This window comes from Lissotriton vulgaris, chromosome 12 (genome assembly GCF_964263255.1).
Source record: "Lissotriton vulgaris chromosome 12, aLisVul1.2, whole genome shotgun sequence".
Taxonomy (NCBI): domain Eukaryota; kingdom Metazoa; phylum Chordata; class Amphibia; order Caudata; family Salamandridae; genus Lissotriton; species Lissotriton vulgaris.
This window is the reverse complement of record NC_141700.1, coordinates 69,423,949-69,496,037: the sequence shown is the minus strand read 5'-3', so window position 1 is coordinate 69,496,037 and position 72,089 is coordinate 69,423,949.

The following is a 72,089-nucleotide window of genomic DNA, read 5'->3' as shown; positions in this document are numbered from 1 at the left end:
GTGGCACCGGCATCCATACCCTGCTGTGCACAACTGAAGGACATGTGGTGTGGACTTGGTTCTCGTTTGAATTAGGAGTAAGGTGTGATCACAAACAATGATCGCTCATTGGAGCCTGGGCCGTACAACTAAAGGCCTTGGGATGCAGCCTCTGGACTTTCAGACACAGTGCAATTAGCCATAATGAAAATGCCTTCTTTATGCCTACTGGACATTTACAGAAAGAATCCTGGCAGGTGGAAATAAGTTAACCTAGTGCAGAGATATGTGCAACTTCCAGGAAAGGTGAGGAAAGTAGGTGGAAACATGAATGGCTATCTTTTAACTTTTTTGATGGCTGACACATTCATATGGTTGTGGGGCTTTACAAACTGAAATTGAACCCTTTTCAACCATGGTCAGCAATTTTTGCAAGGACTGTAAAATCATTACTTCAGTATGGGAAAGGAAATGGACCTCATGCAAGGGCTTGCAGCACAGGAAAACGGCTTTCCCTGTGGAAAAAAACGAAAATTGTGTTCTCCTTTCCCCTTTGCATATTTGCATGTGATGTACAATTGTGCACTGTTGAAATGAGAGCCCCAGAAGTATGTCACATGACACTCACACAGGCTTGTCTGAACTTCTGCACCTGGTGCAGTTTTCCTGTTGTACTACCTGTTTTTTCCCCGGAGTTTTATATAGGGCGAACTTGACTAAAAGGTTTCAGAGGCTTTACATGAGCACCAGTTTTGTTACAGATGAACACATACGTTTTTGGTTCGAGCCTGGGCAGCTCATGCGCTGCTCTGCGAAGCATGCTGTATTGAGGTAGGGACTTAAAGCTCTGTCCACTCTCCGCCCACATTTATAATTGTCTTTCGTCATTGTCAACTGTAAACTGTGGCTGTTCATTGGTCAATAGGCTTAGTAGTCCCTCCTTAGTACTGCTTTGTCATCTCACATGGGGACACCCCCTGTTACGTCTATTCTTACTTGGTAGGCTTTAATTACAGCCTCTTTCATTAGTTTTTGCCAGGGAAAGGCAGCTGTCAACCATGTGTTGGTCCTACCAGGGCTTTTAGTGTTTTTTGAAAGTACTTATTTCTTAGTTTTTTTTCTCACATCACCACAATATTTAAGTACACTTTATCCTATGGTATTCCCCTATTCTCATTCCAGAGCTGTTTGGGCATAAACTACAATACCCCTACCAGGATAAAAATCTGGTGCTGGCCATGCCCGTCTGTGCTCTCTCTCCGCTTCATATGTTACGCGCTGGCTTTGCTCGCTTAGTCGCTGAGACTCCGACTCATGTGTTTGCTTCTTCCTCTGCTCTCACAGTTGTACCGTTAATGCATGGCCCCTCTCTTGTCTCCCTTCCGCCGTCTTGAACCAGCGGACGTGGCCGCTCCGGGATGCCGGTTTGAAACTTTCGAGTTTGTATATTCCTCCTGTAAGGTACCTTTTGCTACCTCATGTTTTGTTTGCTCACAATTGTCACTTTTGCCTCATGTAACGGAACGTCTGCTTTTGTAATTTGTTCACTCGTAATCTTCTCATGTATCATTTCTGTTTCTATTGTGAAGCTCTGGATGTAGCAGTTTCACTGTTGTGTCATAGAACTCGTCTGCAAGTAATTGCTGTCTGCTGAGCTCGTCCAGTAGGGTAAGGCCAAAGGAGGGCCCGTCTGTGCCCGTCCGTGCCTCGGACGGGCCCAGGGCCAGCTACTCTGCCCGGCCTCCTGTGGTGTTAACTAGCTCAGAGACGCGGCAATACTCGCGCGCTGATCTTCTGAGACTTGCCCCTCACAGTAAGGGCCTGTCTTGCACACGCGCAAATCTAGCCAATGCTTTGGGCAAGTGTGCTACGTGTGCATTCCAGCCCCAACCCTCCCCCCCCCCACGTTCAGTCAGCAACGCCACTACTACTAACATCAGGGCGGGACTGATTAATGCTAGATCGGCGGTTAAGCATGCGGCCGACATTTTCGATCTACTTTCGGACGGCCAACTGGAGCTGCTGTTCCTCACGGAGACTTGGATGACTTGTACCTCCGCTCCCAGTGTGGAACTTGCGGTTCCCAGGGGGTTTAAGATAGCTAGAGTGGATCGCCCCCTGGGTAGAGGGGGCGGACTAGCAGTGGTTTTCAAGGAGGGATGGAGTTTTGAATCCGAGCCTCTGACTGAGAGTCTAGGGGGTGAGGCTCTTCACTTCTCCATTAAAACCTCTCCCCACTTTACCTTAGGTGGATCTTTGATTTATAGGCCCCCGGGCCTGGCTACCCAATTCCTGAATTCCTTAGAGGAATATTTAGTGCTGCGGGCCTTAGGTTTTCCTAAGTTTCTTTTGGTCGGTGACCTAAATATTCACATGGATGCCCCTGATTCCTCCGAAGCCCGCAGGCTTGGGGAAATTCTTGAGCTTGCCCAGTTAGAACAATGGGTTTCTGGTCCTACGCACGTGGGTGGCCATCTACTTGATTTGGTGTGCGCGAATTTTCCCATCCAGTCAGTGTTTGTGGAAAAAACAACCTGGTCTGACCATGACTTGGTCAGGTTCAGCTGGGAGATGGCAGAGCCCAGCCCCCCGCCTCCTACATGCCATCTTCAAAAAATTAACCTACCCGCGTTTAGACTTGCCTTGTCTAACACTCGTCCACAACCCAAGGGATGTTTGGACGAAGCAGTTGGGGAGTTTAATGAATGGATACGGCAGGCGGCGACTGCCTCTACTAAGCAAACTATGCTGACTAGAGCCAGACGCTCACCCTCCCAACCCTGGTTTTCCCCTGAACTAAGAGAGATGAAACAGGGCTGCAAGAAATTAGAACGTTTATGGAGGAGAGAGTACAGCCCCGAGGCTAAGTCCGCCCTACGGCTCGCTCAAAAAGACTACTATGCAGCCATTAGGGATGCAAAAGGTAATTATTATGCTGGGCGCATTAACAAGGCCGACAACAACAGCAGAGAGATCTTTGCGATTGTTAAAAGCTTTGTGTCCCCCGTTGCGGAAGCTATGCCCCTCCCGTCCTCTGCGCAATGGTGCGAGGAGCTGTCCACTTTTTTTATAACTAAAATAGCGAAGATTCAGCAGGGCCTTTTAGAGGCACTTCCTGCCGACTGCTCTGTAGCTGGCCCCTGTTCACCCTCTCCCGCATCCTCTGGACACCAACTTACCACCTTCGCACAAGTGGCGGAGGATGATGTTCTCCATCTTCTCCAGTCCCTAAAATCGGGCTCTCCTGCCGACCCGTGCCCTGCCCGAGTGCTCTCGGAGGTGGCGGTTACAGTCTGTAGTGAGATCACGCAGATGGTGAACCTCTCTCTGGCCGCAGGCGTGGTTCCCCAGGTTTGGAAACACGCCAAACTCCTTCCACTCTTGAAGAAACCAGGACTGGACGTGTCGGTTCCGGGCAACTACCGACCCATATCCCTTCTACCTGCTCTCACGAAAATCTGTGAGAAGGTAGTTCTTCAACAAGTGGAGAGTTTTGTTGAAACATCTAATGCCCTCCACCCTGCCCAATCGGGCTTTAGGGCTGCTTATAGCACCGAGACGGCCCTGGTGGAGATGACCGAGGCAATTCGGGAGTGTCTAGACGGAGGTGGCAGAGCGGTCCTAATTTTATTGGACCTCTCTGCCGCTTTCGATACTGTCCCCTATGACCTCCTTCTCGGTCGGCTGTCCGCCATAGGTATTGGGGGAGTGGTGCTGGAATGGCTGTCCTCTTTTTTATCTGATAGGACCCAGCAGGTCTGGATGCCCCCGCATGCCTCCGAGCAAAAGCCTTTGCTCACTGGGGTCCCGCAGGGGTCCACACTTAGCCCCTTACTGTTCAATGTGTACATTACACCTTTGGTATACCTAGCTGAACAGTTTGGGGCTAAAATCCTAGGGTATGCTGATGACACCCAATTGTTGTTTACCTGGCCAGATGATAATCTGGACACGTCTACAGTCCATCTGTGTCTGTCCTCGGTATTTCGCTGGCTAACACAGGCCCAGCTGAAGTGCAATGAGGACAAGTCCGAAGTGCTTTTTTATGGCTCCTTCCCCCCCTCATTTAAGAGCACACTCTGGCCTTCTAACATTCCCTGCCCAAAAGAGATGGGGAGACCAGCGAAAAATCTGGGCATTTGGTTCACGGAGGATCTCAGATTTGAGCATCACATTAAAAAACTTACAGGCACCTGTTTTGCCACTCTGAAAATGCTCCGCAAGTTTTTCCCCTTGCTCCCTAGGGAGGCCAGAGGGTCGGTTGCCAGAGCACTCATACTGGCTCGCCTCGATTACGCGAATGCACTGTTCAGTGGCATTCCGGCATACCTGGTCAAACGCCTCCAAATTATTCAGAATGCGGCTGTACGCCTGCTATTTAACATCCCCAGGTGGAAGAGCGTTCGCACTGAGCTGCGCTCGCTTCACTGGCTTCCCGTAGCGCAACGCATTCTGTTCAAATCTTTGGTGTTGGCGTTTCGTGCAACTCATGACCAGGGCCCCTCGTACTTGAGAAGGAGATTCACAAGGTACATCCCGGCACGCACCCTGAGATCCGCCTCTCTGTTTAAACTGTCCCTTCCCCGTTTTAAACGTGCCAGACTGGGCGGCCAGTCGCTGTCTGTTGTGGTGGCCCGGGCCTGGAATGCCCTCCCTCTCCATCTACGCTCCACGCCGACAGTGGCTGCTTTCAAAAAACACCTGAAAACTCACTTATTCAAGAGTGCAGTCTAGGAGGATCCCCCGATGTCTTGTTCTCTGCCTTCTGTCTTTTTCCTCGCGCCAGGATACTCACCAGTAACAGAGCGCGTTACAAAACGGTTTATACTTATACTTATACTTATACAATAGGTCTCACCTTTGCGAGAGATTAAACTATTGCCAATGTAAATGACAATGCCATTTATTTATCTGTTTTCAAAACCAACACACAAATAAAAATGTTGCCATTTACAATGCCAATAGCTTTGTCAAAAGCAATACCAAAGGCTCAAACTTTAACAAAGGCGAAACCATTGCATTGTAAATGCTTGTTTTTGTCTTGTAGCTCGTGCACAAAAATAAGAGGCAGACAGAAAAAAATTGGAGGTATGGAAGTAAAGCTACCTCGTATTTCAGGGATTGGTTATTTGGGCTTTTGAGAATGTTCAAATATAATGTGAAAAAGAAATGTTAATTATATTTAATGTTGGCAGTTCAAAGCTAAAAAGAAGGAAGATGGCTGGGGATTTTGGCCTTTTGTTGGCATTGGAATCATGTTAAAGTTCTATATTCTTTAAAAGAGCTGTTGTGAGTGGTGGCATCTCCTTTACAGCTGACGCTCACAGCAGCTCCTTTAAAGACCAGTATGTCATTCCAGCTAAAAGGTGATGCTCCTGCCTCACCAGTGATGCTGAGGATGTACTGAGATGGGCGAGTACTGCCCATTACTAGCATTAAGATGTACTGAGATGCGCCGGTACTGCTCATTACTGGCATTAAGATGTACTGAGATGCGCCGGTACTGCCTATTACTAGCATTAAGATGTACTGAGATGGGCCGGTACTGCCCATTACTGGCATTGAGATGTACTGAGATGGGCTGGTACTGCTCATTACTAGCATTAAGATGTACTGAGATGGGCCGGTACTGCCCATTACTAGCATTAAGATGTAATGAGATGGGCCGGTACTGCCCATTACTAGCATTAAGATGTACTGAGATGGGCCTGTACTGCCCATTACCGGCATTAGGATGTACTGAGTTGGGCCGGTACTGCCCATTACTAGCATTAAGATGTACTGAGATGCGCCGGTACTGCCCATTACTAGCATTAAGATGTACTGGGATGGGCCGGTACTGCCCATTACTAGCATTAAGATGTACTGAGATGGGGCGGCACTGCCCATTACTAGCATTAAGATGTACTGAGATGGGCCGGTACTGCTCATTACTGGCATTAAGATGTACTGAGATGGGCCGGTACTGACCATTACTGGCATTAAGATGTACTGAGATGGGCCGGTACTGCTCGTTACTGGCATTAAGATGTACTGAGATGGGCCGGTATGGCCCAATACTAGCATTAAGATGTACTGGGATGGGCCGGAACTGCCCATTACTAGCATTAAGATGTACTGAGATGGGCCGGTACTGCTCATTACTGGCATTAAGATGTACTGAGATGGGCCGGTACTGACCATTACTGGCATTAAGATGTACTGAGATGGGCCGGTACTGACCATTACTGGCATTAAGATGTACTGAGATGCGCCAGTACTGCTCATTACTGGCATTAAGATGTACTGAGATGGGCCGGTACTGCTCATTACTGGCATTAAGATGTACTGAGATGGGCCGGTACTGACCATTACTGGCATTAAGATGTACTGAGATGCGCCAGTACTGCTCATTACTGGCATTAAGATGTACTGAGATGGGCCGGTACTGCTCATTACTGGCATTAAGGTGTACTGAGATGCGCCGGTACTGCTCATTACTGGCATTAAGATGTACTGAGATGCGCCGGTACTGCTCATTACTGGCATTAAGATGTACTGAGATGGGCCGGTACGGCCCATTACTAGCATTAAGATCTACTGGGATGGGCCGGTATTGCCCATTACTGGCATTAGGATGTACTGAGATGGGCCTGTATTGCTCATTACTGGCATTAAGATGTACTGAGATGGGCCGGTACTGCCCATTACTGGCATTAAGATGTACTGAGATGCGCCAGTACTGCTCATTACTGGCATTAAGATGTACTGAGATGGGCCGGTACTGCTCATTACTGGCATTAAGATGTACTGAGATGCGCCGGTACGGCCCATTACTAGCATTAAGATCTACTGGGATGGGCCGGTATTGCCCATTACTGGCATTAGGATGTACTGAGATGGGCCTGTATTGCTCATTACTGGCATTAAGATGTACTGAGATGGGCCGGTACTGCCCATTACTAGCATTAAGATGTACTGAGATGGGCCGGTACTGACCATTGCTGGCATTAAGATATACTGAGATGCGCCGGTACTGCTCATTACTGGCATTAAGATGTACTGAGATGGGCCGGTACTGCCCATTGCTGGCATTAAGATGTACTGAGATGGGCCGGTACTGACCATTACTGGCATTAAGATGTACTGAGATGCGCCGGTACTGCTCATTACTGGCATTAAGATGTACTGAGATGGGCCGGTACTGCTCATTGCTGGCATTAAGATGTACTGAGATGCGCCGGTACTGCTCATTACTGGCATTAAGATGTCCTGAGATGGGCCGGTACTGCCCATTGCTGGCATTAAGATGTACTGAGATGGGCCGGTACTGACCATTACTGGCATTAAGATGTACTGAGATGCGCCGGTACTGCTCATTACTGGCATTAAGATGTACTGAGATGGGCCGGTACTGCTCATTGCTGGCATTAAGATGTACTGAGATGGGCCGGTACTGCTCAATACTGGCATTAAGATGTACTGAGATGGGCCGGTACTGCTCATTACTGGCATTAAGATGTACTGAGATGGGCCGGTACTTAACATTACTGGCATTAAGATGTAATGAGATGGGCCGGTACTGCTCAATACTGGCATTAAGATGTACTGAGATGGGCCGGTACTGCCCATTACTAGCAGTAAGATGTACTGAGATGGGCCGGTACTGACCATTACTGGCATTAAGTTGTAGTGAGATGGGCCGGTACTGCTCATTACTGGCATTAAGATGTACTGAGATGGGCCGGTACTGACCATTACTGGCATTAAGATGTACTGAGATGGGCCGGTACTGCTCAATACTGGCATTAAGATGTACTGAGATGGGCCGGTACTGCTCATTACTGGCATTAAGATGTACTGAGATGGGCCGGTACTGCTCATTACTAGCATTAAGATGTACTGAGATGGGCCGGTACTGCTCATTACTGGCATTAAGATGTACTGAGATGGGCCGGTACTGCTCATTACTAGCAATAAGATGTACTGAGATGGGCCAGTATGGCCCATTACTAGCAATAAGATGTACTGGGATGGGCCGGTACTGCTCATTACTAGCATTAAGATGTACTGAGATGCGCCGGTACTGCCCATTACTAGCCTTAAGATGTACTGAGATGCGCCGGTACTGCTCATTACGAGCAATAAGATGTACTGAGATGGGCCGGTACTGCTCATTACTAGCAATAAGATGTACTGAGATGCACCGGTACTGCTCATTACTGGCATTAAGATGTACTGAGATGCGCCGGTACTGCCCATTACTAGCATTAAGATGTACTGAGATGCGCCGGTACTGCTCATTACTGGCATTAAGATGTACTGAGATGCGCCGGTACTGCTCATTACTGGCATTAAGATGTACTGAGATGGGCCGGTACTGCTCATTACTGGCATTAAGATGTACTGGGATGGGCCGGTACTGCTCATTACTGGCATTAAAATTTACTGAGATGCGCCGGTACTGCCCATTACTAGCATTAAGATGTACTGAGATGCGCCGGTACTGCTCATCACTGGCATTAAGATGTACTGAGATGCGCCGGTACTGTTCATTACTGGCATTAAGATGTACTGAGGTGGGCCGGTACTGCTCAATACTGGCATTAAGATGTCTGAGATGGGCCGGTGCTGCAGTGCTCAGTGGGGGCTCTGCAGTGTATCATCCCTAGTTTGGACCCGTGGAGCACTTCCGGGTTCAGTGTGGTATTTTGGGGGCAGCCCCACCTTAAACTATTCCCGTCTCGGATGAGTGGACAACAATGGGCCAAGGTTCCCGGTGCGTGCTGTCAGGTCACGGTGCCCTCAAGAGACGAGTAAACATGCTTTCTTAGTAAAGAGTGGGCACGGGGCGCACTGTCCCGCGTCTGCGGCGAGGAGGGTCACATCTGTACTTCATTTACCACGCGCCGCCAACTCATTCTCTTTCTGCTTTTATTCGTATTACGCGTCTGAATTGGACAGAAAAGTGAGGCAGTAGATGCGACGTTTAACGGATCAGTGACCTCTCTGAGAGGTAGCAAAATCAGGAAAACATTGATATAAATTTAAGATGGAAATAAAAGGGCATTTCTGAGACGCAGTGAAGATTAAACGCAGATCCTCTCCACAAGAAAATAGCATTTCCTTAAATCCATAGCATTACATGCATGCATGACAATGTAAACCTAGCGACAAAAAGAAGTTTCTACTCCCGTAATTTGTCTCCAAAAGTCTTTTAGTCTCGGGCCCACCAGCACCCAGCGCTCCCATGGGAGCAGGAGACGCATTCGCCCCACATCATCAGCTGGGTTGTCCCTCTGTCCTTGTTCCCATAGTGGCAACCCGTTTTTGATACATAATTGTTTAATTAATCGGAGATTTAAAGCGCAGCATATGGCATAGTGTAGAAATAGTGACAAAAAAATGATGGAGCACAAAGCTTGGCATATTTCGGATTAATACCCCATTTTCAAGAGCGTTAAAAGGGTCAGGGATTGTTTTATACCCATGTCTGGTGAGTATAAAGTCTACCCCGGGGAAGAAGGGTGTTTGTAGAAGGAAAATGTTCAGAGGTCAAATTTCCACAGTATTTAAAACAGGGTCTGCATCTGGTATTGTCACTACCCACCTCGAAATTGTTTTCTGATACTTAGGTTTTCGTTCTTAAATATTAAAACCATTAGACGTGAGGAGGAAAAATAGTTACTTACCTGCAACTGCAGTTCTCCAGTATTGGTATCTTTCATAGATTCACATCCTTGAATCAGTTTCCGTTGTCGAAGTGGGAGTCGCACGGTACCATAATAAAGCAGTGTGTATCATTATCATAGGCCATAATGGCAATTAACAATTACTAAGATAGCCTATCTATGTCCTTTTCAAAAAAGGACCAGACCTCAAACTTTAACCAATCAGGCGATAGCACCCTTTAGCACACTCCCAAGAGAGGGTGAGTCCCTCAGATTTTCAAGCACAAGTGGGAATAAATAATCTTGAGCTATAAGAGGAGCCACTACGGGAGGGGCGGGGAGTGGGGGGGATCACATGTAAATCTATTAAAGATACTAATACTGGAGAACTGCAGTTACAGGTAAGTAACTTATTTTCTTCTCCAATATTGGATCTTTCATAGATTCACATGCTTGAATCAGAATAGCAAGCAGTTAAAGGTAAACCTTTTGTAAGATATCTAAACGTTGAGGATGGTGGATAACACTATATGATGTACCACTAAAAAATTAATAAATAATTACTTAAAGTAACAGAGTCAACCCCTTATTGGAACACATGTCGCAACACTGCCTGTCCAACAGCTGCGCCCCTGCGCTGAGCCAATTTTAGGCAGTGGTGCTGAGCGAAAGTATGGTAGCTCTTCCACGTTGCAGCACAACATATTTTCTCCAACAGAACACATGCAAACAGGGCAGGCAAAGTGGATATTGCCCTCATTGAGTGAGCCCTTGCCTTTGCTGTGTTTGCCAGTTTTGGAGTGGCAAAACTGGATTGCGGGAGAAATCCACCTTGCAATGGTTACTTACTGTCACCCTGTCGAGTATGTCCATAAGATACAAAGAGTTGATCCGTTTTTCAAAGCTGTTTAGTTAAATGTACGTCGAATTTTAGACATCTGTTAATGTCAAATGTAAGGAGGGATCTTTTTGCTTGTGTTGCCGGATTTATGGAAAAAGTTTGTAGATTGATCAGTTTACTGAGCTAGAACTGCAATAGATCCTTGGAAATTAATTTTGAATTTTTTCTGAGTGCCACATAATCATCAGTGAAACGTAAGAAGGGCTCTTGCATTGTGAAAGCCTGCATCTCACTTACACTTCTAGCTGAAGTGATCACCAACAGCAAAGCTACCTTCAATGTGAGAAACTTGAGGTCCACTCTGTTCAAATGGGGTTTTCATAGGTTGAGAAAGGACTACACTTAGGTGTCACTCTGGGGAGGAGCTCGTACCAGAGGGAAAGCTATGAACAACCGTTGCATGAATTGCTTGAAGATCCTTGTAGAACAGAGAGAGAGCGTGAAGTGTGTCTATATCTTGATATTGCAGAGAGATGTACCTTGAAAGAGGCATGCACTAAGCCGGATATATCCAGCTTAAGGAGATAAGGTAGAATCTGCTCAGGTGTGAGAGGGAATGGGGGAAAAGCATATGCATAGATCCTGGACCATCGGATCAATAAGGCATTTCCCCACGACTCTGAGAGTGAGTACTGACCGGTGTAGAACTGGCATTTGGTGTTCTCATTTGTCGCAAAGATATTCAATGCTGTTTTTTCCTATAGTGAGAATATTCTGTTCAGCTCCGACTGATCCAGTTCCCACTCGTGATATCTTTCCTTGGCTCTGCTGAGTGTGTCTGCCAAGGCATTCTAGATACGTGCTTAGCCATCAGAGAGATCTAGTGAGTTGTGAGTCAGCTCCACAGTTCTAGGGCTTTCTGGGAGTGTTTGTGTTCTTGTACACCCTTGCTTGTTCAAATAATGCAAGCTGGTCATATTGTCTGTACACACCAGCACCGACGATCCAGCAATCCTAGAAAGGAAAGCTTGTAGGTTGAGAAAGTTGGTTTTAAGTTCTAGTGGGTTGACATGCATGGTCTTCTGAAGCATAGACCACTTCCCTTGAATTTGCAGGTCCTGCAAGTGGGGACCCCAGCCACCCACAAAAGGCATCTGTAGTTATGCCAAGTCAGATATTAGAGGAAAAAACGTGAGGCTCTTCGAGAGATGAGAAATCTGAGACCACCACGCTAGTGTCTCCACCATCTTTGTGGTGATGCTTATCAGGTACTCGAATAACCCTTGTGACTGAATCCACTGATTTTGTTGCTCCTCTTGTATTGGTCTAATTTTCAGGCGTGCAAGAGGGACTAGATAGATTGTACAAGACATCATGCCCAGCAGTGACTTGTACAGACTTAATGAAACTGACTTTTTTTCTGGAAAGTTTGTTAGCCAGATATTTTAGTCTTTCTCTGTCTTGTGATAGAAAAGTATTGTTTTGGATTGTATTGAAGTTGTTGCTTAGAAACATTATCCTTTGTTTTGGGATGGTTGGTGACTTCTGATGATACACAGTGAGACCCAGTTTGTGAAACAATTTGAGCCAAGCTTTTGTAGCATTGGACCCTTGCAATGGTGTTGGAACTTTTAGCAGCCAGTCCTCCAGGTGAGGAAATACCTGATGACCTTGTTTTCTGAGAGTGGCTACTACAGGGGTAAGGCGCTTGGTGAAGATGCAGGCAGCTAACTTGAAGCTGAAAGGGAGGACTCTGAACTGGTAATGGGTGCAACCTACAGTGAAGCAATGATATTTGCGGTGTTTGGGATATATGGGGATGTGGAAATATGCATCCTGTAAGTCTAGAGTTGTCATAAAATCGCCTTGGTATAGGAGGTGTAGGATGTTGGAGAGAGTGACCATTCAAAAGGATTGCTAAAGCAAGAAATTGTTTAACTTCTTGAGTTCTAGGATGGGTCTCCTATCCCCTGATTGCTTTTTGATGAAGAAAAATGGGAGTAGAAACCTATGCCTTTCTGGGTGAACAGGACTTTTTCGATTGCTCCCTTGGCCAGCATGATGGGGGCTTCTTTTTTGGGTAAGTGAAGATGAGGGGTGTGCGCTGCCCTTGGTGGATTGTTTGGTGGTCTCTCGATAAATTTCAGGGTATGGCCATAGGTGACATTAGCTATCTGTCTGAAGTGATCTGATGCAAATGGTGGAGGTAGTTGGTAATGATCGCACCCATGGGATGAGAAGAAATGGGGGTAGATGGCATCTGCCTGAGGTCACTGTTTACAACCTGTGTCTCAACTCTGGGTGTGTTGCTTCTGTCGAGAGCCTTGCTTTGTATCTGCTGTCGTGGTCGGTTGACGGTACGGCTGATGTTGGTAAGAAGCTTTGTAGTGTGAGTGGAAGTGTTGATACTGTTGGGAGCACTAGTATCCTCTTCTAAAGGTCAAAAAACCTCTTCCATGAGCCCCTCGAAAGGGCAGCTTTCTGAACTGTAAAGTGACAAGGGGATCTGGACGTGTCTGTGTCTGTCTTGATGGCCAACATAGCATCATATATGTGCTTCCCAAATAGGGTTTCTCCATCTGATGTCTTATCTAGGATTTTGGAGTGCACTTCCAGCCTGGGGGTTGTTGCCCTGAGCCAACCTTCATTCAGTCCAGGAGGGACCGGACCGAAGAGGACGAGCTGCACCTAAAAGAGGGTGGCCATACCACTCCACCTGGAACCTATGGGGCCCTATTTAACAAGGACAAGCTGAGGACAGTGTTTTCTCTGTATAAGGAATGAGTAAAACCGGAATATAAAATAATCCAGGGGACAGTGTTCCGCCTGTCGTGGGAAACAAAAGGGATCTCCTAAAATATTAGTCCTGATGTAAGCCATCGACTCAGTGAGGGCACAGGTGGGCTGAAACATGTACACCACTTTTTACTATGTAATGTGAGGCACACATTATACATCACGTTTTCACATCCACTTTTGTTTTAACCTTACCCTTATCTAGTGCTTTATTAAATCTTTCCTCACTAAATAAGAGGTAATTTCAGATCACCTTTTCATATGTGAACCCCAACTAATCTCTTGAATCAGTGAAATTATCTCCTGGTGGAGGAAACAAGACCTAATGATGATGCTACCAACTATTAGTTCATCAATGGCAAAGCATATACCATCAGCCGAAAATAATTGAGCGTCCTACAGACTTTTTCTATTGGGATCCCTCAAGAAAACATGACTCCCCTTCCTTTTGATTTTTTGTCGTGATCAACCTAGAAGCGGAGTGGGGTCCGAATCACTTGATGCTTCTCTCTCCTTTGATAATTATTGCCTTCTTAAGACTGCTGCCCCTGCAAGTTGGCAAAAGCCAGTGGAGACTATGTCCATTGCACAGTCTATGATCTCGGATGACGTGCACTCACCTTCTTGTATGATCTTTCTTGCCTCCGATTTCCTGTCTTCAGGTCCCAGGTCAAAGAGGCCATCAATGTTAGACCACATCTGCCTATCGCAGCAGCCTAAAATTGCTAGGGAATTGGTCGCACGAACCATGATGGCAGACATGGTGGAGAACCTCTTGCCTATGTTGTCTAAGCACCTGTCCCCTTTGTCTGGTGGTGTAGATATGTGAGTGGAAGGATTTTTAGAGCAAGGTAGTGCCCCTTATGAAATAACCGAATCCGGTTTAGGATATCATGTTGATAGAGCGCGCAGGTCGCCCGACCCTTAGATTTACCAGATTTCACGCACTTGGGCCCGTGACGTGTTTATGACAATAATTTTGTGAATCGGGCGAGTTTACACGCTACTATCAGTACTTTGTGTGTGTTTACTCTAACACGACTACTTATGTACCTGACTTACCACAGGCACATATTTCAATATGTCCTATAGGGAAGGGGAAAAATGGAACACACTAATAAACAGTTTGCATATACGACATTGGAGAGAACAGAGAGAATATCATGGGCATAGAGGCTTTATTTGAAGAGTAGGAGGAAGGTGGATAGAAAGACGAACACCCACAAAGTATATTTACCTAGGACAGGAATGAGGACTAACCCTGGCCACGGGTCAGCTCGGAAAAGGCGAGGACAAGGACCCTCAAGGATTTAGGATACCAGTAGGTGAGCAGGTACAGCTCACGGACAATCAGGACAGGATACCCCTCAGGATTGGGTCAGGACTGGGCTCACCAAAGGGCACGACCAACACCTGCAGCTTCGGATGCAACGCCTGCGCTACCCCCTCTCTGCACGGAATCCGCCAGTAACCTCGATTGGGTTCTCGAATCTCCCAGTAAAAGTGCTCCGCCAGCACTTAAGACTATTTCCACCCCTTAGAGTTTGTGGAAATTTCGGACAGAAAGCTCCGCAGCTCTCTGTGTCAAATCACCTATAGAGTCGTAGGGTCGGTGACAGGTTTGCTACTCGGACAAGTCGGACAATTTCTCTAACTAAAACTAGGCTAGTTATACCCTTTTCGGGTCCCTAGACCACCCACAAATGTTGCAAGTGACAGGGTCCCCAGCTTATGATTGGTCAGGAGAGGTGGTTAGGTCATTGTCACCACCTAAAATTCTGGGTTCCCATAATTAATATTTATATTTCAGTACCCACCCCTTACATTCCAGTTCCCAGGGCATGAGAAAGGTGTAAAACAATAGGGCACACATGAGAAAATACATTTGTTGCAGTTTTAGGTACAGCCGAAATCTTCTCTCGGTGCACGAAAGTCGTTCCCAGGCACATTTCAACTTCAGAAGCCATCTGGCTTGGTGTTGCTTCTGCACAGTTTGAACTTTCCCTCATCACATGACGGGGTTGTACTGGGTTTCAAAGATGGAGCAGCTCCCCACTCCCACACCCACAGATACGTGGTACATGAAAAGTAAGCGAAAACCAATTAGAAACACAGAAAGAATGAACACACTGTACACCATGATAATCTACACTCACACCTTACTTTATACTAACTATAGCGGTTAGACGTTATGCAGAAACAGATAGAAATGTAAAGCGGCATGGGCAAGCAGAGAGCGTGTTTAGAGACAAGCGGCCATTTTAGCTACAATGGGCATGAGCGACATATCCCTCCAAAACTGCGAGTGCGTCACATCACATGGGTATGACCGACGCATGCGCAGACTGGATTTCTGCGAAGCAGCCATTCCGTAGTATGCAAGCGTTGTTAGGATTAATAGACACATAAGCAAGCGTCTCTGGGACACCCGCGTGTACTGTAAAAGTGAAATATTAATGACAAACAGGATTGATTAATACTATTACAAGTTAACGAGGTTCGTGAATGAGAGCAAGTCGCTTTACGTGCGAATCCTTGCTCCATCAATGTAAGACAAGAAGGAAAATCTTCTGGGGCGCTATGTTTCTTGTCAATACGAGGCAGTACAGCTGCCACCATTGCCGGGTTCCTCATGATCTTAATCCCCTCCTCCCATACATAAGCAATAATGGGGATGGCTTGGACTGGTTTTCTTGCTTGCTCCTGATAATCATATAGGAAGCTATCGGACTGCTTGACCAAAATTGGGTGGTGAAACCTATTCGCAACCCGGTCCACTAAGTTATGAAAGCCACAATGTCCCCCGGAGGACAGTGTGGCTGTGGTGCTGGAGGTGATTGAGTGGGGATGAGATAATCATCCCATTCCTCATGAGGAGACTGAGGAGCTGGAATTTCACCTTCTTCTTGATCATCATCTGCTGATGATGGATCCTCTATTGGTGAAGGCGCTATGTTAGAAGCAGGTGTCTTCCTGGGTGTCATAGGTTGAGGAATAATTCTTGGAGTTGTAGGAGAGGTAGGCTGAGGTGAGCTACTGGTTGCTCCTGTGGAGATTCAGGAAACCTTTTCTGAAAGTTTTGCAACATGGCCTGTAAATCCTGAAAAAGTGTCTAAGGCACTTGAATGTCACCCTGTCTGGTCTGCAGTTCAGTAAAGTACTGATAATGCTGCACGTAATGCCTCTGCTTTGCATGAGGTGTATAGTAATGACTATAATGTTGCTCTTCCTCTACGTCATCATCTTCGTCCTGATATTTAATTTGGAGCACTGATGGGCTGTGAGCTGCTCCAAAAGGGCCATCATTGTCTGACTCCTCCAGGCCCAGTAGTTGACTTGGGGGAAGAGGAGAGACTTTGCTGAGGGAAGTTATTTCAGAGCGTAAGGACATTTTTGTAACATTTGTGATTTTTATCGTCGTTGAGGAAATGGTCATTGAAATTAAGCTGTCTGATTGTCATGATGTTTTTGGCTTCATCGTTCACCGCCATCGACTGTTGTTGTCAACGGTGTAATTGATAAGGTCTTCGACATAGTCTTCATCAACGATGAAATTCTTGTCAACAAATAGGTACGTCAATGGATGGCATCATCGCCGTTTTCATGGTTGACGATCTTGTGACTGAGACAGTTGTAAACGTCGTAGTTGTTGACGATATTGCTGTAGATGGTGATGGCGCTGTCGACAGAGCTCTAAAATGAGTCTTGTGTCTCGCCGTTGACAGTTCTCAAGAAGTTCTAAGCAGGCGGTCCCCAGCCCTGGGGGATAGTGTACTGGGTTAAGATGAGGCAGACTCTAAGGAGATTTGTTTCTTTTTCTCCTATTAAGATATTCTTTGGCGTGGTGGGATGTTTTAGGGACCTTTCTACTTTCTGCAGAAGTCCCTTGGTCATGGGATCTTGATCTCGTGTGAGACCTTGCAGAGGTATCACTGTCCTCCTCAGAAGATATTGATTTCTGAGTTTGGTATTTTTGAAGCAACAGTAGAAGCCTAACCTCCCTGTCCTTCAAGGTTTTAGAGGAAAAAGTGCAGCATATTGTACACTCCTTTACACCTTATGTTGTGGGTAGAGGCAGTAGAGGCAACACTAATGTTGGTCATCCACATGTAACCTTTCTTTTCGACGTGTTTTGCAGGGACTGAAAATGTCTTTTTTTCGATATACCAGACATTGTAGTAGCAGTAGATTTCAGAATCTTGATTGAAGAAAAAACTGATCAGAGCTCAGGGAGACTTCCTTCTCACAAGACGTGCATTGAAAATCTGAGAGACTCAGCCTCTCTTTGGATTGTTCTAGAGGGTGCTATCACCTGATTGGTCAAGGTTTTAAGTTTGGTCTTTTTAAAAAAAGGACAAGGATAGGCTATCTGAGTGATTGTTCATTGCCATTATAGTCTATGCCACACTGCCTTATGGTACAGTGGGCCTCCCACTTCGACGACTCGGAATGTGAATCTATGAAAGATCCAATACTGGAGAAATAAAGTTATTATACATGCAGCATTATATAAAGAACACCACAAAATATCCATACTTGTAGTGGATTTAGTAGAAGGTGGTGGTTGTCTCTTGAAAGGCAACTGAATCATGTTTGAAGAGGCCGCCTTCCTGCAGTGTGTGTGTTTGGACACACATATTAGTGGTCATGTCACCATCGCTGGTGCAAGTAGGCTGTCAGATTCTAATTGTAGAGTCTAAAGCATCACCCTGATCACTGGATTCCAGGGCAAGAACCTGAGGGTTTGAGATAGACAGAAAGGAGAGATGTGACCAGACAGGTGAGAGGAAAGTGAAATGCGGAACCCCATGCCCACAGGTATAGTTCTTCATTCTTACTTCTCACCAAAGGTACCTAGGTCAGTCAGGCAGGAATGAATGAATGACTTGTTATTTTGTAATGAGCCTGTTACCCAAGGGAACCTTTGTGCAGGACATTCATTCATCTAAAACACAAACGTTTTGAAGAGCATCATATTGAGCAGATGCCAAAGATCACTAGGATCCAGAAGATTGAGGTATTAAAAAGGCCCACGTCTACTTTTGGCCTTAAAACTAAGCAAAGCAAGAAGTGCTGGTCGTCGCTCCACAGGTTTGTGACTTGCTGAAAGATTGCTCCCTCCTTAGACTACATTCCTACCTGATATACTAGGTCTCCAGTGACAAGGCCCAAGTAGTCTATTCACATTGGTTGTACAGCTCGGAAAGTAAGACTTGAGGCAGCCTCCACTCCACTACACCCAGACTCTATTTATTACCATTAATCCACAATGAAAGTGGTTTCAGTAGTCCAGTTTCACAGGAGATGAGGCTCAGCTGACCTTGCTTCCAATGACAACAACCACCCCAACATTTCCAAATTATAAGTTCTTCCTTGTCCACATGGCCCCCATAAACCATAACTGAACAGCCAAAAACCCCAAGAAGTGCTGTGGCTCAGCAGACAGGCTATGGGACTGCAGTGACATACTCATTCCAGCCTCCCCTACACATGTTGTCCTCCGCACAGTTTGCTCCCAGAGCCTATGCCAGGATAGCATGGCCAGAAGTCCCACATTGTTGCTAGACGCCACAGATCCCCACAGACAATGGATATACTGGCCATCGCTTGGCAGATATAATGAACAGTGATTTCTAGTCACCTCCTCACTGCAATCTTAGTCAAATAGACAGAGAGAAGTCATTGATACTTCACTTCTATGTTGGCCATGTCTCCAAAGACTAGAAAGTTAACAGGATGTCCTCCAAATAAACACACAAACACTCCCTTTCTAGCCCCTTCGATTCGAGGACTCATCCTTACCGAGTCTGCACCAGGGAAGGACGGAGCATGTCCAAAGTTGGCGAAATCTATCTGGCGTGTCTGTGAAGGAAAAGTTAAATGCATCTGGGCTACAGAGGCTGCATCTTGGTTCTACATCTAATGGTGGAGGATAAAGAGCTATTGGGCTTCAAAGCAGAAACAGAGATGGCTACAGCAAGGTGAGGATGGGCAGTTGGCTAGTGGAAGGCAACAAAGGGGTGCACATCCCAGTGACTTAGAAAATGATGTGAAGGGGGGGGGGGGTTGACAAAAAAGGTGTAAGCATGCAAGGTGTATAGCCCAGGTAAAAAATAATGACGCTTTCGTACAGGTAAATGAATTAATTATAAAAATGATTTGTTGGGGGAACACGTAGACATATGTTGCCGGGATGGGGGGCGGGGTTGGGGCAGGCTGGGTGGGCGAGGGAGAGGCGTTAGTTTCAGGGGGGGGGGGTATGTTGATTGTTGTTATTGCACAAGCTGGTGTCTGCCTTGAGGTGCACTAATGATACAAGATGTTGGGTGTTTTTTTGCACAAACACATCAAAATTCACTGAAGAAATTATAAACCTAAAAAGATATGTTGTTCAAGGCAAAGAAAATCTGAAGGGAAGTGAGGTGGTCTAGAACAGAGAATGGCAGAAAGTTAGGGGATAAGAAGAAGGAAGAAGAGACAGCTGAAGGATATTTATGTAGGGGGGAAACATTTGAAGGGAAGAAAGAGAAGAAAATAAATGGTAAAAGATAAGAAACTGTCAGACGCCCCCGCCCAAGTCTTGAAATGTGCCCTTTAATCCTCTCTGAAAGGATGGTATTCACTAATGAAACATAGAAACCTTTTTGGGCTAGTGTGGAAAATTAAACTTTCTGGAATTTTCATTTGTTTGACAGCATTTAAATGTTAAACGTGCATGCTTACAAATGAAAAATAGTAAACACACCCTTACTATCATTCTGTGAATTTCCAAAATGTTTCCGACTGGTGCAACGTATATTAAAGGCTCTAGATTGGCATTACATGAAACAAGATGTAGTTTAGCTGCAAAGTCCTTGATTTGAGACAGTGCTAATACAATTCTGTAGTATCCTGCATTTATTGTATCCTCCTCACTACAAATTCCCTTCATGTGCGTGGGTGAATGAGAGAGTCGTCCCCTTGTTGCTGCTGTCACTGGGTTCATATCAGGCCCTAAGAGTCGTGACGAATATGTAACAGCCAAAATGTCCATCTCTCTAAACTCTGTTTCAGCTTATACAATTGTACGCCATGAACCCAAATCCAGTTCAGTGTCAATAACAGTTGGGTACAAATCGATTTAACTCACTCCGTAGCCATTCCATCTAAGTGTGACTTATTCCAAAAATGAATGAATTCATTAATGATTGACACACGGATACCTCAAAAATAAATGTCCTGGCTTTGACAGACCAACCTAGCCAGAGCGTTCCAAATCAGAAACAGTAACTAAGTTGTGATGTTAAACGGTTAGGTCTTCAATTGAGCCCTAAAACCATGGTGCTTCTATTGAGCACAGAGATGCGTAGGCATAGCATTCCAGGATTCAGCCGTCATAACTCACCGAGTAGCCTACCATCCTATTTCTCTTGTATTTGGGGACTGCAGCAAAACATGCACTCTGTACACCTCGCAACAACGGCCCAAACCTTGCATGACCCGTTTCTGACCCCTGCTTTAAAAGCTCTGCAGGTGATAGATGCTCATCCCCAGTCCTAGTATCCCAAAAATGCACTAGTCATGTAAACAAAGTCTCTCCCGGTTTTTGTCTAAACATTTTAGCAACCCCTACGAATTTCACTCTAAAGTGTAATCCATCACTAAGGGGCCGATTCTGATTCGGTAAAATCCCTTACAAATAGCCGTATGGAGCATATTTCCCATACGAATCATACCCTTAAACATCCCCGTACGTATGATGAAGTACGATTCGGACCCAAAGCAGATCTCTGTACGAATCGTACAAAAGACCATACGACTTAAAAATCCATACGAATCGCATTCTGAACACGCAGTATGCAAAGTTCGTACTGACCTCCTGCTGCTGGGAGTCCTTCCAGCGAGGGAGGCTTGGACAAAGGGTTTCCTGCCTTGGGAGGTGCTAGCACCACCCCAGACAGGATTTAGTGTATTAGGTAGGACAGGGCTGAAAGGAATGAGACATGCCTGGGGCACACAAGGTGCCCTGTGCATACACCGGTTCAAACCAGTTGCTGAGGCACTCCAGCCCCAGCTCTGGCGCGAGACTGGACAAAGGATAGGGGGTGTAACCACCCCCCTTCCTGGTCCCACCCATAGGAGGGACCTAGTGATAGTACAGCCCCCTTTAGCAGGATAAAGGCAGGAGCTGGTCCCATTCCAAATCAGATTAATCCTGAACTGAAATTCTACAAGAAGAAACACTGGACTTCGACTTTCTACACAGAAGACTGAAGAAATCTCCCTTGTGGGCAAGGAGTGTCCACCCTGCACAAGCAGGCACCATCAAGCGTCCAGCGGCTTCACTTTGTCGTCTTCCCTCGAGGATCCAGACTTCAGAGCCCGACAAGACCCGAATTCCCAGACCTCTCCAACCTCTACCTGCATCTGCAGCACAGCTGAGATCCGTGGGTGCGACGAGACACGTGGGACCGGCCATCTTGGAGAAACTGCACTTCGCTTCCAGCGCGACTTCTGAGGTATCCTCAACCAAGTGCTTTGGGGACTGAAAAGCCCTAGCCCTGAGCAGCTCCTGCACCGAAGACCAGCCCTCCAGCATCCACGAGATCTGCGTGGGGCCCATCTGCCTATCTGCTGCTCAACCCGTTGTCTGGTCACTTGCCGGCTAGCCAGTGACCTCCTAGACGCCGATCCACGACATCAACACTGCTGGTCTGGTTGCTCCAGACTGGCCCTTGCTTCCTTCCAAAAGAAAGGCATCCCGGACCCTCCTGGTCCACACCAGACATCTTTTCCACTCACCGCGTGGGTTGCCTTTGCCAAGGCCTGTTGACTCCAAATCCGGATCCGACACCGCCGACAGCGAGAGCCTGCGTGGGACAGCTTGTGCCTCCATCCTGGTCGTCGAAGACACCACCTGGTCCACGTGGCTGCAGAGTCAAGCGTCCACTCTTCACCTGATCGCGACGACAGCCTCTGGTTCCTTCCTGGTTCCACTCCAGTCACTGGCTAGTGACTGTGAACATTGTCCCCTCTGCTTTCAGGTCTTCAGCTTCACTGATCCACCCTTGGATCACACCGGACATCTTCCTCCTGGTCGCCTGCAGCATCTTTTCTTTCAGGCTCCATAGACTTCAACGCTGACACCCGACACGACTTCGCACCTATGCACCCGCAGCCCGTGGGTGAGGTAACAAGAACATTTCGGTGCTCAAGGGTAGATTGACTCTCCTAGTGTTCAGTTTCACAGTCGTTTTAGTCTTAACTAGTCAGGAGTGTCCGTACTCACCTTTTTCTTGAACTGTACTGTCCATAGACGTTGTTACGCATCTCGGGTGTGAGTTCACACTCTGCACATGCATTCCGTGGGCCTCCTATTACTTACCTAAAGTTAGGGTAGTGTAGTCCCAGCGATCCTACAGCCTCTGGACAGCTCCATTCCTTTAATCGACTTCCTTATACCACTTGTTTAGTATATGGTTTGTTGCGCCCCTAGGGCAACATTGTAACTTGTGCAACTTAACATATTTTTCTTAAGAGTCTTGTCATGTGCTTAGCCCTCTGATCTCATAAAGAGTTCAGAGGTGTATGTTAGTTAATAAATCTTGTTTATTTTCATAACTACCTGTGTGGTGTCCTTTCATTTGGTATTCAAGGGGTTATATGTGGTAAAACAGCTCGCTTCTCATGCCAAATGATTGGTCCATGCTACCATTAGGATAGCTGGTCTATAAGGTTGACTTACAACCAATCACCATAAGGGTTGTTTGGACTGATACAAGGTGATCACTAGAACTAGTGAGCATCATATATCAGGCCAACTTCTCACATTGGTCTGCAGCGGTTGGGATTTGAGCTTGCTGTTGTTTTTACCAAATATAATCTTAAGATATTATTTGAAAGATCACATAAGGTACCATACGTACATATAACAAAGCTTAGAAATACTCTGAGTTCTACTGAACCAGCTGTTGTAGTAGAAAGGGAGTAGCACACCCTGACTACAACTCTTAGCAAGGGATCAGTAGGAAAACCCATAGTGTAGGTAAGTGCACCACTTACACCTCACTAGAAAGCATGTCTGCCACAGGAGAGAACACAGTGACTCCCCTTGTGGATAGTGACCCTCCACAGGTCATTTCCAGATATGCAGCCCTCAGCTTCCAGGAGATGAGACAATTGTGTACCTCCAGGCAACTGAAACAGGGTTCAAACCCTACCCTTCCTTTTCTGTTAGGTCTCTTAGAGACATATGATGCCAGAAGGGCTTCTAATACAGGCCCATCTAATCCAGCAGATGGAAGCATACCCCCAGTAGAAGATGGCTCTAACCTCCCTGAGACAGATGATATGGAGGAGGAGGATGGAGACTCATCTGATGGAGAGGTAAACAATGGTCCGGAGAGAGTCAGCAGACTTATCAGGGCCAACTTAAGCCTACATGAGAATGGAACTGGGGGAGCCCTAGGCCCATCCTCAAGCAGGCCTAACCTTGGGAATAGACGAGTTAGCCTGCAAAGTACAACAGGTACCCCAGAGTGAGTGGGCAGCTATATTGTGGCTCTCCTTTGAAGCTCCTCACTGTTAGAGATGAGGATGCTAATGATTACCAAGTCCTGAAAAGTGCCTTGATTGATGGGTTTGGCTTAACAACTGAACAGTACAGGTTGATGTTCAGAGACACCCAGAAAACTCAAGCTCAGGATTGGACTGACTTTGTTGATTGTGCCACTAAGGCTTTGGAAGGCTGGTTACTGGGAAGTAAAGTTACTGATTACACAGGATTGTATAATCTAATTATGAGAGAGCAAATCTTAAATAATTGTCAGAACCAGTTGTTTCATCAGCACTTGATTGACTCAGATCTGACCTCTACCCAAGAATTGGGAAAGAAGGCAGACAGATGGGTCAGGACAAGGGTCAAGCAGCAGAACCAGAACCAGGGTGGTGGCCAGAAGAAAGGTGACCAGAATGGTAATAATGAGAATAAGCAAAATGACCAGAAGTCTTCAACAGGGCCCCAACAATCTAAGGAGGGAGGGTCCCAGAATTCCCAAAAGAAGAAGAATGATGGCCAAAGAAAACCATGGTGCCAATACTGTAAAAGTAAGACTCACTGGGTTAGTGAGTGCACCAAGAAAGGCACAGCTCCTACCACTACTGCCCCTGAGGCACCTGCTCCCCCTAGTACAGTTAGTAGTGGTAGTGCACCCCCCAAGGCTATAGTTGGGTTAACACTGGGAACTGAGGTGGACTCTGACTTAGTTAGAATACCCACTCAGGCTGTTCTTGTTTGAACTGGGGACATGGATATGACCCCTACTATAAGTCCCAGTACTCTGGGCAAGTACAGGCAAACACCTTTATTCAATTGAAAAATGGCTCAGGCCTACAGGGACACTTGTGCCAGTGTCACTATGGTGACACCTAACTTTGTGGACCCTGAACAGGTAATACTAGGTTCAGACTACCTAGTGACCAATGCTAGCAATGTCACTACCAATCACAGTATGGCAGTTGTTAATTTCTCCTGGGGAGGGGTAACTTGCCTCAAAAGGGTTGTAGTTAGTTCAGACCTCCCAGTGGACTGTCTGTTGGGCAATGATTTGGAATCCTCCTTATGGTCAGATGTGGAGTTTAGGACTCATGTGGAAATGTTAGGTTTGTCAGCACATGTCCTTGCTGTGACTAGGTCACAGGCCACAAAATGCACAGCTAAGCAAGTGCTGGATCCTGGAATAATGGACCAGACACTTCCCAAGAGAAAGAGCAGTAGGATTAGGGCAGTGCCTTCCCCCCTACCTCAAGGTGAGGATCAGCCCTCTCAGGAGGCTGACCCAAAGACCCCAGAAGAAACTGTCCCAGAAGAGCTAGAAACCTGAACAGGTTGAGTTTCTTGGGGCAGGGGGACCTTCCAGGGCAGACTTGAGGTAGGCACAGTTAGACTGTTCCTCTCTTGAACCCCTCAGACAGCAGGCTGCTGCTGAGGCTGCAGGGAATGCTACGGGTACCCACAAGGTGTACTGGTATGATGGACTCCTATACTCTGAGGCAGGAGACCCCAAGCCTGGTACTACCAGGAGGCTGGTTATCCCCTTGTCTCTGAGAGGTTTCCTTCTTACCTTAGCCCATGAGATTCCCCTTGCAGGTCACTTAGGCCAGAACAAGACTTGGGAAGGACTTGTACCACACTTTCACTGGCCTCATATGTCTGAAGACACAAAAGAGTTTTGTCGCTCATGTGTCACCTGCCAAGCCAGTGGCAAATCAGGTGGCACCACAAAGGCCCCCCCTTATACCACTACCTGTGGTGGGGGTGCCCTTTGAAAGAGTGGGGATTGACATTGTTGGACCAATGGACCCCCGAACAGCATCTGGGCACAGATTTATACTGGTGAAAGCGGTTCATGCCACCAGGTACCCAGAAGCTATTCCCCTTAGGACCACTACAGCTCATGTTGTGGCCAGGGCCCTACTTGCAGTTTTCACTAGAGTGGGGTTTCCTAAGGAGGTTGTCTCTGACAGAGGTGCAAACTTCATGTCAGGATACTTGACTGCAATGTGGAAGGAGTGTGGAGTGAACTACAAATTCACCACCCCCTATCACCCACAGTGCAATGGGCTTGTGGAGAGATTCAACAAGACCCTAAAAGGGATGATAAAAGAATTACCAGAAAAGCTTAGGCGAAGATGGGACATCCGGGTAAAAGGATGCCTTCTGTTTGCTTACAGAGAGGTCCCACCGAAGGGGGTTGGCTACAGCCCTTTTGAGCTTCTATTTGGGCATCCTGTAAGAGGACCCCTATGTCTTGTGAAGGAAGGATGGGAGTTACCTCTCAAAAAGCCTAAGCTTGACATAGTGGACTATGTACTTGGTCTCCGCTCCAGGATGGCAGAGTACATGGAGAAGGCATCTAAAAACCTTGAGGCCAGCCAAGAACTGCAAAAAGCTTGGCATGACCAAAAGGCTGTCCTTACTGTTTACCAGCCTGGACAGAAGGTGTGGGTGTTGGAGCCAGTGACCCCAACAGCTCTCCAAGACAAATGGTCTGGACCCCGTACCATCATTGAACAGAATGGAGAGGTCACCTACCTGGTGGACCTTGGAACTCCCAGGAGCCCTCACAGAGTACTTCATGTGAACAGGCTCAAGGCATTTGTTGACAGGGAGGACATGGGCTTGCTCATGGCCACAGATGAGGGACAGGAGGAAGAGAGTGACCCTCTCCCAGACCTGCTCACTCAGAACCTTGATGATGGGTCAGTAGACGGTGTAGTCTTTTCTGACAGCCTCTCTGAACATCAGCAAAAGGATTGCAAACAAGTTCTTCAGTCCTTTAGACAAATGTTCTCTCTGACACCCAGTCAGACAAACTGGTGCACCCATGAGGTGGACCCTGGTGACAGTCTGCCTATAAAGAGTAAAATCTACAAGCAACCTGACTACGTCAGGGACTGCATAAAACAAGAAGTACAAAAGATGTTGGAATTGGGAGTCATTGAACCCTCAGAGAGCCCTTGGGCTAGTCTTGTAGTTCTAGTACCTAAACCTCACACCCAGGATGGTAAGAGAGAGATGAGGTTTTGTGTAGACTACAGAGGTCTTAATGCTGTCACTAAGACAGATGCCCATCCAATACCAAGAGAAGATGAACTCATTGATAAATTGGCTTCTGCCAAATTCTTGAGTACATTTGACCTGACAGCTGGTTATTGGCAAATCAGGTTAGCTGAGGATGCCAAGGCCAAAGCAGCATTTTCTACCCCAGGAGGTCATTACCAGTTTGTGGTGATGCCCTTTGGTTTGAAAAATGCACCTGCCACTTTTCAAAGGTTGGTGAACCAAGTTCTCACTGGGCTGGATGACTTCTGTGCAGCATATCTAGATGATATTGCTGTCTTTAGCTCCACCTGGGAAGATCACCTGATCCACCTGAGGAAAGTTTTGGAGGCCCTGCAAAAGGCAGGCCTCACTATCAAGGCTACCAAGTGCCAGATAGGGCTGAGTCAAGTTGTATACCTGGGCCACCTTGTAGATGGAGGCCAGGTTTAACCATTGGAGAGCAAGATACAGGCCATAAAGGACTGGGCTCCTCCAACCACCCAGACACAGGTCAGAGCTTTCTTGGGCCTGTCTGGTTACTACAGGAAGTTTGTCAGAAATTATGGGACAATTGTGACCACTCTTAATGACCTGACAAGTAAGAAAATGCCAAAGAAAGTTCAGTGGACAGTTAGCTGTCAAAGGGCATGTAATGACCTAAAGCAGGCCATGTGCACTGCACCTATTCTCAAGAGTGCAGAGTACTCCAAATCTTTCATTGTCCAAACAGGAGCTTCTGAGTTGGGTGTGGGAGCTGTTCTTTCTCAACTGAATATTGATGGTCATGACCAGCCCATTGCTTTTATAAGTAGAAGGCTGACCCCTAGAGAGAAACGTTGGTCAGCTATTGAGAGGGAGGCCTTTGCTGTGGTTTGGGCTCTGAAGAAGTTGAGGCCATACTTGTGTGGAACTCACTTCAAGATTCAGACCGACCATAAGCCCCTCTTGTGGCTAAATCAGATGAAGCGTGAAAACCCCAAACTTCTGAGGTGGTCCATTAATTAATTTACTCTCTTAATTTCTATGCAGGTAAGTACTTAATCAATAATAACTCAGATCGGATGAAAAAAGACAGAGTCCGTGGTGTTAGAGTTTCTAAGGGTTTTATTCCTCATAAAGGAATGGTCAAGACCAAGATATCGGATTCTGAGCACCACAGGGGTGTCAGAAGGGATAGATGAGCGCGCTCCAGTTTATTAACAATACATAGCTTATATACTTAATTCACATCATAAGTAGCAATGCAGGAGGCGTAACAGCTGAGAGAAGACAAGATAACAGTATACACGTGGTACTAGTACGTAATCAAGAGGCGTGAACTAGGCGTGAACTGGAGGTGTGTGCTAGAAACGTCACAGATGGGTGACGCGAGGGGGTGGTACTAGACAGAAATGTGGCAATGTCAGCAGAAATCGGAAGCTTGGATGCGCGCGCAGCTGCATGACGTGTGATTGACGGGGTGCAGGGGACTTGACATTTACACTGACGGAAAGAGACAGAAGTCTGGCATGTCAGATCAACTTGTACTTCTATCATATCTGATATCTGATGTTTGGGAACCATATTATCTGGGCGGAAAGGTCTCTAGGGCAGAAGCTATTCTATGCTAACTGTGGATGCGTGTATAAGCGCCTAAGTGTCTACATGAGAAGCGTGGCGGCACGGGGCCTTCCATGGAAGCATGGTAACAGAAGCTATGAATTACTTGCACTGGGACAGGTCGGCCCTTTGGCTCTGCAGCTGGGGAGGATGTTTACAGAAGCTAGTAGGCAGGAATGCATTTTCGTGGAGCGGAACAGATAACTCGAAGGTTATAGTCAGTCTTGGCAGAAAGCAGGCTGAGCTGAGCGCGAGGGGCCGCGCTGAAAGTAAGTCAGAGTTCACGGGTACAGATGCAGCCTGGGCTGAGGCTGTCAGAGCCAGAAGCCAGGAAAGAGGCTCGATGGCAGGAATTCAGGGCCTACTCTGTCAGAGCAGGAAAAACATGTAAAGTACACTACAAAAAGACGGTGGCATAGCATACTTAGGAACGGACTATTTAACCCATTCAGGGTGAGTCTGAAAGAGGACAAGTTAACGTTGGACGCAAATGTATTTGCGTCTTCATAGCTGGCACAGGAGGGAAGTTACATGCACTTTAAGCTGGTACATGGAGTCGGTGGGGTACGCGCTAGGGAACATAACATGACCAAAAATTTATATTTCCTCATTCCCTCCTTGTTCCCTACGGACCCTTCATGATATATCGATCCTCATAAATCGATCAGTTTGTTCTTGTAACATCATTTGTTCATCTTTCTTTCTATTACGCTTTGAGAAAAAACTGGAATGTTCAATACAAGAGGTGGCACATAGTCCACAAATCGCTGGCCCACACTGTAGGCACAGGCAGCAACTGAATACTAGGACTAGGCCAATGCCTAGGAAGGATAGGATCTTCCATCCCCAAGCTGTTAACGTTGTCCAGAACCAACCGGACCAAGTCCAGGTGCCTGGATTCTGATGTATCTGATTTGCAATTTTATGGAGACGGGTGATAGCTTGATATACAGATGGTGCGTTTTGTGGTATGAAAACACAGCAACTTGACCCGATGACCTTACAGGCTCCACCTCTATCTGCCAAGATGACGTCAATAACAAGACGGTTCTGAAGGACAACAACCCGCATGGCGGACTGCTCTTCTGTTAAGTTACCTAAGGCGGAGGCAGTTTCATTTACTACTGCTTCAAGTGTTCTAGTTAATCTACGTATTAGTTTACTATTCTGAACAGGTCCTAAAAAGAAAAAGAATCCTTTATTAAAATCGGTGTACTGTTCCCATGCCGTTTCTGTGTAGTCGACAAGTGGGATATCTCTTGTGGGTCTATTCTTTACTAGATTGGTATTCCTATGGTAATCAGGGGGAGCTAGGAAAACAGGTGGCAGAAGGAATGCAATGTAACAGGTACCATCCCAATCTGGAGGTAGACGTATGTATGCGGTATGACCACAAACAAAGTAGGAATGACTGATAGCTTTAAAGGACGATTTACCATGATCACTGAATTCGACCACAGTAGTACATTTACTATGACCTAATTGTACTGAACCTTTCTTCTTGATACACAATTCACCAGTAACTGGCAATACTGACATAGTGGGTATAACAGGTGCGTCTTCGGATTCAACAGTAAGAATCATGAGGCTAATTGTATAGTTACCTAGTCCATAAACTTCATTTTCTAGATCAGTTCCTACTCTAGTGGGGAGTCCCTCCTTATCAGGGAAACAGACGTCGAGCAGGACTAAGTTCAGGTTTCCCCAAACCCAACCCCCATCGAAAACAGCAATATCAGGATCTAAGGAATTAATTATTTTAAACCATGCTCCGCAGGAGCCATTGTGAGTGAATGGGTACGGAAAGAGGGGCAGAGCTCCCTTGTAATTCTGGAAGGGAGGGAGTCGGCCACATATCCAGCAGTCTGTAGCATTGTTAGTTTGATGAGAATGGTGTAGCATACTAATGAATGTATTGTTGCGCAGCGCAAGTCTGTAGGAGAGTTCATGTGGAGGCAACTCACTAAAAGTGTGTTCAGCAGAGACATTGTAGGCAGATTGTTCACGCTTGAAAATAGGGTAGTAGATAGGTAAAAGGATGCTCGCAACAATAATTAAAATACTCAGAATAAACATGATTAACAGTGTCACTATACAGTGACTACGAAGTGATTTACAGTATGTACGTTTCTTGGCTTCTCTCTCTCTATCTCGATCTAGGGGATACATGTCAGAAACTATTTAACCGATTCACCTAGGGGAGGACTTAAACAATTAAACTGTCTGACTTGCTAGATCGGAGTTTCATGCGATAATCTTCTTGGGGAGTCTTTTCTCGTTCAGATTCTGTAAAGTCTTTTGGCTCGACACAGTCTTTGGTGGGGGTGGACGAGTCTCGATCAGGTTTCAGTCCAGAAAATTTTTTCACATGACTCGTGTGTACCCACCCCTTTCTCCCTTCGATCTTCACGGCGGTCCTCGTGGTGAGAAGAACGGTCTTCGGGGACTTCCAGCGGGGCTCCAACGGACTCTTTCTATCAAAATTGCGCACTAGGACGAGGTCGCCAGGACGGACATCATGTGGCTTTACATCAGTGTTGTCAGGGAAGGCTGCAGCAACCTGTGAACGACATGATTGGAGTGCAGACATCAAGGAGGCAAGGTAATCTGTCAACATATTACAATCAACATCAGTAATCTTTTTCGGAATGGGCGTCCCCCACATATTCGGTGGTCTGCCAAAGACCACCTCGTACGGAGATAGCCCTGATCTCGAATGGGCAACCATTCTCATGTAGAATAGTGCCACTGGCAGGGCGACTATCCAGTCGACCCCTTTCTCCTGACATATTTTGGCAAGGCGGATCTTTAGTGTCTGGTTATGCCTCTCTACAAGGCCTGCGGCTTCAGGATGTCGGACACAATGGAATTTCCACTGGTATCCCAGTAATAAAGAAACTTCTTTCATTAATGCAGATGAGAATGGCTGACCGTTATCTGAGTACACGACACGAGGCAAGCCGTATCGTGGGAAGAATTCACGAACCAGCTGCTTGGCAGTGGTCGGAGCAGTGTAATCTGGGACTGGGTATGCTTCGGTCCAGCGGGACAGAGCACAGACAACTACGAGAACATATTTAAATCCTCGACAACGGTCCATCTGGATATAATCCATCTGGAGGACTTCAAAAGGGTGATCGGGAGGATGAAATCCACCTTGCTCTACAGGGACACTTTTACCTGGATTGAACTGACAACAGATCATGCAAGTACGCACTTTCTGTTTTGCTGCTGCTCGTAAGTGTTTATTGTTCCAAAGATTTTGTAAACTGTCTAACATCGCTTTCTCTCCTAGATGTGCTGGGCTATGTGCTGTATTTATCATGACTTGAACCATAGAGTCAGGGAGAAACCATGTAGATTTTCCCTTCGTCATCCAACCTTGATCTGTCTGGATCCCTCCTAGTTCAATCCATTTCTTTATTTCTTCTGTGGTAGCGTGTGTCTGAATGTCGATAACATCTAGTGCGGGATCCCTGACTGTCATGCAATTTGTCGGTTCTGTTGTCTTTGTCGTATCAGTTGTCTGAGTGTGAGCCAATGCTGTATGTTTTGCTGTCTGATCTGCCAGGTCGTTACCCTGGGAAACAGAATCTGTGACTTTAGTATGTGCTTTACACTTCATGACGGATATGGCTGAAGGCAGATGTATTGCTTCTAACAGTGCTTGAATGAGGGGGCCATGTTGGATCTTGGCACCATGAGAGGTCAAGAAACCTCGTTCTTGCCATAGCATGCCGAAGTCGTGTACAACTCCGAACGCATAACGGGAATCAGTGTATATGTTGACATTTCTGTTCTTGGCTAGTATACAGGCTCGGGTCAGAGCGATGAGCTCTGCCGCTTGAGCAGACAGTGTGTCAATACGATGTGTTTCTTTAACTTCAGTTTCAGTGGTCACTGCATACGCGGCCACTAATTCTCCTGTACTTGTTCTCATACATGAACCATCCACATAAAGTGTCAGGTCTGGATTTGTCAATGGAACATCTGTTAAGTCCCGTCGGGGCTTTGTTACTGCATCAATGATCTCTATGCAATCATGCGGAGCTGGATCTGTCATAATGGTAGGTAACAGTGTTGCTGGGTTCAGGATACTGCAGCGTCTGATTTCTATGTGTGGCTGGAATAGTGTCAATTCGTAACCTGTCAGTCGTGCTATAGTCAAGTGTTGGGTCTGGGTTCTGTTTAAAAGAACCTCTACAGAGTGTGGAACTTGTACTGTTAACTGATGGCCTAAAACAATTGAATCGCTCTGTCTTATTGCTAACGCTGTTGCTGCTACTGACTTTAAGCACGCAGGGAGTGCCTGGGCTACTGAGTCCAATGTACTTGAAAAATAAGCGCAAGGCTTATGTGAACCTGCTTGATCTTGAGTGAGGACAGACAATGCTGTACCATCACGTTCTGTAACAAAAAGAGTAAACGGTTTGCTGTAACATGGTGTCGCTAAAACTGGTGCTTGGCATAATGCTTTCTTTAATTCCTCAAAGGCTTGTGTATGTTCCTGAGTCCAAGGGAGGACAGTCGAAGTCGCTGCCTCCTGTGTCGTTAACTGGATGAGTGGTTTAGCTAGAAATGCATATTGAGGAATCCATTGTCTGCAGCACGAGGTGAGGCCTATGAAGGCCCGCACTTCCTTTTGTGTCTGGGGTCGTGGCATGTTTACAATTAACTGAATGCGATCGGGAGTGAGCTGTCTCCCCACTTTGGACAGCAAGTGACCCAAGTATACAACTTGCTGAACACAGAATTGTAACTTCGAAGGGGACACCTTGTGGACCTTGTCTGCCAGAAAATGTAAAACTGTCAGTGATGCTTGTTCACATTCGGGCTCACTTCGTGCAGTGATCAGTAGATCATCGACGTATTGCAGTAAAGCGGTGTTAACTGGCATTTGAATACAATCTAGTTGTCTTTTCAGTGCTTGACTATAGATGCTGGGGCTTTCTGTGAATCCTTGAGGTGCGCGGGAAAATTTGAAACTTCGTCCATTTAAACTGAATCCGAAGAGATACTGGCTCTCCGGATCAATAGGTACACTGAAGAAAGCGTTCTTGAGGTCAATTACAGTAAAGAACGTTGCTTCTGAATCAATAGCAGTCAATAGGGAAGAGATATCGGGGACCACAGGGTACTGTGGTACAATACATTTGTTCAGTTCTCGAAGATCAATCACCAGCCGATATACTGGCGGTGCATTGGGGTCTGTACGTTTAAGAATTGGAATGATGGGTGAATTACAGATATTAGAGTTGGTCTCTACGACCACTCCCTGGGCAATGAGCTCTTCAATGATTTTCAGTAAAGCCACTACAGCATCGGGTGGTAACTTGTATTGTCTGATTCTGGGTAGAACAACTCCTGTCTTGAGTGTTACACGGTATGGAGTGATATGCATACAACCTACGTCAGCTGGGCCTTTTGCCCATAGGTGATCTGGTACATTTTTCAATCTGACATCAAAATCTCGTAAAACATAATGACCCTTGAAATCCCGTAGAAAGAGTCTAACTCCCTCCGGGGAACAGCATATTATAGCTCCTAGAGCCTTCAGAGTTTTAATTCCTAACAGATTTTCTGGGCATGAGTTCGTAAGTAACAAATCTGTAACTCGTGATAATGGACCCACAGCCAAGGGTACTGGTTCCGATACTTCATTTACAATAGGCTGTCCTGAAAAACCAAGGGAAACATTCTGTGAGCCTGAGAGGGGTGCCCCTGGTACTTCATTGTGGCTGATTGTGGTGCGGCTTGCCCCTGTGTCAATTAAAAACTTTCTGTCTTTTCCCAATACGTGACTGTGTACATAAGGACCTTCTTGATCTACAGGAATTTCAATAAGAGGCAAACCACCTTCCCTCTCTAGGCTGTTTCATGTATATCGGGGGTAATCTGGGTATGCAGATTGGGCATACTGGTACATCTGTTGTGAAACTTGTTGAGTCGCGGCAATGGGCTGTGGCTGTGGTACTGTTACTGTCTGTGCTGTATGGGACGGAGCATGCATAGGCTGTGTATTCTGCATTGGCTGTACATTTTGTGAGGTCTGTTGCTGGACCTGATCTTGTCTAGGCGGATGCGGTCTTTCTTTAGTTTTACCTGTTGAGATGTTATGTTTCAGGACTGGGCATTCATGTACATAGTGGCCTGGCTGTTTACAGTAATTACATGTCCCTTTAACGGAAACTGTAGTGTGACTTATCTGGGTCCCACCTTTTCTCTGACCGTCGGCTGGGACCGTCTGAGCTACTAACATTTTCATCTTTGTGTCTTTCATACGTTTCTGTTCTTGATCTTGTTCTTCTCTAATTCTGTTCTGATGATATTGTAACATTTGTAGCATCTGGGATGGCGTATTTGCCTGCCAAGTACTTTCAACCTTGTATACTCTATTTTTAACTAATGGTAAGGAGTTCTCGACTAGTTTTGATACAAAAAGGTGTGGATATGACTCGCTGCTTGGTTGTAGGCCACTATTTATAATGAAACATTTCTCGAATCTTGAATAGAAGTCACTAGTATCTTCATCATGTTTCTGTTTACAGGACGAGATGGCGTCCCAATCTTCCTTTCTAGTTGTCAATAATCTTGGCAAAACCTGTACTATTAATCCGGGTAATGCTTTAGTCTTGTCCCCAAGGCCTACCCCGGGGATTCGTTTGCTTTCTTCGTCTTCTATTTCTGCCCATGCAATCTTTGTGTCCCCCACCTCCCATTCTTTTTCCTTTAATTTCTCGTAAATGCCCGTGGGCAACAGTACTTTTAACATTTTCATGATATCATCATACGTGTAATCCCCCATTAACAACATGTCTTTAAGCTCTCTGTGAAAACCTGCAGGGTCTTTATCATGACACGGAACTAGTTTCTTCATTTCTAACAGTTCTAACTTAGTCAGTGGCGTGTGCACATATACACGTTTCAAGGCATGATCCTCACCCATAACTGGGTGTACTTCTCGTAAGGGGTTCTGACTTTCAATGCCACTCAGGCATTGCATGTGATATGTTTTCCTTTCTGGGGGCGGAGCGGGAACATATTCGGTGCTTACAAAAGTGCTATATCTATGTCGTTGTTCTAGAATTATCTGTATTAACTTGGTACTGAAACCTCTCCATCTATCCATGAGTAGTGCTTCTAATGTTTCGTGTAAGGGACCTGGATCGGAATGTTTGTTCCTGTACTTGATGAGGAGGTGCTGAATCATGTATACACCTGCTAATTTCTGCTCGTCTGGGGAGAGGTTCAAGAATGTCTGCGCTAACGTATCATCATTATATATGTCTGGATTCTCGGCCCATAACACGGCTGACCGAGCTAGTTCCTGTTCATCCATAGAATTCAGTACATGGTACCCCATTCGGTCTCGAAGCCTTTTATCAGTTTCCTGGAACTGATGTTCAGAAGAATTCGGGTTTGTTAAAGCAGAGAGAAAAACTCTCTTGCTTTCTGGACGGATGCCTTTCCTAAGGTAAGTTCCCTTACCTACATACGCTATAGTATCTGGAGACCTTTCTAGTTCTTCAGGTTCTTCTTCCTCCTCGGAGGAAGCTTTTTCTTTCTGGTGTGCTGTAATCACTGCTTTTCTGATTTTCTTGTACATACTGGCTATGCAAGCCCCCTTGTCATGTTTTCCATCGGCTATATTTTGACCCCACTTGTTCAGTGCATCTAATTCACTTTGATCTGTTCCGGGCCTGTCTCGTTCTCTTATTAAGCAATTTATAAAAAATCGTAGTATTTGTGCTTGAATGTCAACTTTCTGTTTCTCCATGGCATCCTTGATACTGTCAGGGTCTTTCCCTGTCTGAACAAACTCATATATTCTATCTAGACGGTCCTTCATCCCTACATAGCATAGCAAGATATCAGTGGCAGATCTCAACCGTAGTGATGCCAATATCATTAGATCATTTTTACCGGGTACTGGATCATATCTGCAAACGGACATATTTTCTTTAAATGCGTCAAGTCGGGGTGACTGGAACGTGAGAGGACTCTGCATGTCCCTGAAATTGAATCTGCGTGTTAATGGCGGGGTCCGTAGACCCGCGGTCGCACCTCCTGACGCGGATGCTTGGGCATTATCTCCCTGCGGAGTCTGGACCTGAACTTGAATTTGTCGTTTGGTAGGATCAGGTAGATGTGGTTTCGGTAGGTCAGTTTTCGGTATGGGAAGTGGCGGAGCTGGCGGAGCTGGCGGAGCGGGGGAGGTCTGTCGCGGTACTGGCGGAACATGATCTGGGGGCGGGGTGCCACCCCCGTCCCTGTCATTGGGCAAGGCACGAACAGGCATATTGGTGTAAGCCGGTGCTACATCCTCTAGGTAAGAATTTAGGAATATGTCTTTAGTAGTCTTATGCATTACTTTAGTTGGAACTAATGGTGACGGTAAGTTTTTCGGTATTTCTGATAGGGCCTCAGGTGTACCCTCGGGCGCGAGATACATACCATTCACAAGATTGTTTCGGGCACGGTCTATTTGTTCTGTTTTTACTCGGATCCCTTCAATAACTAATTCGTTTTCTTGGGCCTTTTCTGATTCTTTAAGTCTGTCTTCTCTACGGAGTGCTTTCTCAGCACGCTTATGTGATTCCTTACGCCAAAATTCTATGGCGTCTTTCTGTGATTGTCTAGCTTTCTTTTTCCATAATGCTTCTTCTACCTTCATGATGCACTCGGCATCCCATGTTCCGGTAACAGGCCATCTGTGTCTTTCGTCTAGATGTTTGGTATAATCGGCCCATAAGTCTAGATACAATATGGCATCTATGCCATGTTTATGATACATAAAATTACCTGGAGTGTCCCTAGGGGGAATAGGAATTTCTTCCTCCAGTATCCCTTTCCTAGTTCCTAACTGTTTTAACTTGATGAAAAACGGCATCTTGTTTACTTATTACTGAACACTCGATCCTTACTCCTAAATACTAGTTACAGCTACCTTATACAAGAAACACAATAATGCACATTAAACGGTCACATTCATACCACGACATTAATCACATGAAAAGACATTTGAGACATAGATGACTACCCTCTATACTGGATGTACTGCTCAACAGTACAGATACACTGGTGTAACAGTGCAGAAATTCAGAATACTAGATATACTGCTAAACAGTACAGATACACTGCCTAAAAACAGTGCAGACCGGACTTGTGTACCCAAACCCGTCTAGATACGTCCCAGCAATGGTACTCACCGGGAAGCACGGAAACAGAAGGCCTCGGAAAACTCGACTGGACTCGACTCGATACTTCGGAAAACTTCGGAAAACTTCGGAAAACTTCGGAAACCTGGTGGGCCTCTTGACACCTCGGACCTTGCTTCTTTCGGCTAGGCTCTGGTCGGGATCCTCCGCACTCCTCACCGCCTCGTCTGGGCACTGATCGCAGTCTTCGTCACCTCCGTGGGCCAGAGGGAGATGCAGGAAATCCTGCCAGTACGCGTAGATTCCGTCTAACTGATGGCAGGGGACAGAGCTTGCAATGCGCCAACCGGCGCGTGAGGTGGGGGAGGGGTCCCTGTTCGGGCGCCAAAATGACGTAAATAATTAATTTACTCTCTTAATTTCTATGCAGGTAAGTACTTAATCAATAATAACTCAGATCGGATGAAAAAAGACAGAGTCCGTGGTGTTAGAGTTTCTAAGGGTTTTATTCCTCATAAAGGAATGGTCAAGACCAAGATATCGGATTCTGAGCACCACAGGGGTGTCAGAAGGGATAGATGAGCGCGCTCCAGTTTATTAACAATACATAGCTTATATACTTAATTCACATCATAAGTAGCAATGCAGGAGGCGTAACAGCTGAGAGAAGACAAGATAACAGTATACACGTGGTACTAGTACGTAATCAAGAGGCGTGAACTAGGCGTGAACTGGAGGTGTGTGCTAGAAACGTCACAGATGGGTGACGCGAGGGGGTGGTACTAGACAGAAATGTGGCAATGTCAGCAGAAATCGGAAGCTTGGATGCGCGCGCAGCTGCATGACGTGTGATTGACGGGGTGCAGGGGACTTGACATTTACACTGACGGAAAGAGACAGAAGTCTGGCATGTCAGATCAACTTGTACTTCTATCATATCTGATATCTGATGTTTGGGAACCATATTATCTGGGCGGAAAGGTCTCTAGGGCAGAAGCTATTCTATGCTAACTGTGGATGCGTGTATAAGCGCCTAAGTGTCTACATGAGAAGCGTGGGGGCACGGGGCCTTCCATGGAAGCATGGTAACAGAAGCTATGAATTACTTGCACTGGGACAGGTCGGCCCTTTGGCTCTGCAGCTGGGGAGGATGTTTACAGAAGCTAGTAGGCAGGAATGCATTTTCGTGGAGCGGAACAGATAACTCGAAGGTTATAGTCAGTCTTGGCAGAAAGCAGGCTGAGCTGAGCGCGAGGGGCCGCGCTGAAAGTAAGTCAGAGTTCACGGGTACAGATGCAGCCTGGGCTGAGGCTGTCAGAGCCAGAAGCCAGGAAAGAGGTTCGATGGCAGGAATTCAGGGCCTACTCTGTCAGAGCAGGAAAAACATGTAAAGTACACTACAAAAAGACGGTGGCATAGCATACTTAGGAACGGACTATTTAACCCATTCAGGGTGAGTCTGAAAGAGGACAAGTTAACGTTGGACGCAAATGTATTTGCGTCTTCATAGCTGGCACAGGAGGGAAGTTACATGCACTTTAAGCTGGTACATGGAGTCGGTGGGGTACGCGCTAGGGAACATAACATGACCAAAAATTTATATTTCCTCAAGGGGATGGACTTTACAGTGGAGCACAGACCAGGGACTGACCGTGGCAATGCAGATGGTCTCTCCAGGTATTTCCACTTAGAACAAGAAGACTCGCCTGGTCAAGGTTAGTTTAATGTCCCTAAGTTTGGGGGGGGGTTATGTAGGAGAGTAGGGTCTGCAATCCTATGGTCACCCCCGATTTTTGCTTTTTGCTTCACTGGTTTACGACTTTCCCTGGCTGTGGGCCTGCTAATCAGACCCACAGCCTAGCTGTTCTCTCTCTAAATTGACATCCATGTACTTTAGGTGCATTTACCAATTGGTATTGGGTCACTCTTGTAAGTCCTTGTACAGTGTACCATAGGTACTCAGGGCATAAGGGAACCCAATGCCTACCAGGGGCTGCAGCATGTATTATGCCACCCCTGGCTGGCCATCCAAATCTGACACAACTGGCTGATCAATCAGCTGGGGCAAGGTGGTGTAATCACCCTTTTCTTTAGATGTAGTATACCTATATCTAAACTTAGAATGGACACATATACTCCTATATATCACTCCTATGGCAGGCCTTAACAATCCTGGAGGCAGACTACTTGGAATTATGTGAGATAGTGCTCTGGCAGGAGCTGAGCCTGTCTACTGCTTTCGGAACCAAGTCCTTCAGCTGTTTCCATGATAACGCTATACCATATACTCTTAAGTGCATTATAACCTCGGAGTTATTGCTAACTTCGGCATAGCATTATCAAAACATGTCGAGTATGGTGTCATACGAATTGGAATACTACCCCCTCGCCAATTCTGGCGACGGGGGTAGCATTCCACCCTTTTAGAGGGACACAACATGTATGTAACTGTGAACCCCGGTTAAAGTTAACTCGAGCCTCAGCATCACAAAATGGATGCTGCCACCACAGACACAAGTCTGACCTCCTGCTGCTGGGAGTCCTTCCAGCGAGGGAGGCTTGGACAAAGGGTTTCCTGCCTTGGGAGGTGCTAGCACCACCCCAGACAGGATTTTGTGTATTAGGTAGGACAGGGCTGAAAGGAATGAGACATGCCTAAGGCACACAAGGTGCCCTGTGAATACACCGGTTCAAACCAGTTGCTGGGGCACTCCAGCCCCAGCTCTGGCGCGAGACCGGACAAAGGATAGGGGGTGTAACCACCCCCCTTCCTGGTCCCACCCATAGGAGGGACCTAGTGATAGTACAGCCCCCTTTAGCAGGATAAAGATAGGAGCTGGTCCCATTCCAAATCAGATTAATCCTGAACTGAAATTCTACAAGAAGAAACTCTGGACTTCGACTTTCTACACAGAAGACTGAAGAAATCTCCCTTGTGGGCAAAGAGTGTCCACCCTGCACAAGCAGGCACCATCAAGCGTCCAGCGGCATCACGTTGTCATCTTCCCTCGAGGATCCAGACTTCAGAGCCCGACAAGACCCGGATTCCCAGACCTCTCCGACGTCTACCTACATCTGCAGCACAGCAGAGATCCGTGGGTGCGACGAGACACGTGGGACCGGCCATCTTGGAGAAACTGCACTTCGCTTCCAGCACGACATCTGAGGTATCCTCGACCAAGTGCTTTGGGGACTGAGAAACCCCAGCTCCGAGCAGCTCCTGCACCGAAGACCAGCCCTCTAGCATCCACGAGATCTGCGTGGGGCCCTTCTGCCTGTCTGCTGCTCGACGCGTTGTCTGGTCACTTGCCGGTTGGCCAGTGACCTCCTAGACGACGATCCACGACATCAACTCCGCTGGTCTGGTTGCTCCAGAATGGCCCTTGCTTCCTTCTAAATGAGAGGCATCCTGGACCCTCCTGGTCCGCACCTGACGTCTTTTCTACTCACCGCGTGGGTTGCCTTTGCCAAGGCCTGTTGACCCCAAATCTGGATCCGACACCGCCGACAGCAAGAGCCTGCGTGGGACAGCTCGTGCCTCCATCCTGGTCATCGAAGACACCACCTGGGCCACGTGGCTGCAGAGTCAAGCGACCACTCTTCACCTGATCGCGACGACAGCCTCTGGTTCCTTCCTGGTTCCACTCCAGTCACTGGCTAGTGACTGTGAACATTGTCCCCTCTGCTTTCAGGTCTACAGCTTCACTGATCCACCCTTGGATAACACCGGACATCTTCCTCCTGGTCGCCTGCAGCATCTTTTCTTTCAGGCTCCATAGACTTCAACGCAGACACCCGACACGACTTCGCACCTATGCACCCGCAGCCCGTGGGTGAGGTAACAAGAGCATTTAGGTGCTAAAGGGTAGATTGACTCTCCTAGTGTCCAGTTTCACAGTCGTTTTAGTCTTAACTAGTCAGGATTGTCCGTACTCACCTTTTTCTTGAACTGTACTGTCCATAGACGTTGTTATGCATCTCGGATGCGAGTTCACACTCTGCACACGCGTTCCGTGGGCCTCCTATTACTTACCTAAAGTTAGAGTAGTGTAGTCACAGCGATCCTACAGCCTCTGGACAGCTCCATTCCTTTAATCGACTTCCTTATACCACTTGTTTAGTATATGGTTTGTTGCGCCCCTAGGGCAACATTGTAACTTGTGCAACTTAACGTATTTTTCTTAAGAGTCTTGTCATGTGCTTAGCCCTCTGATCTCATAAAGAGTTCAGAGGTGTATGTTAGTTAATAAATATCTTGTTTATTTTCATAACTACCTGTGTGGTGTCCTTTCATTTGTTATTCAAGGGGTTATATGTGGTAAAACAGCTGGCTTCACATGCCAAAAGAGTTTAGCCTAAGACTGCTTTGTCCATGCTACCATTAGGATAGCTGGTCTATAAGGTTGACTTACAACCAATCACCATAAGGGTTGTTTGGACTGATACAAGGTGATCACTAGAACTAGCGAGCATCATATATCAGGCCAACTTCTCACACACTCCAGTTCTGACTGTATGTAATCCTAAAGTTTTTTTTGTTTTTTTAATTGTCACTTGTTATCGATAGCAGTGGTAAGCACATACATTGTACAGTTTGTATCCTTTGTTGTTCGAGTTGGTGGTCACGAGGAGCGCACACAAACGATGCGAAAATTAGGCCCCTGAGGAAGGGTCACACCCTAAATGCATTGGGCTTTCATTCATTTTTTTCAATTTTTAACTGCATATGATTTACACATGTTTTGCATTTAGTTTAATCTTGAATGTAGTAATACACATGAAACAATGTTTATGTTAACCATTTGATGTGATGATTCGATAAATGTTTTTGATTGTGATCAAAAAAAAATTGCTTTGGTTTACAGGTTCATATTGACACAAAATTAGGTTGTAACCTTAGGGACTTCAAAACAATGCGTTTTGATAGGTGTGGACTTCTTCTGCACCTCTTTTTCACAACATCTCTGCTTCCCCCATACTGTCCTCTCCATCAAAATCTACTACTGTGACCTTGACGTCCTCATCCCAGCTCCAATCGCCTTTACTGTCTGAGACAGATCCATACCACTCGGCAGGGTCCCACTCATGTTGGGGCACTCAAGCTCTGATTTTCACCGCTGATGGCCTCCTGCGGGTGCACTTGCTTTCCTGTTTATCCAACCTCTCTGCCAAAGCAGTACATTTAGCTTCCATCTGATCCCCTCTGGCTCCTGCACTTTCGACAGGGGCGTGACACAGCCTCAGCCAGCCCCTGTGGTGCAGTGGGAGTTGCTACACTCCAGGGGGTCGCCGACCCTTCAAGCAGGACTCTTTCAGCCTAAGGTCAATGAATATACCCGTGAAATATGGGAGACTCGGGCCCCTGTCACCAGGCCCGGACTGGTGATTCTGCCCACCGGGCAATCCCCCGGTCGGCTGGAGGGTGGTGGCGGCCGGTTTTCTAAACGGGGGCCGGTTTTGTGGCTGGGGGCCGATTTTCAGTCCGCTCGTCAGTCACACTCACAGGCAGCCTGTGACGGTCGGACTGAAAATCGGCCCCCGCATCGAGAGTCTGAGTCTCACAGTCACTCTCTCAGTGTTACTGTACGATGTCCAGCCATAGATTTTACTTCTAATGAAGTGCCTGCGAGGTCAATGCTGGTAAACATGGCCGCTTCTGGGAAAGAGGGGCTGGTGGACGGGTGGGAGCATCTGCCCAGCCCACCCCGCCCCGGCCCATCTGCTCCGTGCCCTGTCTCTCCTGCAAACGTATCAATAACTCAGGTGGATCAATGGCCGTCCGGATGGGGTTGTCACCTGCAGACACTTATTGCGAGTTTTTATGCAGCTGGCTCAGTGCGATGGAAGTGGGTGCACTTTAACACTGCTCAAAGCCTTGCCTCGAACTGAAGAAACCTGCTGGGTGAGCTATAACTAGTGCAGCATGTGCAGTGGCACCATGGGACCTTTACAACACAGTTATCGCTTTGTTTTCCTAACAGTTCCATCATGAGCCTATCTCCCGCGCCTGCACTAGGGCCAGCGGCACCTTTGCGACTTTGCTGTTTCCTACTCGTTCTTTGTAAATCTCCGGTCCTTCTTACAAGGCACCATGAAGCACGCTCACGAACAGGGCCGGACTGGGAACTGAAAGCAGCCCTGGCAAATTTTGCCAGACCAGCCCCCGTCCGGCGCGTAGCGAGCGAGCGCAGCGAGTGAGCCCGACGGCCACTAGGGGGGTTTGGGAAGAAATTTTTGAAAAACGACAGACCAAAATGGTGAATTTTACAGCACATTTTTCATTACATATTCAAATTGTATCAACTTTCATCAAAGCACAGTAAACAGTAGATGATGACCTTAAAGAACATCAGGTTACCCACCCAGTCATATGTATTCATAGGCATTCTTTCAGAGAGCACCAAAAATAGTCTTGGGCCGAGAGGTTATAACTTATCAGGTACATATTCACGTTGCGCGCTGCTTGCTTCTTTCAAGCTCGGGGCAGAAAAACGGACTCGCCTCACTCAGGCCTGCTGACTGCTGTTGGTGGTGGGGTGGCACTGTGCCACCCCACCACCAACAGCAGTCAGCAGGTCTGAGTGAGGCGAGTCCGTTTTTCGCACTGTGGCAGACACTGGACACAGGGCAGTCGGGCTAGGCGCTAGCCACTGCCAGTACAAAATTATGGTTGTGGTCGCTTACACGCAGCTTCAAGCAGCTTGTGTGGGATTATTTTTTCTGCTGCTAGTGCGACTATGATCCGCGACGACCAGAGGCGATTTCTAATTGAAAGAACAAAGAAGCAAGCAACATGCAAGCATAGGATCGGGAGAAATTAAGTCCTATAGACCAATAAATGTTTACGCAAAAGAGCAGACACCGAAGCAATAGGCAAACTTCTTGACTGAGTATAAGAAGGCTAGTAAAATGCTTGTAAAACACCTTAAAACGTAAAGTAAGATGCTCTAAAATATCCTTACATCAATCTCTGTGGATATTCTCAAAATAGTCCCTTTAAAGTTAAGACAAGAGTTATACAGTACTGCTAGATTCTTTTTTGAAAAGCTACCTAAATTCTCAGTAAAAAAAAAAAAAAGATGTATCTTTTAAAAGCTAAACATTTTTAACATGCCTATTGCTCATAAAATCATAATTATCGGGCACATACATCAACCGAAGGAATTACGATTCCTTAATAGTGATTATTAAGGAATCGCTATTAAGGACTCACAATTCCTTTTGCATGTAGGAATTGCAAAATAATTTGCGATTCCTACACATTCCCAAATAGCGAATTGCAAATTGCGATTCACTATTAGGGAATGCCTAGAGGCCCCTAGGAATGATTGGGAGAGCATTCGCAAATTGCGATTACCATTTAGGTAATCGCAAATTGCAAATCCAATTTCAAGGGTGCTAGGGTGCCAAAAGGCCACCCTGATGCACCCCCAAAAATGGTATGTGTGCACATGTGGCGTACACACATGCCCTTCTAAGGATTTGTAAATTAACATCAACTTGAAGTTGATGTTAATTTGCGATTCCTTAATGCAAAGTCACATTCTGAGAATGCTTCTTGCATTGCATTTTGGGAATCGCAAATTGCGATTCGCTAACTGCATTCGCAGAATAGGTGATCGCAAAAATTGCGATTACCTGTTTTGCGAATGCATTTTGGGTTGATGCATCGGAAATGCCTGTTTACCGGTCGCAAGCGGGACGATTCTGCGAATCAGCCCATTTGCGACCGGTAAATAGTATGATGCATGTGCCCCTGAAGTCCCACTACAGAGTATTGATTTCTACACAAAATTCAAATTTCCAACTGTGGAGAGCAACTGACCTCATATGTTTCCTTTTCTAAACCTATAAAAAAAAACATTGGTCATGTATTTGCACCATTATTGTGAAATCGTTGTAATGAATTTGTGCACAAGGCTCTGACAGATGCCATTTTTCCATCTAAATACATATTATTGATCACAAGACAAAATAAAGAACATTAAATATAAACCGTTATTTTACAAATAAATCAGGACTGTAAATCATATGCAAACATTCTCTTAAAGGGACTATTCGAAGTTGATACTTTAATTACAAAGCCCCAATGAAGTCGGATTTCTACTGAGCTAACTACCTCAGTATCCCGAGTAGAAAGACCCCAGATCTGCTGTTGGGTCCTTTACCATAGAAGTCGGAAACGTGTAGGGCAGTATCTTCTTGCGTTTTTTGCTCCAAACATTATATGCATTTGGATGAGGCTCAAAACAACCATATGTTCAAGACATCCCTGGTCCTTCGCCCCAGTTCTCAAAAAACATCATACTAATCTCAGGGCCAAACCTCATATTAACAAGCATTTGCAATTCAACAGATCTCGCATTTGCGAAGGTGTAAGCTATTGACATTGTAAATGAGAATGCTTTTTATTTATGTTTTAAAAACCAAAACATAAATAAAAGGCATTATCATTTACAATGCCAGTAGCTTAAAGTCACGTAAATGCGAGACCTATTGCATTGCAAATGCTTTTTAATAACACTGAGTGGTAGTTATTGTGAATGTCAACGGCAATTAAACCAATTTGCAACATGTTTGTAATGTACAAACGTGAGGGAGGGGGCATTGGGGGGAGAGGAACCAGGATGTGAGGGGGCCTGCTCCTGCGTCACTCCTACTCTCTGCGCTGTAGGCTACACACATCCCATGATAAATGAGACACGTCCGGACCGTAGTAAAACCTCTGCTGTGAGACAGGCAGGCCAGGCCAGACCACTTGCAGTAGAAGGTGAAAGTGTAACTGGGCATACATTGGCACGCACTGGCACAATGAATGAGGAATGATGAGCAGGCAGCGCAACGTGACTGTACCACCACACTACCTGATAAGTTAGAACCTCACTGAGTCTCTCGGGCCGAGAGTTTAGAACTTAGTTATCAGGTGGTACTGGTACATAGTCGGCAGCGAGATGCCGGGGGACAGCGCTGCCTACAGACACGAGCGCTAATGAGAGTAGCAGCGCTGCGTGAAGAGTGGGCCGCACCACCGTCCATCTCCAACCACCCAATGCCCATCCGCATCCATCCAACACCCATCCGCATCCACTATCGTCCATCTCCCACCACCAAATGCCCATCCGCATCTACCCAACACCCATCCGCATCCACCCACCGTTCATCTCCAACCACCCAATGCCATCCGCATCCATCCAACACCCATTCGCATCCACCATCGTCCATCTCCAACCACCCAATACCCATCCGCATCCATCCAGCATTCACTTGCATCTGTCTAAAGTCACTTCCATACAACGAAAGCCATCTGAAAGCACCCAGCACCGCCCTGCATTCATCCAACACCAATTTTCATCTGTCCAAAGATCACTTCTATCCAACCACAGCTATCTCCAACCACTCATCTGCATCCATCCAACACCCACTTCCATCACACCAAACTCCATCTCTCCAGAGGTCCCTTTCATCTAACCACAGCACTCTCCAACCAGCCAACGCCCATCTGCATGCATCCAACACCCATCATGATCGAACACACACCCGCCTCCCTCTATCAGATGCGCACTTCATCCAACCAAATCATCGCCATCAAACCAACTCCACCTACATCCCCCAACATTCACCTAAGTCCATCCAACACCCATCTCTAGCTGGCAAATGCCCATTTCAAGCCACCAAGTGCCCATATTCAGGTTCCCTCTCCAGCCAGTCAAGGCCAAACTTGATCTATCAAACCCCCTCCCCCATCCTTTCCTGCAACAGAAAAATCTCGACGTGGCAACAACGGAGATGTGACCAGATTACAACGTTCATCTTTCAGATGTGAAATACAGCGCCTCCTCCAATGCCGGTCCGTTCAAAGCACTGCTTCCCAGTGCCTTAGGCCAGGGCGTCTGAGTCGTGCTGTAAGGGCACACCCAGAGTTTGCACAGCACGGTGCCTATGGTCAGCAGATCGCAATGACAGCACCAGAAGACATGCGATGCATAGATAGGGGGCTAATATGCCAACTCTACATCTTGTACTCTGCCCCCTGCTGCTGATCTGCACCATCTGCTCTGAATAGATGTGGTAAAATAATAATGCGGATAAAGCCCAAGGGAGGTGCACCTGCGCCCGAGTAGTAACCCCGATTAGGGCGCGGACTGGAGTTTGCATCTGAACCTAGATTGGCGCTACACTTGGGGGGAGCTGCGCCGGAAGTCAGGGAAAGTACTAGTCTTGGGGGGAGCTGCGCCGGAAGTCAGGGAAAGCACTAGTCGGAAAACTGGAAATATCCCTGACGCCGCGGCCAGTTGAACCAGAGACTTCCCAACAACCATCATCCCCGTAATTGCAATGGCAGTGCGATAGCTTTGTGGGCTAATGCGCGTGTCTGCATATGTGTGACCTCACAGTTGCATTCATTCACCAAGAGGTGTTTAAAAGTGTGAACCCAACACGGCAAAGCTGTAGTCCGAGCACTGCAGAAAGGAATATTTGTATGTTAAGCACAGCACTCGTCCACTCCAGACCAGGCCTCAGGCCTGGTCACGCTTGCCGTCTCGCTGGACTCACCTCCCTCACAGGCCTGTGACTGCTGTTGGTGGCGGGGCGGCACTCACGTGGCAGACAGTGGCAGTCTGGCAGACACTACACAGGGGGGTCGGGCTTAGCTAGGGGCGCTACTAGCCACTGCCTTCTGCCTCAGCCTATGAAAATGTATTTATGGCCGCTGCCGCTTAAAGTGCGCACCTCTCTGCTTCACTCGTCGTCGTCAGTTAGATGTAATGCGCATGCGGGAAAAAATTACACCAGCAGCCGCACCCTGCGCAGACGCGGCAGAGGAGGAGACAGGGGCTGGGACGGAGCTTCTTAATCTGGCACAGTGTGCGGTGTTCGTGAGCGTGCTTCATGGTGCCTTGTAAGAAGGACCGGAGATTTACAAAGAACGAGTAGGAAACAGCAAAGTCGCAAAGGTGCCGCTGGCCCTAGTGCAGGCGCGGGAGATAGGCTCATGATGGAACTGTTAGGAAAACAAAGCGATAACTGTGTTGTAAAGGTCCCATGGTGCCACTGCACATGCTGCACTAGTTATAGCTCACCCAGCAGGTTTCTTCAGTTCGAGGCAAGGCTTTGAGCAGTGTTAAAGTGCACCCACTTCCATCGCACTGAGCCAGCTGCATAAAAACTCGCAATAAGTGTCTGCAGGTGACAACCCCATCCGGACGGCCATTGATCCACCTGAGTTATTGATACGTTTGCAGGAGAGACAGGGCACGGAGCAGATGGGCCGGGGCGGGGTGGGCTGGGCAGATGCTCCCACCCGTCCACCAGCCCCTCTTTCCCAGAAGCGGCCATGTTTACCAGCATTGACCTCGCAGGCACTTCATTAGAAGTAAAATCTATGGCTGGACATCGTACAGTAACACTGAGAGAGTGACTGTGAGACTCAGACTCTCGATGCGGGGGCCGATTTTCAGTCCGACCGTCACAGGCTGCCTGTGAGTGTGACTGACGAGCGGACTGAAAATCGGCCCCCAGCCACAAAACCGGCCCCCGTTTAGAAAACCGGCCGCCACCACCCTCCAGCCGACCGGGGGATTGCCCGGTGGGCAGAATCACCAGTCCGGGCCTGCTCACGAACACCGCACACTGTGCCAGATTAAGAAGCTCCGTCCCAGCCCCTGTCTCCTCCTCTGCCGCGTCTGCGCAGGGTGCGGCTGCTGGTGTAATTTTTTCCCGCATGCGCATTACATCTAACTGACGACGACGAGTGAAGCAGAGAGGTGCGCACTTTAAGCGGCAGCGGCCATAAATACATTTTCATAGGCTGAGGCAGAAGGCAGTGGCTAGTAGCGCCCCTAGCTAAGCCCGACCCCCCTGTGTAGTGTCTGCCAGACTGCCACTGTCTGCCACGTGAGTGCCGCCCCGCCACCAACAGCAGTCACAGGCCTGTGAGTGAGGTGAGTCCAGCGAGACGGCAAGCGTGACCAGGCCTGAGGCCTGGTCTGGAGTGGACGAGTGCTGTGCTTAACATACAAATATTCCTTTCTGCAGTGCTCGGACTACAGCTTTGCCGTGTTGGGTTCACACTTTTAAACACCTCTTGGTGAATGAATGCAACTGTGAGGTCACACATATGCAGACACGCGCATTAGCCCACAAAGCTATCGCACTGCCATTGCAATTACGGTGATGATGGTTGTTGGGAAGTCTCTGGTTCAACTGGCCGCGGCGTCAGGGATATTTCCAGTTTTCCGACTAGTGCTTTCCCTGACTTCCGGCGCAGCTCCCCCCAAGACTAGTACTTTCCCTGACTTCCGGCGCAGCTCCCCCCAAGTGTAGCGCCAATCTAGGTTCAGATGCAAACTCCAGTCCGCGCCCTAATCGGGGTTACTACTCGGGCGCAGGTGCACCTCCCTTGGGCTTTATCCGCATTATTATTTTACCACATCTATTCAGAGCAGATGGTGCAGATCAGCAGCAGGGGGCAGAGTACAAGATGTAGAGTTGGCATATTAGCCCCCTATCTATGCATCGCATGTCTTCTGGTGCTGTCATTGCGATCTGCTGACCATAGGCACCGTGCTGTGCAAACTCTGGGTGTGCCCTTACAGCACGACTCAGACGCCCTGGCCTAAGGCACTGGGAAGCAGTGCTTTGAACGGACCGGCATTGGAGGAGGCGCTGTATTTCACATCTGAAAGATGAACGTTGTAATCTGGTCACATCTCCGTTGTTGCCACGTCGAGATTTTTCTGTTGCAGGAAAGGATGGGGGAGGGGGTTTGATAGATCAAGTTTGGCCTTGACTGGCTGGAGAGGGAACCTGAATATGGGCACTTGGTGGCTTGAAATGGGCATTTGCCAGCTAGAGATGGGTGTTGGATGGACTTAGGTGAATGTTGGGGGATGTAGGTGGAGTTGGTTTGATGGCGATGATTTGGTTGGATGAAGTGCGCATCTGATAGAGGGAGGCGGGTGTGTGTTCGATCATGATGGGTGTTGGATGCATGCAGATGGGCGTTGGCTGGTTGGAGAGTGCTGTGGTTAGATGAAAGGGACCTCTGGAGAGATGGAGTTTGGTGTGATGGAAGTGGGTGTTGGATGGATGCAGATGAGTGGTTGGAGATAGCTGTGGTTGGATAGAAGTGATCTTTGGACAGATGAAAATTGGTGTTGGATGAATGCAGGGCGGTGCTGGGTGCTTTCAGATGGCTTTCGTTGTATGGAAGTGACTTTAGACAGATGCAAGTGAATGCTGGATGGATGCGGATGGGTATTGGGTGGTTGGAGATGGACGATGGTGGATGCGAATGGGTGTTGGATGGATGCGGATGGCATTGGGTGGTTGGAGATGAACGGTGGGTGGATGCGGATGGGTGTTGGGTAGATGCGGATGGGCATTTGGTGGTGGGAGATGGACGATAGTGGATGCGGATGGGTGTTGGATGGATGCGGATGGGCATTGGGTGGTTGGAGATGGACGGTGGTGCGGCCCACTCTTCACGCAGCGCTGCTACTCTCATTAGCGCTCGTGTCTGTAGGCAGCGCTGTCCCCCGGCATCTCGCTGCCGACTATGTACCAGTACCACCTGATAACTAAGTTCTAAACTCTCGGCCCGAGAGACTCAGTGAGGTTCTAACTTATCAGGTAGTGTGGTGGTACAGTCACGTTGCGCTGCCTGCTCATCATTCCTCATTCGTTGTGCCAGTGCGTGCCAATGTATGCCCAGTTACACTTTCACCTTCTACTGCAAGTGGTCTGGCCTGGCCTGCCTGTCTCACAGCAGAGGTTTTACTACGGTCCGGACGTGTCTCATTTATCATGGGATGTGTGTAGCCTACAGCGCAGAGAGTAGGAGTGACGCAGGAGCAGGCCCCCTCACATCCTGGTTCCTCTCCCCCCAATGCCCCCTCCCTCACGTTTGTACATTACAAACATGTTGCAAATTGGTTTAATTGCCGTTGACATTCACAATAACTACCACTCAGTGTTATTAAAAAGCATTTGCAATGCAATAGGTCTCGCATTTACGTGACTTTAAGCTACTGGCATTGTAAATGATAATGCCTTTTATTTATGTTTTGGTTTTTAAAACATAAATAAAAAGCATTCTCATTTACAATGTCAATAGCTTACACCTTCGCAAATGCGAGATCTGTTGAATTGCAAATGCTTGTTAATATGAGGTTTGGCCCTGAGATTAGTATGATGTTTTTTGAGAACTGGGGCGAAGGACCAGGGATGTCTTGAACATATGGTTGTTTTGAGCCTCATCCAAATGCATATAATGTTTGGAGCAAAAAACGCAAGAAGATACTGCCCTACACGTTTCCGACTTCTATGGTAAAGGACCCAACAGCAGATCTGGGGTCTTTCTACTCGGGATACTGAGGTAGTTAGCTCAGTAGAAATCCGACTTCATTGGGGCTTTGTAATTAAAGTATCAACTTCGAATAGTCCCTTTAAGAGAATGTTTGCATATGATTTACAGTCCTGATTTATTTGTAAAATAACGGTTTATATTTAATGTTCTTTATTTTGTCTTGTGATCAATAATATGTATTTAGATGGAAAAATGGCATCTGTCAGAGCCTTGTGCACAAATTCATTACAACGATTTCACAATAATGGTGCAAATACATGACCAATGTTTTTTTTTATAGGTTTAGAAAAGGAAACATATGAGGTCAGTTGCTCTCCACAGTTGGAAATTTGAATTTTGTGTAGAAATCAATACTCTGTAGTGGGACTTCAGGGGCACATGCATCATACTATTTACCGGTCGCAAATGGGCTGATTCGCAGAATCGTCCCGCTTGCGACCGGTAAACAGGCATTTCCGATGCATCAACCCAAAATGCATTCGCAAAACAGGTAATCGCAATTTTTGCGATCACCTATTCTGCGAATGCAGTTAGCGAATCGCAATTTGCGATTCCCAAAATGCAATGCAAGAAGCATTCTCAGAATGTGACTTTGCATTAAGGAATCGCAAATTAACATCAACTTCAAGTTGATGTTAATTTACAAATCCTTAGAAGGCATGTGTGTACGCCACATGTGCACACATACCATTTTTGGGGGTGCATCAGGGTGGCCTTTTGGCACCCTAGCACCCTTGAAATTGGATTTGCAATTTGCGATTACCTAAATGGTAATCGCAATTTGCGAATGCTCTCCCAATCATTCCTAGGGGCCTCTAGGCATTCCCTAATAGTGAATCGCAATTTGCAATTCGCTATTTGGGAATGTGTAGGAATCGCAAATTATTTTGCAATTCCTACATGCAAAAGGAATTGTGAGTCCTTAATAGCGATTCCTTAATAATCACTATTAAGGAATCGTAATTCCTTCGGTTGATGTATGTGCCCGATAATTATGATTTTATGAGCAATAGGCACGTTAAAAATGTTTAGCTTTTAAAAGATACATCTTTTTTTTTTTTTTACTGAGAATTTAGGTAGCTTTTCAAAAAAGAATCTAGCAGTACTGTATAACTCTTGTCTTAACTTTAAAGGGACTATTTTGAGAATATCCACAGAGATTGATGTAAGGATATTTTAGAGCATCTTACTTTACGTTTTAAGGTGTTTTACAAGCATTTTACTAGCCTTCTTATACTCAGTCAAGAAGTTTGCCTATTGCTTCGGTGTCTGCTCTTTTGCGTAAACATTTATTGGTCTATAGGACTTAATTTCTCCCGATCCTATGCTTGCATGTTGCTTGCTTCTTTGTTCTTTCAATTAGAAATCGCCTCTGGTCGTCGCGGATCATAGTCGCACTAGCAGCAGAAAAAATAATCCCACACAAGCTGCTTGAAGCTGCGTGTAAGCGACCACAACCATAATTTTGTACTGGCAGTGGCTAGCGCCTAGCCCGACTGCCCTGTGTCCAGTGTCTGCCACAGTGCGAAAAACGGACTCGCCTCACTCAGACCTGCTGACTGCTGTTGGTGGTGGGGTGGCACAGTGCCACCCCACCACCAACAGCAGTCAGCAGGCCTGAGTGAGGCGAGTCCGTTTTTCTGCCCCGAGCTTGAAAGAAGCAAGCAGCGCGCAACGTGAATATGTACCTGATAAGTTATAACCTCTCGGCCCAAGACTATTTTTGGTGCTCTCTGAAAGAATGCCTATGAATACATATGACTGGGTGGGTAACCTGATGTTCTTTAAGGTCATCATCTACTGTTTACTGTGCTTTGATGAAAGTTGATACAATTTGAATATGTAATGAAAAATGTGCTGTAAAATTCACCATTTTGGTCTGTCGTTTTTCAAAAATTTCTTCCCAAACCCCCCTAGTGGCCGTCGGGCTCACTCGCTGCGCTCGCTCGCTACGCGCCGGACGGGGGCTGGTCTGGCAAAATTTGCCAGGGCTGCTTTCAGTTCCCAGTCCGGCCCTGCCTGTCACATTCTGCAGTGGGGCCATACATTTGGTGTTACACCACTGTGTCTGTAGTTTTCTGGATGATCCAGTTTTTCTAATACAAAGTAGTGAGCTCCTCTCTCAACTTTCTGAGCTCCCTCTCCTCTCCTTCCATCTCATTAAACGGATGCCTAAGAGCTGCCAAGAAAGGTCAACCAACTTGAGCTGCAGCCTTGTATTCCAGTTTCCTGCAGCTCAGCTTAAGACTCCAAAACAAAACGTTCTAGCAGAGGCCGCTCCCGAAGGGACCACAAGGGCCGGCGCCTTAACGGTCGCCCGAGCAACAAGGAACGAATCCGGTTTGCTCAGGTTAGCGACACCAGAAATTGCCACGGCACCAAAAGTGACCGAGGCCCTCCCCTTCCCCACGAACAAAGGGGAGAAGGAAGGGGGAGGGGGATATAGGGCGAAACTCCCCCTGGGCAGCTCACCTTTTATCATCAGGGAGATGGGGGAGCGACACCAACGATTTTTGAGGGGACGGTGGTGGAACGGAGTAGCCATTTAAAACCAGTTGAAACCAAGCCCGCTATTCTGCGTAAGTAAGCCGCTTGTTTCCTGCAGCTACCATCTCCAAGAAAACAAAGAACCCAGCTAGGACGGAAAGTCGGGACGGAATGGACAAAGGTCAAGAGACGTCAGTAAAACATGTACACGGGTATGGTCCGGTTCCGGGAATGGGCGCAGAGCGGCTGTTATCTCAGAGAGGAGTTCCAATCCCTCCTAAATTAGTCCACGACTAGTGCCATCCAGTGATTAGATGCTTCGGCCTCTGGGCCGCAGGACTCCTGAATAGGCCACCCACAAATCAGACTGCAATGTGCCCCTTCCATGCAATCTACCTCCACATATGCCTTGTAATTTCTCTTCTTACCAAGGAGTGGTATCACTGAACTGTGTCCTGCCGCGTCTATGCCAGTTGTCGTATGCACTAACTACACTGATTGCCCTAGATCAGGCTCTTCTTGATGAAATGATTTGAGTAACTTGCATATCCACTGCCACTGAGAACAAAAAAAACTCAAAAGTTTTAATGACATTTATTATGAAGTCACCATAAAGATGATTCAATAAAATGTGCATATATACACATGCATGAGCGAGGGAAAGCAAGCAATAATTGTAGGTCATGGAAAAGGAAGGGATACTTCCTTGTATAACTTCTGCTTGTTTGTCTGTCTGTTATCAACCGTCTGGCTTTAATCGTGGCTGGGAGACCCACATCAAGTAGATGATCCGTGGGCCAGGATGGCTGGGCGAGTGACATGATGCTTAGGTGCTCGCTCGCGCCGAGCCTTAAAGAGATGCATATGAAGCAACCATATCTAAGTAAAAAGCTGGCAGCTATCCCTTCCAGAACCTTTGTGGTCTTGGCTATGTGTCCTGAAAGCAACATTGCAGGTGCTTTCTCTAGTCTCTATCTCTAGGAGCTTTTCTCAGGCTGGAAGGACTGGAGGCTGCACCTCCCAAAGTAACATAGACTCTTCACAAGCTGGCATATTTAACCTGTGCTATCTTTGAGAACAGAAACGTCAATCTTGTGTGCAGCCAAAGTTTGGGTAAATGCCAAGTGTTTTTCACTCCTCCTGCTGGTATGGAGCCCCCTATCTGAAGAACTGCTAAGAATTCGTGGTATCAAGGCACGGCTCACACTGCTGCTCTCTTTGCATTCAGGGCCTTGTTACAGTTCAGACAGCGGCAAGGGGGCCCATTTCCTTCCTTCCAACAGGGTCGATAACACACTGGCTAATCAACTCCCTCAGCATGAGAATGCTGAGGGAATGGAGTGCACGAGCACAGCTGCCCTTTTCTGTCCCATAAATCCCTTGGCCAGAGAGGAGGATAAGATAACCAGAGAACAAGGAGGAGCCAGAAACTATCGCCCTCCCATCCACCCCTGCAGCATCCCTTCCCTGGATTTTTCCATCTCCTTTCTTTAGTAAACGAACTGAGTCCACGGCTGCCTGTACCAAGCGTGTTTGAGGGATGTGTGCAGAGGGACCTTTTCCCCTTCCTTCCTTAGCAGCTGGAGGTAGACTGACTGCAGGAGGCTTCCCGACATATTAAGGAGCTGTTAAAGCTCTTAGAACTGGTGCAGAGTAGCCATAAGCACCCGTCTTCCACTTCTAGGGTGGGGAGCTGTTAAAGACCAGTAGCACTGGTGCAGAGTCTGTAATAAGCACCCGTCTTCTTCTTCTTCTTCTAAGATGAGGAGCTGTCAAAGCTCTTAGGACTGGTGCAGAGTAGCTCATAAGCACCCGTCTTCTACTTCTAAGACGAGGAGCTGTTCAAGACCAGTAGCACTGGTGCAGAGTCTGTAATAAGCACCCGTCTTCTTCTTCTTCTTCTAAGATGAGGAGCTGTCAAAGCTCTTAGGACTGGTGCAGAGTAGCTCATAAGCACCCGTCTTCTACTTCTAAGACGAGGAGCTGTTCAAGACCAGTAGCACTGGTGCAGAGTCTGTAATAAGCACCGTCTTCTTCTTCTTCTAAGATGAGGAGCTGTCAAAGCTCTTAGGACTGGTGCAGAGTAGCTCATAAGCACCCGTCTTCTACTTCTAAGACGAGGAGCTGTTAAAGACCAGTAGGACTGGTGCAGAGTAGTTCATAAGCACCCGTCTTCTTCTACTAAGATGAGGAGCTGTCAAAGCTCTTAGGACTGGTGCAGAGTAGCTCATAAGCACCCGTCTTCCACTTGTAAGGTGAGGAGCTGTTAAAGAACAGTAGGACTGGTGCAGAGTCTGTAATAAGCACCCGTCTTCTTCTTCTAAGATGAGGAGCTGTCAAAGCTCTTAGGAGTGGTGCAGAGTAGCTCATAAGCACCCGTCTTCTACTTCTAAGATGAGGAGCTGTTAAAGAACAGTAGGACTGGTGCAGAGTCTGTAATAAGCACCCGTCTTCTTCTTCTAAGATGAGGAGCTGTCAAAGCTCTTAGGAGTGGTGCAGAGTAGCTCATAAGCACCCGTCTTCTACTTCTAAGACGAGGAGCTGTTCAAGACCAGTAGGACTGGTGCAGAGTCTGTAATAAGCACCCGTCTTCTTCTTCTTCTAAGATGAGGAGCTGTCAAAGCTCTTAGGACTGGTGCAGAGTAGCTCATAAGCACCCGTCTTCTACTTCTAAGATGAGGAGCTGTTAAAGAACAGTAGGACTGGTGCAGAGTCTGTAATAAGCACCCGTCTTCTTCTTCTAAGATGAGGAGCTGTCAAAGCTCTTAGGAGTGGTGCAGAGTAGCTCATAAGCACCCGTCTTCCACTTCTAGGGTGAGGAGCTGTTAAAGACCAGTAGGACTGGTGCAGAGTCTCTAATGAGCACACGTCTTCGCTTCTTCTAAGATGAGGAGCTGTCAAAGCTCTTAGGACTGGTGCAGAGTAGCTCATAAGCACCCGTCTTCCACTTGTAAGGTGAGGAGCTGTTAAAGAACAGTAGGACTGGTGCAGAGTCTGTAATAAGCACCCGTCTTCTTCTTCTAAGATGAGGAGCTGTCAAAGCTCTTAGGAGTGGTGCAGAGTAGCTCATAAGCACCCGTCTTCTACTTCTAAGATGAGGAGCTGTTAAAGAACAGTAGGACTGGTGCAGAGTCTGTAATAAGCACCCGTCTTCTTCTTCTAAGATGAGGAGCTGTCAAAGCTCTTAGGAGTGGTGCAGAGTAGCTCATAAGCACCCGTCTTCTACTTCTAAGACGAGGAGCTGTTCAAGACCAGTAGGACTGGTGCAGAGTCTGTAATAAGCACCCGTCTTCTTCTTCTTCTAAGATGAGGAGCTGTCAAAGCTCTTAGGACTGGTGCAGAGTAGCTCATAAGCACCCGTCTTCTACTTCTAAGATGAGGAGCTGTTAAAGAACAGTAGGACTGGTGCAGAGTCTGTAATAAGCACCCGTCTTCTTCTTCTAAGATGAGGAGCTGTCAAAGCTCTTAGGAGTGGTGCAGAGTAGCTCATAAGCACCCGTCTTCCACTTCTAGGGTGAGGAGCTGTTAAAGACCAGTAGGACTGGTGCAGAGTCTCTAATGAGCACACGTCTTCGCTTCTTCTAAGATGAGGAGCTGTCAAAGCTCTTAGGACTGGTGCAGAGTAGCTCATAAGCACCCGTCTTCTACTTCTAAGATGAGGAGCTGTTAAAGAACAGTAGGACTGGTGCAGAGTCTGTAATAAGCACCCGTCTTCTTCTTCTTCTAAGAAGAGGAGCTGTCAAAGCTCTTAGGACTGGTGCAGAGTAGCTCATAAGCACCCGTCTTCTACTTCTAAGACGAGGAGCTGTTAAAGACCAGTAGGACTGGTGCAGAGTCTGTAATAAGCACCCGTCTTCTTCTTCTAAGATGAGGAGCTGTCAAAGCTCTTAGGACTGGTGCAGAGTAGCTCATAAGCATCCGTCTTCTACTTCTAAGACGAGGAGCTGTTAAAGACCAGTAGGACTGGTGCAGAGTCTCTAATGAGCACCCGTCTTCTTCTTCTAAGATGAGGAGCTGTCCAAGCTCTTAGGACTGGTGCAGAGTAGATCATAAGCACCGGTCTTCCACTTCTAAGGTGAGGAGCTGTTAAAGACCAGTAGGACTGGTGCAGAGTCTGTAATAAGCACCGTCTTCTTCTTCTTCTAAGATGAGGATCTGTCAAAGCTCTTAGGACTGGTGCAGAGTAGCTCATATATTTGAAAAACAACAACCTGGGCAACTAATATTTAAAACACAATAACAGTAGAAATAAACAAATGGCTACAGCTGGCTACAAAACATGGTATTTTATTAAGCAATTAAAAAAGTTTAACAAATCATCGACATAACACAATAGTCAGGTTAAAATTTCACGGAACACATTTTTGTAAAAAACATTATACAAAAGTTAAATGTAAACACAAGCTAAAAATTATCTTTAGTAGATAGGTGGCACAATGAGTCTCTACGCGCGTTTCGGCGGCCAGCGCCTTCTTCCTGGAGCAGCCACGCAAATTTAATAGGAGTTTTTGTGAAAATAATCGGATACAGTTTCAGCCTCTTGTTTGATTCCTATTAGTTAGATGTTGCAGGAGCTGATTAATTAGAAGTAAGAGAGTTGATTCCCGCCAGCCGGAGCCCTTTGTGCGTAATGATGCTGATTGATATTAACAGTTGAATCCTTCCAAGGTATCTCTGGATATCTATTGGTTTTTTGAAGCAGTTGCTAGTACTATTTTTTTGATATGTTGTACAATCTCTTGGGCCCAGGTTACGATCTGTGATATAATCTGATAACGAAGAGCCGCTTTGGATAGCCTTCCAAGATAATGGAGTCTTCTATTCCAAAGTATAGACGGTGTTTTAAAGGATCTCGGATATCGAGCACGAGAGAGTAGTATTAAAAGATCTCCCTGCCTGAGGATGATCGGCAGGGCTCTCTATGTCCGGCGGCGGGTTGTTCTGTCTGGCGATACGAACGCGGGAAATGGTAAGCACCGTCTTCTTCTTCTTCTAAGATGAGGAGCTGTCAAAGCTCTTAGGACTGGTTCAGAGTAGCTCATAAGCACCCGTCTTCTACTTCTAAGACGAGGAGCTGTTAAAGACCAGTAGGACTGGTGCAGAGTCTGTAATAAGCACCCGTCTTCTTCTTCTAAGATGAGGAGCTGTCAAAGCTCTTAGGAGTGGTGCAGAGTAGCTCATAAGCACCCGTCTTCCACTTCTAGGGTGAGGAGCTATTAAAGACCAGTAAGACTGGTGCAGAGTCTTTAATAAGCACCCGTCTTCTTCTTCTTCTAAGATGAGGAGCTATCAAAGCTCTTAGGACTGGTGCAGAGTAGCTCATAAGCATCCGTCTTCTACTTCTAAGACGAGGAGCTGTTAAAGACCAGTAGGACTGGTGCAGAGTCTGTAATAAGCACCCGTCTTCTTCTTCTAAGATGAGGAGCTGTCAAAGCTCTTAGGAGTGGTGCAGAGTAGCTCATAAGCACCCGTCTTCCACTTCTAGGGTGAGGAGCTATTAAAGACCAGTAAGACTGGTGCAGAGTCTGTAATAAGCACCCGTCTTCTTCTTCTTCTAAGATGAGGAGCTATCAAAGCTCTTAGGACTGGTGCAGAGTAGCTCATAAGCACCCATCTTCTACTTCTAAGATGAGGAGCTGTTAAAGAACAGTAGGACTGGTGCAGAGTCTCTAATGAGCACCCGTCTTCTTCTTCTAAGATGAGGAGCTGTCAAAGCTCTTAGGACTGTTGCAGAGTAGCTCATAAGCACCCGTCTTCCACTTCTAAGGTGAGGAGCTGTTAAAGACCAGTAGGACTGGTGCAGAGTCTGTAATAAGCACCGTCTTCTTCTTCTTCTAAGATGAGGAGCTGTCAAAGCTCTTAGGACTGGTGCAGAGTAGCTCATAAGCACCCGTCTTCTACTTCTAAGATGAGGAGCTGTTAAAGACCAGTAGGACTGGTGCAGAGTCTCTAATGAGCACACGTCTTCGCTTCTTCTAAGATGAGGAGCTGTCAAAGCTCTTAGGACTGGTGCAGAGTAGCTCATAAGCATCCGTCTTCGACTTCTAAGACGAGGAGCTGTTAAAGACAAGTAGGACTGGTGTAGAGTCTGTAATAAGCACCCGTCTTCTTCTTCTTCTAAGATGAGGAGCTGTCAAAGCTCTTAGGAATGGTGCAGAGTAGCTCATAAGCACCGTCTTCCACTTCTAGGGTGAGGAGCTGTTAAAGACCAGTAGGACTGGTGCAGAGTCTGTAATAAGCACCCGTCTTCTTCTTCTTCTAAGATGAGGAGCTGTCAAAGCTCTTAGGACTGGTGCAGAGTAGCTCATAAACATCCGTCTTCCACTTCTAAGATGAAGAGCTGTTAAAGACCAGTAGGACTGGTGCAGAGTCTGTAATAAGCACCCGTCTTCTTCTTCTAAGAATAGGAGCTGTCAAAGCTCTTAGGAGTGGTACAGAGTAGCTCATAAGCACCCGTCTTCTACTTCTAAGATGAGGAGCTGTTAAAGACCAGTAGGACTGGTGCAGAGTCTGTAATAAGCACCCGTCTTCTTCTTTTCTAAAATGAGGAGCTGTCAAAGCTCTTAGGACTTGTGCAGAGTAGCTCATAAGCACCTGTCTTCTACTTCTAAGATGAGGAGCTGTTAAAGACCAGTAGCACTGGTGCAGAGTCTGTAATAAGCACCCGTCTTCTTCTAAGATGAGGAGCTGTTAAAGCTCTTAGGACTGGTGCAGAGTAGCTCATAAGCACCCGTCTTCTACTTCTAAGATGAGGAGCTGTTAAAGACCAGTAGGACTGGTGCAGAGTCTGTAATAATCACCCGTCTTTCACTTCTAAGATGAGGAGCTGTTAAAGACCAGTAGGACTGGTGCAGAGTCTGTAATAATCACCCGTCTTTCACTTCTAAGATGAGGAGCTGTTAAATACCAGTAGGACTGGTGCAGAGTCTGTAATAAGCACCCGTCTTCTTCTTCTTCTAAGATGAGGAGCTGTCAAAGCTCTTAGGAATGGTGCAGAGTAGCTCATAAGCACCCGTCTTCCACTTTTAGGGTGAGGAGCTGTTAAAGACCAGTAGGACTGGTGCAGAGTCTGTAATAAGCACCCGTCTTTCACTTTTAAGATGAGGAGCTGTTAAAGACCAGTAGGACTGGTGCAGAGTCTGTAATAATCACCGGTCTTTCACTTCTAAGATGAGGAGCTGTTAAATACCAGTAGGACTGGTGCAGAGTCTGTAATAAGCACCCGTCTTCTTCTAAAATGAGGAGCTGTCAAAGCTCTTAGGAATGGTGCAGAGTAGCTCATAAGCACCCGTCTTCCACTTTTAGGGTGAGGAGCTGTTAAAGACCAGTAGGACTGGTGCAGAGTCTGTAATAAGCACCCGTTCTCTTCTTCTTCTAAGATGAGGAGCTGTCAAAGCTCTTAGGACTGGTGCAGAGTAGCTCATAAACATCCGTCTTCCACTTCTAAGATGAAGAGCTGTTAAAGACCAGTAGGACTGGTGCAGAGTCTGTAATAAGCACCCATCTTCTTCTTCTTTTAAGAAGAGGAGCTGTCAAAGCTCTTAGGACTGGTGCAGAGTAGCTCATAAGCACCCGTCTTCCACTTCTAAGAGGAAGAGCTGTTAAAGACCAGTAGGACTGGTGCAGAGTCTGTAATAAGCACCCGTCTGCAACCATTTTACTTATTTAGCCATGCTGTACAGCATCAGGGATGCTTGTAAACCATGGCTAAAAATCATTAACAAAGTCAATATGTGAGACCAACTGGCTTTGCCAGTGCTTGTTTAGTCCGAGTTACATTAAATTACCTTTCATACGTTTTTGGACCAAAATACTAACTGCCTTTTGGGGTGTTTAATTTCGCTCTTCTGATTTCATCTACATTCTTTATGTCTGCAACTGCACTATCACTTTCATATGAGAGAGCAAGATACCAACTTTTTATGTCGTTTGTGGGAAGGGTGAACATATTTCTATATATTATAAGACATACAATATGCCCTACCATATATTATAATGATTCTGCAATCCATCTCAGAGTTTCATGACCTTATAAAGGAAGTCTTCCTCTGCCACGTTCCTCTATATGGTAGCACAATCTTTGTGACTTGCAATGTCCTTATAATGTACAGACGGCAAGGCTACTTTATCTCTAATATAATGCAGTCATAAAAGGAGTTAAAACATAGATTACGTCCTTTACCCTCAAAAGACCTGGTGTATAACTCTTCCCTGCAGGATGGCATAATGGTGACCACTGGGCAGAAGGACCTAATGCAATATTCCAGGCTAACAGACCAGTCAAGGATAATGACCTCTTTGGCTGTTTGTAATTTTAAAAAAGCGAGTGTTTAATTAAGGGGCATTTATTAATTGCTGAAATCTTTTCACGTTTTCTGTTATCTCGAGAAAGCAAAGGACATTGTAGCAGAACTAATACAAAACTAACAAAGAAAAAAAGTAATTATCAACATAAGATGTGAGTGTATAAGTATTGGAACTGGCACTCTCTGGTTGGCTGAGGCCATCCCCCAGCCAGGCAGAACCTACCTCTGCCTTCAGGGGCCGGTGATTACACACACTGTATAACCTGCACTCACCCTTGGGTAGCTTGGCACTGAGGAGTCTGACTTACCACAGAGGCAATGTGTAAAGCATTATAACAGCACTCACTCATATTAAATAGCTGAAGCATCGTACAATAGACTTCACACGTGATGTTTGTAATTATTGTCTGTATACAACATACATATAATAGTCAACACATCATAAACATTGTGTACTTTTGGGCATACATCTCATTGGGAACTATTTCTAGCAGTACTAGGCCCAGACATATTCTAATGACATCTACAATACGCATACTTCAGAAAGATTCGATCCGGCACCCCCCAGTACCATTAGGCAGTGCAATATGTTTTCCAAAAGGGAGGGAGTGATGTATCAATAAGCACCCCCCCCGTGAATATGTGCTACAGAGGGAAAAGAAACAGTGGCTTCGCCATGAGGACGCAAAACTGTGTGCTGGGAGTGGTGTGCGGTGTGTTTCCTGAAGGAAGGCGACCTGTTTAGAGTGTCTGGCCAGATTTGCTAGGACCTCAAGTCCATTTTTAGGGCTAGATAATCCTCTAACATTCCAGGACAGGCATTTGAGGCTCAGACAATGTCTTCGGAGATCATTTGATCACTATCAGACAAATCAATGCAGGCTGTAAAGTTGTAAAAAGTGTACCCATCATTATATGAGTGGGATTTGCTCTGTACCAACAGGAATCAAGGAAATAACCAACAAACCAGAAAACCCAACCCCACCCCCACCCCCTTCCCACATCGGATACACAAAAACAAGGCACCCAGCCAATCCTATTAAAATAATCCCAGACATAAGAGAAGGGGGAAATTGAAGGGAAGGAAGGAAAGAGAAGTGTGGCTCACGGTGTAGAGCAGGCAGACCTGGAAGCTGAGGTCAGACCCGGGACCAGGGTTCAATTCCCGACGCGGCAGGGTCTTGAGCTCAAATGTCCACGGACTCGATAATTCTCGCTTCGGTGCCTGCTCTAATCATGGGTTCTCACTCTGCAACTCTGGGCATTAAGCTTGCTTAATCTCCACAACGGCCCCCTGCGGCGGGATGCCTGGCTTTCACCTTGGGGATGCCCTGTAGGGGCTTTCTCACAGGGAAAAGCCAGGACGGGTTCCCAAGGCAAGCGCCGGGAAACCTCCGGGTAGCTGTGCGCTCAATAAATGTAATAATAATAATAATAATAACAAACAGGAGAACATCCTGAGGGGGAAGGCAACACTCCAATGAGCCGTCGGTCTATGGAATATGCATTTGACAGGTTTGTGTCGCCTAATATGTGCCTGTTTCACATCCATAATTGATCGTTTTGAGGGATTACAGTATGGTAGAGGTACGGTCACAGGGTACAACCACAGACGTCACCAGTGGCCCAAAGCACATCAAAGAAATTGGCAATATTAGCTGGTAACCGTTAGGAAACAGGGTCGTTTCTATCAGCATTCCCTTGTGTTTTATCTCTGATTTGTTGTTTCTTACAGAATTTCGCAGCTTCATCAGGAGAGTCGAAAATGTGTATGTTTCCACCTATCTGAACACGGAGCCTGGCGGGGTACAGCACAGCGTATTTAATATTTGCTTTCTGAAGGGAGCGTTTAATGTCTATATATTTGCTGCGCGTCTCCTGCTCCATTTGCATAAAATCCGGGAAAATGGGAATGTTCGATCCTTGATTGTTGATGGAGCCACGTTCCCTTGACAGTTGTAGTGCCACATCTCGGTCGTGATAATTGAGTATTCTGGCAATAATCACTCTCGGGGTCAGTCCTGATACCGGAGCGCGTCCTAGTGTCCGGTGTGCGCATTCCACCACGAACGTGGCAGAAAAAGCCTCTCTCCCAAACATCTCTAAGAGGATGGATTCAACAAATTTGCCTATGGGGCCGGTATTTGTAGATTCAGCTATACCAGCAATGCGGAGGTTGTTCCGGCACGATTGCGCTTCTAATTCCTCTGCTTTCATTGCGAGTTGTTTAAGTAGGCTCTCTGTCTTCTCTAGCCTTCTCTGCTTGGCGGGTTGCGCGTCTTCCAGTTCCGAGATGTGCTGTTCCGCATTGCCGATTTGAGAGTCATGTCCCTCCAGCCGGCCATGTATGTAGTCGAGGCGTGTGGTAAGAGTGTCTAGTCGGGCATCTATGGAGTGGAATCTGGCCCGCAGCTCGGCCAGTATAGCGGTGGAAACTTCCAACTGTTGCAGCTCTGGCTCCATTGGGTGTTTGGTGTCCTCCCGCCGAGGGGTCTTCACAGCCTCAAAACTCAGTTGAAGCTGCTTGGGGTCAGTGCGCCCCATTAAGATACTGCAGAGGCGCAAGATGTGGCCCCACAAGTCCAACAGATGTTGAGACAACCATCAACAGACAGCTGACCCGCTACCTCAAGGAGAACAACATCCTGGGACCATTCAAGTCCGGGTTCTGCAGCAACCACAGCACCAAAACTGCCCTCATCGCCGCCACTAATGACATCAGGGCCCTGTTGGACAACGGCAAAACCGCAGCCCTCGTCCTTCTGGACCTATCAGCCGCCTTTGACACTGTCTACCACCGCACCCTATGCACATACCTCCACAACGCAGGGATCAGAGACAAGGCTCTGGACTGGACCACCTCCTTCCTCTCCGGCAGAACCCAGAGAGTCTGCCTCCCCCCTTTCTGTTCGAAAGCCTGCGATATCATCTGTGGCTTACCCCAAGGATCATCCCTCAGCCCAACATTGTTCAACGTCTACATGGCTCTGCTCGCCCACGTCATCGTACAACATGACCTCAACATCATCTCTTACGCAGACTACACCCAGCTGATCCTCTCCCTCACCAAGGACCCCATCACTGCCAAAATCAACTTCCATGAAGGAATGAAAGCAGTCGCCGACTGGATGAAGAACAGCCGTCTGAAGCTGAACTCGGACAGAACGGAGATCCTCATCCTCGGCCCCACCCCCTCAGCCTGGGACAACTCCTGGTGGTCGCCGGCACTGGGAGCAGCACCGACACCCACCAACCATGCAAACAACTTGGGGTTCATCCTCGACTAAACACTCTCCATGACCAAGCAAGTCAACACCGTCTCATCCTCCTGCTTCAACACCCTCCGCGTGCTCCGCAAGATCTACAGGTGGATCCCCACCGAAACAAGAAGAACGGTCACCCAGGCCCTCGTCAGCAGCAGGCTGGACTACGGAAACACCCTCTACGCAGGAGCCTTGGCCAAACTCCTGAAACGTCCACAACCCATACAGAACGCCTCTGCACGTCTGATATTCGACATCCCCCGCCACAGCCACATCACACCCCACCTGAGAGACCTGCATTGGCTTCCCGTCAACAAGAGAAGCACCTTCAAGTTCCTCACCCACGCACCCAAGGCACTCCACAACACCGGACCAGCATACCTCAACAGACGAATCACCTTCTACACCCCAAACCGCCAGCTCCACTCCGCCAACCTCGCCCTCGCCACTGTCCCCTGCATCCGAAGAGCGACCACCGGTGGCAGATCGTTCTCTCACCTCGCCGCCAAGACCAGGAATACCCTTCCCATCTCCTACGGCAGACCCAGAACCTACTGACCTTCAGGAGGCTACTCAAGACCTGGCTTTCGAGCAGTAGCAGCACCCTCCCCCCTAGTACCTCGAGACCCTCACAGGTGAGTTGTGCGCTTTACAAATCTATTGACTGATTGATTGAGACACTAGATCACCATGTGGGATCAGATGTCTTCTACTACGCCAGTCCCTGGCTCCACGACACACAGTGAACACAGGGGCAGGTAAGCTGTGCATCGGTTGTTGTGCATGAACCCCCCATATGTGCAGCTATTGAGCAAAGCCTATCTCAGCAAGTCGTGCTGGTGCAGAGTTCAGGGCCTGCAATGGTGATAGGTCCACCATAAGTGTTGTGTCCTTACTCCATCTGGACAGATAGCCACATATTTTGGGTCTTGGGTACTAGCTGCGCTTTCAAGATGTTTACTTCAAAACAAAATGAATGGCAAAAAACAGGGCGTTGTCCGAAGGAAAGGGACAACTAGGCAGCTACCTCTCGTCGTGTTCAATATCTGCATGCACCTTCCAGCACCGGGAGCTGGCTCCGATGCGGATTCATCCGGGGCTCCCACTCGTCGCCCCAGAATCACCGGCACTCCAAAGTCCCCAGGACAGTGTAAGCCCACTCCCATGCACGCGGTGAACACCCTAAATATTGATTCCAAAATATTGAATGGACAGAATATCGAATCAAAATTATAGAATGGACAGAATATCGAATTATCAAAATATAGATAGGACAGAATATCGAAATTGGGGTAGGAAATATCGAATTCCATAATATCGAATTTTATAATATAGATTCCCATAATATCGAATTTTATAATATAGATTCCCATAATATCGATTTTTTTTAGTGTTATGTATGGTAGTATATGTGTTAAAATGTTATGTATTATTTTTCTAATGTATGTTTATTTTTTTAAGTAATGAATGTTATGTAATTTAAATTTTGCGTAATTTAATCCCGTAGCGGGTTGTGGGTTTATAGGGGAATAGGGTGGGAAGTAATTTAATTATATTAAATTAAACATTAATTTTTATTTATATGTATGGATAATTAATTGATTGATAATTAATTATTAATTGGTAAGTACATTTTCTAAATTGGTAATTAATTTTTATTAATTGATAATTCTGTTAATTGTTTTTTTTATTATTAGGAGCGGGTTGTGGGTTTATAGGGGAATAGGGTGGGAAGTAATTTGATTATAGTAAATTAAATATTACATTTTATTTATGTGTATTGATAATTAATTAATTGATAATTAATTATTAATTGGTAATATTTTTTTATGTTATTTTATGTTATGTTATGTTACGTGGATTTGTACTGCGCACAGCTGCCCCAGCCAAAGGGCGTCCCGGCGCATGTCAAGGTAACACGCAACAACCACAGGGAACCCAACAGAAAAAAGGAGATAAAAGTTAAAACAGTAAAGTTTTTATCGCCTTGCGGAAGGAAAGAAGGTCTTCTAGCAGCCGAATCTCTACCGGGAGAGAGTTCCAGAGTTTGGCCGCTTTGACCCGGAAAGAGCGTCCACCAATACGGCACAGCTTGTATCGTGGAGTGATGGAAAGAGCTTGGCCCAAGGATCTCAAATGTCGAGTGGGGACATACCAGGACAGAAGACCCGTAAGAGTTTGAGGGGCCGTGCCATTTAGGATCTTAAAGGCTAAGCATAGCACTTTAAACTGGATTCTTGCTCTGACCGGGAGCCAGTGCAGCGCTTTCAAAGTACTGGACACAGAGCAAGATCTGGGAAGACCTACAATAGCTCTAGCGGCAGCATTCTGCACTCGTTGGAGGCGGGTGACTTCGGCCAGATTAGCACCAACCAGAAGAGAGCTGGCATTATCCAGGCGCGATGTAACAGTCGCCTGGATTACCAGCTGCCGCGTACGAGAGTCAAAAAACTTCAGGACTGGTCGCAAAGCCCGGAGAATTCCAAAACAGCAGGCTGCCGTCTTCTTCGTATGTCCCACAAAACTGAGAGTGGGATCCATCCACACTCCCAAGTTTTTTAATTCCGTCACCGGGAGGGGGGCCGGCCCAAGCTCTGAAGGCCACCACCTGTCCCCCCAGAGATCCGCCCTTCTACCAACGATCATGATCTCGGTCTTCTTCGCGTTGAGCTGGAGGCAGTTGGCCTTCATCCAGCTTGCCACCGCTCTAAGTCCGCTCTGAAATCTGGGAGCATTCTGGTCCGCATCCCCGCTGATGGTAACCGCTAGCTGGGTGTCATCGGCATATGACACCATTGTCATGCCCCACTGCCTGACAACCTCAGCTAGCGGTCTCACGTAAAGATTGAACAACGTGGGGCTCAGCGAGGATCCCTGCGGCACTCCCTGTTTCAGAGGATGGAAGCTGGACTGGAACGGCGGAATCACAACGCTGAAGAGACGACCATCGAGGAAGGACTGGAACCACTGGAGGGCAGACCCCCCCACTCCAATCTCCTCCAGGCGGTGCAACAGGATAGGATGGGAGACAGTCTCGAAGGCGGTGCTAAGATCTAATAATACTAGCGCCGCCGTCTGTCCTGCATCCATCACTGTGTGAAGATGTTCAGCCATGGTGAGAAGGGCGGTCTCCGTGCTTGTAATGGCTGGATTTTCTGTTTAGATGGGATCAGCCCCCAGGGGCCCCGATGACCCAGCCAAAACGTACTCACCTTCCCTCCTCAGATCGTATTCACAATGGATGGATATACAGATATATATACAAATCGCACCTAAGGATGGGGAATATACATAGATTTTCTACAATATCTTATTCACAACAATTGGTCTCGCGGCCACCCCGACCCAGACCGTTCTACCCTAGGGCAGATCTGACACACAATCCGGTGCGTCTACACATGGGCCTGCAGAACCCAATGCTCCCTTTTCCAAACTGTTCGCAATCCTGCGAAACTACACGCCAGTATCCTCCCTGGCGTTCTCACTTATTCAAGCCACAATCCAGTGGGTATACACGTTGGTCTCCCCCCCAACGTTCTCACTAACGCCGCATATCAACGACGACCACATTCCTATGAATCATTATCGGGATAATATCTCAATGTTCTACTCGGGATAAGACTATAATAATGACTTTGAATATAGTTCCAAATTGAATAGTGTACTCCCTGCTCGTGGCATCAAAGGTCCACTCACTCCCTCTTTATTCGGTCACTATTTACCTGATCGGGATTTCTCATCCGTTCACCCAAACAGCTTTCGACTAGAAGTGCAGTTTACCAAGATTGAACATAAGCACCAGGTACACAATAATTCTATATGAATTAGGGTATTTATTAACAATTGACACAAATCACATTACTATGCCGCATAACTTTAGCAAGAAAAAGGTAAAGATTAGAGTGCACATCCTAGTTAAGGTAGACAGATATCACCTTGTTAGTGGGAAGTCTGGACTCGGCAGTCATCTAGGTTCCCTTCTTGTCTCTGTATCCTGGCTCGCCTTGCAGTCACCCTCAGCCGTCACAAGTACACGTCTGCACCGCTAGGCTCAACCTCGTCTGCTTCCCCTCAGGACACCGGAACCTTGCTGATTATTAGCTACCGTCTCTCTCTCTCTCTGTATCAGTGCGCTCCGCGCTACTTCTCGTTCAGTCTTTCTCAGAGAGTTTCGGTCTTAAATCTTTCTCCGACTTCAAAGATGGCGATTCGTCCACCATGAAAATGAATAATGGCAGAGATGCTAACGGCTAGATGCCGCCTACGGACTAACTGACAAACTGACTAACACCTTCGCTAATATCAAAGCCCGTTCCTTCATGGAAATTCACGGCCAGTAACCTGCCGCCCACCAAATTCTTGTACCTCCCCGTACCAAGGACACTTTCCCAGCCGGCCGGCCTGAAGTTGTGTCTTCGGAGTGGAGAAAAATACATTCCTTCGATAAGGGTCAGCCTGAACCGGTTCTCTCCAAGCGAACAACAGCTTGAAACTAAAACATTACACTTCACCTAGAAAGCCTTCTCGAGCTACCGGGCAGAAAGCAAAATGGAGTCTGTCTCGTTTAAGGCCTACGGAGCCCACAATATGCATAGCTCCATGGAAAATAGCCCAGCATGTTAGCAAATGAGCGAATCATGACTAATACTTATATATCTATCCCCTAACTTAAATTCATAAGCCTTACTCTAAGGAAAATAGTACGAAAATGCCCTAATATATGTAAGATAGGGTCCCTGTCTATCGGCCTAATCCCTATACTATGGGGGTGATAGGCTGGAGTCACTCTCCATCATTCTCCTTCTCCAAAGAGCTAGCAAAAAGGCAACCATAACATTACACCCCTTGACTCCAGTCTATTAACCACAAACTAAATGGAGCTAACGTCAGTAGACGAATAATATGAAACAAAATTAACTGATCTACGACCCTTACTGAGTCTAAAAAATTGTAACAGGGAAGGGATACACTGAAGAAAGCAACAAATAGCTATTAGGATACAAATAGTAACAATAACCCCCCCTAAAATTTGTCGTATGAAATGCATGTCCGGGAGCCAATTAAAAAGCCAGTCAAAGAAACCCTGATCTATATGTTCTCTAATTTCTGCAGTCAAGTCGTGGAGTTTATTAATGTGGGATTGGATAGCTTTAGAATGGTCAGACAAATTAAAACAGCATAGACCTTCAAAATCAGAACATTCATGTCCATGTTTCAACAATAAGTAATCGATAGCGGCGCGATTTTGCAAAATAGCTCTACGTTCACCTTGGGAATCTAATAATAAATCAGATAAAACAGTAGATGTTTGGTTAATGGACTTGACCATCCAGCAGGCCATTTTGCCGATTGTTTTGGCATTATAAACGGCCAATGCTGGAACTCCAATAATAGAAAAAGCTAAACCAAGATATTCTGATCTAGAATAGAGGTGAACAGAGGAATCACAATCTTCATGCAATGACATTGAATCACGTACAATACGGGAATGTGAAGTAGGATGTGAGGAAAACATTAGTAAACTTAATCTAGTGATGGCACATGGGCCACCAGAAATATTCGCAGGAATATAGGGCCAAGATGAATTCCCACAGGAAAAGAGCCATCCAGCTGGCAACAGCATTGAACGATAATGGCTAGTGGCTACTAATAAACGTTTACATGTCATGTTATTTGTAACTGAAAGACATGAATTAGGAAGTCTCTTCAAACATAACAAACGTTGATGAGATGAAAAAGTAGTAGCGGCTTGGAGCTTCAGCCGCAAACATTCAGTAATAGCTTTAGGGTTACAGGTCATTATGAAGCAAAGGTCTCCAGGGGTAATATTAAAAGTAGTAATTCTGGAATCAATAGGGACATCAAGGTCTGGAATAAGAGTACATGAGGGACAGAATTCATGGGCCGCGAAATCACCCAGAATAACATTAGGTCGGGCATTAGATACATTGAAGATATAATGAAGGGTTTCAGTGGATGCAGGGACAGCTACCAAACAGGTCGCTAAAATGTCAGTAACACTCTTCATGGGGGTAAGGCAAAAATGCGGAGAGTTCGTCA